Source organism: Pinus tabuliformis, chromosome 2_2 (assembly GCF_031772625.1).
Source record: "Pinus tabuliformis cultivar Carrire ecotype Pingquan chromosome 2_2, CPIR1, whole genome shotgun sequence".
NCBI lineage: Eukaryota > Viridiplantae > Streptophyta > Pinopsida > Pinales > Pinaceae > Pinus > Pinus tabuliformis.
Genome location: NC_142300.1, coordinates 455319642 through 455391730, shown reverse-complemented (window position 1 = coordinate 455391730; position 72089 = coordinate 455319642). Strand labels below are relative to the sequence as shown.

The following is a 72089-nucleotide window of genomic DNA, read 5'->3' as shown; positions in this document are numbered from 1 at the left end:
AGAATCTTAAAACTGAAAACTTGTCTCAGACATTAGCTGACACTCCCTCCAAAAGTATAGCAGTCGAAATCGAGCCTGGCAAAACATTAAATATAAACCCTAACTTAACAGATGCTGAAACACAACAGTTAATGAAGTTACTCCACGAAAATAAACAAGCATTTGCATGGGATTACACAGATATGAAGGGAATTTCTTCTGAATTATGTACTCACCGAATTTATATTAAAGAAGGATCCCGCCCAGTCTGCCAACCCCAACGACGAATGAATCCCAATCTAAGGGAAATTGTGAAAGAGGAACTTCAAAAACTGTTGAATGCAGGATTCATATATCCTATATCTGATAGCGAATGGGTTTCACCATTAGTGATAGTACCTAAGAAAAATGGAAAATGGAGAGTATGTGTGGACTATAGAGCTCTGAATAAGGCTACTCAGAAAGATCATTTTCCCTTACCATTTATTGATCAGGTGCTAGATAATTTGGCAGGTAAGAGATTCTTTTCCTTTTTGGATGGGTTTAGTGGTTATAATCAGATCAAGATTGCACCCCAAGATCAAGACAAGACCACTTTTACTAGCCCATGGGGAACTTTTGCCTATAAAGTTCTTCCATTTGGACTATGTAATGCCCCAACAACATTTCAAAGGGCAGTGATAGGAATTTTTTCTGATATGCTTAATGATTCCTTAGAGATATTTATGGATGACTTTACTCCTTATGGTGTGACTTTTGAATATGCCTTACAAAATCTTGAAAAAGTACTTAAACAGTGTATAGAAGCACATCTTGCCTTAAGTACTGAAAAATGTCATATGATGATGAATCAAGGTATTGTTTTAGGACACTTCATTTCATTCCTAGGAATTCAAGTTGATCCAGCTAAGGTACAAGTAATTCAGACTTTGCCTATCCCAAAAACACAAACTGATGTAAGAAGTTTTTTAGGACATGCTGGATATTATAGAAGATTTATCAAAGATTTTTCTAAAATAGCTTCTCCCTTGTTTGTGTTACTTATGAAAAATGCTGAATTTAAGTGGACTGATGATTGTCAAAGAGCATTCAATGAACTCAAACATCAATTGTCTACAGCTCCCATTTTAAGAGGACCTGATTGGGCACTTCCCTTTCATATATCCTCTGATGCTTCAGACACTGCAATAGGAGTTGTCTTGGGTCAAGAAGAGAACAATCTTCCCTATGCAATCTTAGTAAAAATATGACCCCTGCTGAACTTAATTATACAATCACCGAGAAAGAATTCTTAGCAGTCATTTATGCTATTAACAAGTTTCGACATTACATTATCGGCTATACTACTTTTGTGCACACTGATCACTCGGCCATTAAATATTTAATGAACAAATCAGTTACAAATGCTCGAGTTACCAGATGGTTATTATTATTACAAGAATTTGATATCACAATTGTAGATCGGCCAGGTAAAGAAAATGTAGTTGCTGATTTTCTTTCTCGATTAAAGACTGATGAAAACATTCCAGTAGATGATTCTTTTCTTGATGAATATTTATTTGCAGTATATGCTCACTCACCTTGGTATGCAGACATTGCCAATTATTTAGTTGCAGGAAAACTACCATCACATCTATCGCACAGAGAGAAAAGGAAGATCGTTCAGCAAAGTGCTAGGTACAGCTGGATAATGGGTGTCTCTTTCATACAGGACTTGATCAGGAAATTCGAAGATGCATCAGGGAAGATGAAGTTTATGATATACTGAAGGCTTGCCACGATGGCCCTTGTGGAGGGCATTTTGCAGACAAAAGGACAACACATAAAGTTCTCAGAATGGGTTACTATTGGCCCTCACTTTTTAAGGATACAAGGAAATATGTCAAGGCTTGTGATAGCTGTCAGAGAATGGGCCAGCCTAATCATAGGGATGAAATGCCTCTTAACCCCCAGGTAATACTTGAACCTTTTGAAAGATGGGCGCTAGATTTTATAGGTCCCATCAATCCTCCATCCAATCAAAGAGTTTATATACTGGTTTGCACAGATTATATGACTAAGTGGGTAGAAGCTAAGGCACTTATCAAAGCTAATGAAGAATCTGTGTTAACGTTTTTATTTGAAGAAATCTTTGTTAGGTTTGGTTTGCCTAGAGAGCTAGTCACAGATGGAGGACCTCCTTTTAATTCTCATGGCTTCAAAGATATGCTCCAGAAATATCACATTAAGCATAAGATGACTACACCTTATCACCCCCAAGCAAATGGGCAAGTAGAAAGTACAAACAAAGTCATAGAAGCCATTTTAACAAAGACAGTCAAGGAGAATAGGTGGAATTGGTTTCAAAGGTTGCCGGAGGCATTATGGGCTTACATAACCACTTGGAGAAATACTACTGGTTTTTCACCCTATGAATTGGTCTATTGTAAAAATGTTGTTTTTCCTGTGGAATTTGAGATTAAAACCTTAAGGACTGCTTTAGCTGTTAACCTTGATTTGACAGATGCACAAACAGCCAGGTTGCAGCAGCTTCAGGAATTGGATGAAAAAATATTGGATGTCATCCATCAGATAACCATGATACAACAACAAAGAACTAGGTGGCATGAAAAAATTATTAAGCACAAGCAGTTCCAAAAAGGTAACTGGGCCTTACTGTACGACTCCCGTTTTGAAAACTTTCAAGGGAAATTAAGAACAAGGTGGCTAGGACCTTATGAAGTAGATGCTGTTTTTCCAAATGGAACAGTCAGACTCCTAACGATTGATGATAGCAGAACACCATTATTAGTGAATGGGTATCGACTCCGTTTGTATCAACGACCTATTTCTAAGAAGGATTTCAAAGCCACTTGCATGACAGAGATACACTATACCCTTTTGGGGGAATCTGCTATCCCTCAATGCACTTAATTTCCTGTTTATGTACTTATTTTTAGATTAGATTCTTGTTTGAACTAATAATCCCTGTCAAATGTTGCCATGTTACAATTAATTCTTTTGCAGATTTTAGTTTCGGAGGATGGTTGAAGACAAAAATTCCAAAAGAACCACTTTGCAGCCTGGGAACATCTTTCAGATCATAAATCGTTCTCTCCCATTTTCCCGTTGCTGCAACACCATTTTCCCATTGCTACAACACCATTTTCCCATTGCTGCAACACCACTCCCCGTTGCTGCAACACCATTTTCCCGTTGCTGCAACACCACTTCCTGTTGCTGCAACACCACTTCCCGTTGCAACACCATTTTCCCGTTGCTGCAACACCACTTCCTATTGCTGCAACACCACTTCCCGTTGCAACACCATTTTCCCATTGCTGCAACACCACTTTCCGTTGCAACACCATTCCCCGTTGCTAAAACACTATATTCTAATGCTTAACACCAATCTTTTTCATTCTTTTACCAACCTCCTCATTTGTGTTCCCGAAAAATGAACCATTATTCTAATGGAACATATCATTCATCATGCACCCCGATAATTACATTTCCCCATTACCACTTCCTGCCAATAATAAAGACCACCCATATTTTTATAAGTTTAGACCCTTTTTAATTATTATTGATCCAGCAAAAGACAAGATAAGACTTTATGACGCAAACAACTAAAGGTAAATACAAAGGTACGCATGTTTAAGTGTGGGTATTAAATTATAGTTAATGTGGAGATGTTGATACGACTATCGAAATCATTGTACTACCAATCAGATCATTCGACCGTAGATTTGGGGGGATTACCAAAATATTGTTATGATAACATAACACGTCAACTACCGCCGCCCCTAATTCTCCCGGTAGTATCTAACTCACCTCGACTGTACTGTACTGTGTCATAACCTCATTTGCAACAGTTTACTCTATCTCGATCTCGACTACTCGGCTCTGTACTGTGTTTTGTGTCTGAACTAGCAAAGATGGGAGGAAATCTAATTACGTATGAACCTGGTTCAACAGCATTGCTGGAACTCTACCCGGAAGCCTATCAGATTTTTCTTCAAGCAGGATGGGTAGAATATTTCAGAAGACTGTCGGATTTTAACTCACAGCAAGTTCTAGAGTTCGCATGCAACTTAAGAGAAGGATTTTCCATCGTCCAGGGAGTGCAAATTCCGGTGACAGAAGAAGCTATAGCCCAAGTCTCCGGGTTACCAACCAATGGTACGCACTGGTTTAGTAGAAAACATCTTATTCTGAATGTGCAACAAGACTTTCTCCTACCGGGCGAACATGTTGAAGCCAAAGGCAGAGGGGTCGCACTTCGGTCACTGCCACCACTGTGGCCAAAGGTTGCGGAGTTCATTAAGCAATATTTGACATGCGAAGGTCGTTATCAGGTAATTTACCAACACGACTTCGTTTTGTTAAATCATTTGAGGCATGGTCAGTTAATAAATATGCCTTATTATCTATTGGGTTGTCTAAAAAATATGTCACGTTATACTGTAAATGCAAAGCATCAGCTCCTTTCCCTGAAACATCATCGCTTAGCCCAACTTCTGATAAATAGAGGCTTTGCTCTAAACCACCCACCCCCCCTCGTTAATCCTCCAGAGCAGATACCCCAGGAAATTCCCCAACAACTAGAGCAGATACCCCAGGAAATTCCCCAACAACCAGAGCAAATATCCCAAGAAATTTCCCAGCAGGCGGCTGAAAATCAACAATCAGCAGCAGAAACACCCCTGCAGAGGACCCCATCCCCCAATGAAGCTCAACCATCCACCCCTGTACTCCATATTTCCGCTGATGATTCCGATGATAATAAACCCATCATCTTTCGCAAAAGGAAAAAGCAGCAGGAAATTGTAACCCCACCAAAAAGAAGAAGAACCAGGGCTTCACTTAAAGAAGCTGCTATTGCCGATAGTTCTCCCATTTTAAAAGAAAGCAGTGGCAAGAGAAAAATCACTGATTTTCCTGTCTCCTTACCAAGACGACGAACAGGATCGTCTGTAGCAACTGAAACCATTACCCCTAGTTCCCCACCCATCATCCTAAAATCCCGCATCCTAACAAGCCCTGAGCATTCATATCCCTCACCCTCTGCAACTGAAATGCAGAGCATTGACAGTTTTGTGACATTATTTTCTTCAAAAGAGGCAGTTGTTACACAAGAACCAGCGGCCGAAAAATCCAAAATAGACACCCAAGATGATATTGGGCAAGTGGTTGTTACACAAGAACCAGCCACCGACCCAACAAGTGATACACAAGAACCACCTGTTGGGGAACAAGATGATATTGGGCAAGTGGTTGTTACACAAGAACCAGCCACTGACCCAACAGGTGATACACAAGAACCACCTGTTGGGGAACAGGAAGATAATGACCTGCATGTGGCTGATACACAAGAACCAGCCACTGACCCAACAGGTGATACACAAGAACCACCTGTTGGGGATGCCAATGACCAAATTGATGATGAACAACAACCCCTGCCTCCACTTGAATCTACAGATACACAAGCCCCGGCCACTTTAGCCTCCCTGCAGGAAGAAATTGAGTTTTTAAAGTCTCAAATTAAGGATTATCAACAGGAGATAATAATGGTTAAGGAATCTTATCAAAATGAATTCAATCTTCACACCTTAGCACGGGTAGCCTCTGCAGCCGAAAAGAGCCAATACAATGAATATATGTGCAGTGAGTGTGGTGAGCTTTACACTCAGGCGGGATACAAGATAGTCGAAGTACCGATGACTAGAACCAGCTCACAAACTCCCCCTATTGTAGTCAAAACAGAAAAACCTGCTGTTACATAAGAACCAGCAGGCCCTCTAAGAATGGCAAAAGAAGAAACAGAACAACCTGCTGCTACACAAGAACTAGCAGGCCCCTCAAGAACTGTAGAGGAGGATATAAAACCACCCCGGCCTACCCGAACCATTACAGAACAGAAATCCTTTACTGATGCCTTTACACAGACTGAATCTCCCTGTGTCAGCAATGCTCATACTGAGACCTTTAGTTTTCAAGAACTAAAGGATACATGGAGAACAGAATATGAGCTTTCACAAGGGAAAGCATTCCAACAGCAAAAGTCAATATGGTTCAGCTATGCATACAAAAATTGGGATGCACTTGAACAGTTCCGAGCTCAACGCAAAGATAACAGGAAATTAAAAGAAAGGTTGTCCAATATCTTTGACTTGGTCCAAAGGGTACTGGCTACAAGAAAACCCTCTTTTAACTATGCAGCATTTTTAAGAGAACGCTTAGCGTTCTTACAAATAAAGGCAATCAAAGATGGAAGACCTTATCAAGTTGCTAGACCTGATCAATTTATTGAAACATTCACAGAAGCACCAAATAATGATCAAAACTTGCTCTGTGAACTCTATCTTCACAATGAGGCTATGCCTGAAGATAGAGTGATGAATATACTCCCCATCGCTGGTGATATCCAAATAAGGGCTTTCATCTCTTTCCTTGCCAACCAACTCACCTGGAAAAATGCTTTTATGTCAGCAACACATAATGAGCAGAATTGCCTCCTCTAGATTCGAAGTGAACCACGGAATGCAACCCTCTTTATTGCACAACATCAACAGAATCTGACTAAACCAGGCATGCTTGATCATATGAGGCAACTACAAACAGTATTCTTACAGGACTGCCAGCATTATGTGAAAACAAAGGGAGCTCTGGCCATTAAAGCAAACAATTTATTTTGGGAGCATTGTCCGAAAGAGAGACAGGAATATCATCCTTACAATCCCCTCAATCTTCCAATAGCAATGTCACGAATACCCCATTATGTCAGATGTATGGAACAATGTGCTGAAAAATGGATTGGGTATTGTTTTCATTTTCTGCTCTTGTGGATACTTGGTCAGCAATATAAGGCTCATTATAAACTGACCAAAAAGGAGGAGGTGGCAGTATGGCAGCAAATACAGAATGGTTGTGGGTTCAGAAATAAGATGGACAACACCTTCTTTAGCTACTGTATCGGCAACTTACACTCTTCATCCCAGTATTCCGACTCCGATTCAGAATAAACGTTGCATGAGGACATGCAACCATTTCAGCTAGGGGGGATGTTAGGACTCCATATTGTCTACTTTTGACCTTGTATTTTGTCATTATATTACCCTCTTTAGCCCATAAGTTGAAAGCCTTGATAACATTTTGACCTGATTATTCCAAAGGCATGAAGTAACTCTCCTCATTACTATAAGTTTAATTATTCAACACATATTCATGTTATATTTATAATTAATCCTTGGAAGTTGACTAAGTTGTTTAAAGCCTGCAGAATTATAATTCACAGTTGCTGGAACACCAGAAACAGCAACTGTGCAGTTGCTGCCATACCAGAAACAGCAGCTGACTAAAGCGGGTAAATCCTCATTTTTGCAAATGGCCGAGACATCTGGAACAACAATTGCCCAGCAGGAGCAATAACTGTTTGAAGCGGCCAGAACAATACGTTGCAGATGCTGATATAGCATGATCAGCCACTGTCAAAAATTGACAAAACACAGTCGCAGATATTGGAACGACCAAGGATTGTACGGGATCTCAAAGGGACGGTCGAAATCTACCATCTTTGCAACAGCAAAAGGATCTGATTAACAAAGATGATAAAATTACATACTGTTGTAACAGCATGCTGTAACAGGAACCGATTTCCTATTTTTGTACAAAAGGGTCAACTAAACGGGTGATGACAATCTATTGTAATAGATGTCTCCTCTATAAAGAGGAGACATCTACATTAGGGACAGGGGGGTAACAGGGGTATTGTATTACAGAGCAAGTCTAAATCTTTACTGTAACTTGACATTCTGGCAGATGAATAAAGCATTGTTCTGAGCATTTTCACTTAGTATCTGTGTTCTGGGGAATCTTGTGAGAGGGACAGGGCCCACCTTCTTCACAAGATTCATCCATTTCTTTTCTGTTGAGTGTGTGTGTGACTTATGTGTGGCATCGCTTCTGATATTTTCCTTTGCTGATACTTTGTTTTCTTAATCAATTGGCGCTGTAAAAGAGTGTGTCACCGGTGATTAGGAATTGCAGTGTGTATTGGCAAATTGACCACAGGGGCAGGTGCTAAACATCTTTACCCTGAGGATAGGGTCCCGATCCTCTGTTACAAGACAACCATCATTTCTTTCAGCAGATTTGTTACCTTTAGCTTATTGTCTTCATTTCATTTATGCAATAGATTATAATTGTTGTAACACAGAGTAAGGGTTTGATAAAAAGTAGATTTATTTATACTACAACTTTTAATACTTTTAGAATTAAGTGCATACAGTACAAGGTCACCTTTGAAACAAAAGGACTTTCCCGGGTTGACAATCTAATGTGGTACTCGACTATTTAAATAAATAAACAATTTGAGCAGCCAACATGTTTTACTCAATATTTCCCCCTACCTCTACCTTGATTGTCAATATATTAGAATAATATGTTTTACCCACTTTTTACTCTCATCGTCATCCTCACCCTCAATATATATTTCCTCTCACTCTTTATAGTGAAAGTGTGAGAATATAACTTAATGTGCTCATTAAATTGTTCCATAGTGAAAATGACAATATGTGTAATTATGTCTAAGAAAAACTCAACCAGAAATATCACTCATGACTAGTTGGTCCTAATGGGAAATGGTTTGGACATTTATTTTATACACAAGGGCATTGCATACATTCCATAAAAAAAATGTAAGCAAATTTTTTCCAATATAAACAGTGATGTATCTTTTAAAATTTTCCAATATAAACAAGTGATGTATCTTATATTGGAAACATTTGTTTCTTTTTCCTTTTAGAGCCTCCATAGAGTAAAATATGAGTAAAATATATGTTGATTATAATAATATATTTTACCTAATATTTTTAGGTATTTCCACCTTCACCCTCATCCTCACTCTCTCTCACTCTCCCCCATGAGTTATCAGGCATGACTTTTTTTTAGTGAAATGGGAAATGATTTAAACATTTATTTTATACATAAAAGAATTGGTTACATTTCATAAAAAGAAAAGTAAGCTGCTTTCTCTTCCCATATAAAGAAGTGATGTATCTTTATCAAAAATACCTTTGAGATTGGTCACTTTCCTTTTTTTTAGAATGGTGCAACATTCTTTTATTTTCAGAGATATTAAAATATTTTTTCTTCATAGATTTAATATTACTTTCATAAATTAATAGACTTTATATTACTTATGAAAACTGGATTACATAGATAACACCAAATGCACAAAAGGAGCACTGAGATTCAATCCTCAACCTTTGCAACCTAATGATCCATTAAGCACATTTAGACAAAATACTAGTACATCAAGGCCTTACAAGGCTTGGAATCCTCTCCATATGAGTTATACACCAAAGCCAAAGCACAAGACCACATAGGAGCATCCAACCAAAATCCCATACCAATTAACTGTTGTTGGCTTAGAGGGTCCTGACCTAGGTTCGGAGTTAGTTGTGCCAACCAACAAAACCCTACACTGCTGGCCCTTTTGGAAACAACCCATGTAGCGCAAGTTGCAGTCTCACTCGAAGCAGTATTGGGTGATGCAAGAATCAAGTTTCTACATCCAGAGACTAGTGTGATGTATTCTAGCACCTTAGATATGCCTCTGTGCATATCAATAGACTCTTAGGGATTGCTATTGTAACTAGGTTAAAGCTGCTTCCAGAGCTTCGCGAAGGTCCACGATGAGTCCCGCAGACCTTAAACAGTTGATTCACCTATTTTTGTGCATCAACAAGAAACCTTATAATGAAGTTCACGTAGATCTACTTGATTCATCAGAAAACATAATAAAGATAGCTTCTAACTTCACGGAAGTGGATAACCATTCAATTAAAACATTATTAAGATAGATTCAGTGAATTTGCGTAGCATTCATTCAATATTTCAGAAAACATATCATTAATCAAAAACATATAACATAAACAGATTCAATGGAAATACTTAGTAATTCTTCAAAAAGTTGTCTTTATTGATCTTCAATTCACCGATTACAGACTCTTCTTACCCTGCGCACACAACTGTAGGGGTCTGCGCACAAAGCTGTAGGGGTCTGCGCACTCAGCTGCGGACTCTACCTAGGCCTCCTATGCACTCAACTTCAAGAGCCTTCCTTTCTCTACCTAAGCCCAAGACAACAAAACTTTTCGATGTACTCAGTTCTCTATCAAAAGCTACTTCTAAGACTCACTATGACTCAACTATTTATAGCTTTTCTAATACAATACCATGGCCTCTGGCTCATGGGTGAGTCTTCAAAACCAACCAAAACAAGGGGCTAAGACCCCTTTGACTCCTATCTATCTGCGCACTCCGCATCTACATTTTGCGAAGACTTTACATCTTTTACAAAATTCCTTACAAAAATGACTAAGTTAATTCAATTCTACCCCTAGGGACCCCATCCCAACAGACCCCCAATACAAATATCGTGAGTCGTCCTGAGTCACTCGATTGGTTGTTCCACTTTCTGGTGGAGATCGTTGAATGCCTTGGTCAATGTCTGAAGTACTCTATGTTGCTACTTGTTGTACCTCCTGGACCAGTTTCTCTGTGGTTGGCCCCTCTATGGCAAGTTGCGTAGTCCTCTGGGTCTGCTACATGGCCTTCAACTTCTCATGAATGTTCTGTGAAAGTTGGTTGGATTCCTCTGTCTAAGGCTGAAGCTAGTCTCTTAGTAAGGATTAATTTTTATGCAACCCCTGGATGTGTATCAACTTTTCCTTTCCTTCTTGCAAGTGCTCAAAGTGTTGGATGGGCACCAACATCTGTGTCATCATATTGATCTCATCATATTTTTGTTGCGCTTCCTTGATCTCTGTGTTCAATTGTTGCAACGTAGGATCCTCCTGCAGTGTATCCCATAGGCCCATTTCCTAAGTGAAGAGCTGGTCACAACCCTAAATTGCGACATCTAGTTGACCCATGGACTCTTTTATAGTTGCACCTCTTTATTCCCGAACTTGTGGTGGTGTGGTTGGCTGCAACTTCAACTACATCTCATCTATTTGCATCTGAAAATCGAAAGTCACCTTATCGACATTCACATTTGAAGCACGTACTGCAGCAGTCAATTTCCTCACTTTCGCTGAGGCCTCTGCATCCTCTGGTATATTCGGATTAGGCACAGACTTGTAGGCTTGCTCTATTGTTGTTACCAGGTTCTGGCATTGTGTCTGTAATTCCTCCTTTTCCTTCAATGCCTGCGTTTTTTCTGCAAAAGGTTGATCGTTGTTGACTTTAAACTCACTGACAGTAGTGAGTGCGCACTGCTCTCTGATTTTCAACTCGTTGAATAATCCCTGATGCAGCGCATGAAGGGTCTGGAGTGGTAGCACGACAATGTTCAGTCCCATATCCTTCATTGTGTTGATCACAATGCGATCTTCATCCGATTCAACGCAAACTGTCCCCTCTGGCAGAGCAATGACTCTGAGATCCATAGTCCGTTCAAGCTTTGTTAATGTGCCACTTCCATATGTTAGGCTCGCTTACTTGCTGCTTGCATGCCCGACACCCACCTGAATCCTATTCATTTGGATCTACATCTCGCACAAATCCTTTTGGATGCTCCATAACGCCTTCATGTATTGTTGCTCAAATTGTTGCAAAACCTCTGTCATTGTGTCCCGTATCTTGTCATCGATCTCATCAAGGTCGCCTTCTTTCAGTGCCATGGGATCAATATGTGTCTTCTTATCAGACTTATGCTTCTTTCATTGTCCACCTGTCTGTTCTTGGCCATGCCTCTTCAGGATGAAAGGAGTGCTCTTCTCCTCACCGTTGCTTCCTCCCTACTCTGACAACTCTTTCTCGTCAATATGATGTGAAGAAAGCTTCTCACTCTCCTCGGCATCCTTCCATTCTCTCTCTGCCTGCTCTTTAGCAGCACGTTCTTCCTTGAGACGAGCCTTCTCTACAACTACCTTAGCAGCCTTATTTTTCTTCTGTTTGGCTAAGTTGCGCGTAGCTTTCTGAGCGGAGTCCTTCTGCTTCTGAGCAACAGAGCTTTATGCGCCTTTGTTGGTTCCCACCTCCAGTGTTGTAGGTTCACGCCACTCTGACGGCCAATACCCCACAACTTCCTATACATCCATCTTAGACAATAAATAAGGCAAAAAATGCCAAGTTCCTTTTGGGTCCTTCCATGCACGGATTGAGACGTTGTGAAAGTTAGCCTTGAACTCTGCGTATGTTGTTAATTTCCCAAACGAGGTTGGGGACAACCTTGGCCGCTGATTTATCACCATCCGAAGGTCCATCTCCATTAAGACCCAGTAAAATCTTCATTTCCCTAATGCGTGTCGCATCCTTCGTAGACCAGAGCGAGGCAAACCGGGCTACCATAGGAAAATCGTTCTTGTACGTAGGAAATTGGTTGTCCTCTGACAACCTCCGTGCAACTAATACAATAGACAATAAAAGCCAAGCATAATGAAATGACTTGCTTTCTTCTTGGGCTTCTCAACAGTTTGCGAGGAACTCTTGGCATAGATACTTGGACCAATTATACTGCACGACCTTTGCGTATTGAGCAACAAGTGACACTACCGGTGCTAGAACTTCGTCCGCGCGACACTTATAATCTTTCCTGCGAGGATCTAAGCAACGAACTGGACTGCCTGGTCTTGAATTGATATGATAGAGTATCCTCGCGACTTTTTCACAAGATCATACTCCTTCATTTTATCAGCTAGCTCCTTTTCCCCAGTTTTCCCTGCAAACTCCTTGGCAGGGTACGCTCCTTTGTATGAAAGTTTATTATCTTGTGGATCAACATTTCGGTTATTAGAATAGGTTGCCCTAGCCACAAGATCCCATCGTGCACCAGCATGAGAAGCTGGTGCACACAAATCGTATTGATAGGTGAGCAATGATAATGTAGTACTAAAAGCATATTCAGTAGCCCCAATTGTTCAACGTCGCAGACCCACTTGATGGGTTCTAACTGTGTAACTCCTGTTTCGTCATAGTATATCTTCGTGATATACTTGGGTCACCAGATGCAGAAATTTTGCATGATCTACGAGGTTTCAGTCCTCCATTTTCCACAGCGCGATGTGCGAGAGGTCAGGTCCTTCAAATGTGACCTGCTCTGGCAGTAGGGGAGTGGATAACTCAAATTTTCCCAAATCAAGATCCTTGATCACTTTAGCTTTTCCCTTCTGCGGAGGGATGTACTCAGGCAGCATAAAGATAAGCTTGACTCCCTCAACATCAACCTCTTCGACACCTTGGTACTCCTCTTCTTCTAAATCCACCACTTTTTCTGGTTGCTTTTCCTTTTTCTGCTTTAGATGTGCCTCTGTATGCTTCCTTGGTGACATTCGTACTGGCACCAGCTTCTTATATTTTTCTTTCACGACTGATTTCTTGTCTTTCATAGCAGTCTTCTTTTCTTTTGTCACAATTTGTTTTGGCCTAGGCGACCTTAGCACCATGGGCACAACAAGCGTAGCTTCCATACTAGACACTTCGGGCCTTGTGCTTCAGAAACAACTGCTTCGGAACTAATGGTTTCAATGGGGTTGGAAGAAATCATCTTCTCAATGAATAACTCTCGGGTTCTTGCAGAATAGTTCGCAAATGAGGGGTGTGACACAGATTCTTCCCAAAACGCTCGGTTCATATGCGTCACACAACAAAATGATCCAACAATTCTTAGAATGCAAAGTGTTCTCTGTTGGACTAGCACGTGTAATTTATAGGGGAGTTTGAATCCAAATCCGACCGTTCCCCCCAAATTATGATAATAAATGCTACTTCAGTGGCAGATCTTCAAATATTTTCATCTTAAGTGCTGCTTCCCCTCTCCTCTTAACCACTTTTTAGCCATCAAATCATGAATAGTAACTCCAACAGTCCTTTTCCTGCTGGGGCTACACGGCACCTTCCTCCGTGGCACAACATCCTGAGTGCAACTTCGATTGGTGCACCCTCATCAATTTTCGCATAGCCTACTCGCTACCTTGTCCTCCACATCAGGTAGTGTAGTTTATAGTCCCGCACTCCCTTGTAACTACCTAGAGCACTAAGACTGTCCTGCTGCCATATAGTCATTGCGCAAGATCCCCCGTATTCAGCTTCAGCCTACTCCCATTCACTCTTCCTAGGAATGGATCTCCATTCAGCTTCGTGAGCTAAACTATGCCACCATTTGTAATTTCCTTAACAATATATGGTGCTAACCAATGCATTTGTAATTTAACCAGAAATTTAGTGAACTTACTATCATATAAAAACACAAGATCATTTACATTGAATGTGTGAAGCTTGATATGGCAATCATGCCATGTTTTTTCATGTTCTTTCTATACTTGTTGGTGGAATCTTGCCAAAAACCAGTCTTCCTCTAACTCCATTAGCTGTGCGATTCGTTCCTCCAAAGCCTTGCGATCTTCCATATCTGTCAAAGCCGCTATGTGCATATTAGGCACAATGTACTCCATGGGCATCACCACATCGACCCGTAGTGCAATCTAAATGGCGTTTGTCCTGTTAGATTCTTACGAGTTGTCCTATAGGCCCATAGCACTACAGGTACGTGCACATCCTAGTCATTCCACTATGTGTTACATACCTTTGTCAATGCATTCTCCAAGATTTTGTTAAAAGCTTCGACAGTCCCATTTTCCTATGGGTGATATGGTGTACTCTTCTGATGGTAGACCTAGAATTCATCTGTCGACGCACTAATTGTTTCATTTAGAAAGTGCATTCCCCTATTAGTCATCGAAACGTTTTAGCATCCAAACCTTGTTTTGATGTGTTCAAACAAGAATTTTGTTGTCATTTCCACTGTACAATCCTTAACCAGTTGTGCTTTCGCCCGTTGGGTCAAATACTCCATCGCAGTGATATTGTGGCGCACATCCGTTTTCTTTCCAGGTGGTTGAATTGGCCCAATAAATTCGATTGTCAATTTCTCAAATTCTTGTAAAGAAAGCTGAGGATGTAGCGGTAGTTCATCCCTTCACAATGGTCTACTAGTCCTTTGACATGCATCACACACCTTATAGTATGCTTTGGAGTCCTTATGCAATGTTGGCCACCATAATCTTGCGCGCAAAATCTTCTGCACGGTTGCTTTCCCTGCATAATGGCCTCCCACTGCTCCCCCATGAGCTTTAGCAAGAATACTTTCACGCTCAAAATTCGGCACATATCTTCACAATATTTCATCTGCCCCCATTTTGTACAAATGTCCTGCAATGATCGAAAAATCAGTTGCACAAACTACTAATTCTTTCTTCTGTTGATTTGTATATCCTTCAGGCGCCATCCATGTAGTTAAGAAGTGAATAATGTCAGCAAAATGGTCATCAGCTACACATACCACAAAGAGTTGCGCGTCGGGCAATCCTTCCTCCAAATTATTGGGTTCTTCGCTTGTTTTGATTCTCGACAAGTGGTTAGGTCCAACATTCAACTTCCCGGCTTCACAATCACTTCAAAATCATACTCCTAAAATAATAACAACCACCTATGAATGTCCCCCCCAACACAGGCTTGTTGACCATGTATTTTAAGGCAGAATGATTTGTATACATCTTGAAATGTCCTCCTAATAGATAATTCCTGAATTTTTACAGTGTGTAGACCATGGCCAACCCTTCGCGCTCTGTTGTTGAGTAATTTTTCTCAACCTTGGATAACTTCCTACTTGCGAATGCTATGGGATTGTCCAGTTCTCCTTTGCTGACCTGTGTTAGTACTGCACCCAGCGCAATGCAAGAAGCATCTACATGTACATGAAACTCCTTTTTCCAATCGGGAAATACCAGGATTGGCGCAGTCACCATATTTTCCTTTAACACATCCAAGCTGCGCTGACATTCTTCATCCCAACAGAATGTCGCATCCTTCTTTAGCAATTTTTCCATGGGTGCAATAATTTGAGCATAAGCTTTAATGAATTTTCTATAGTATCCCATGTGTCCGAGCATCGCGCGTAGCTGCTTGACGTTCCTAGGGGCCTCCAAGTTCACAATCACTGCAATCTTTGAAGGTCCACCATTAATCCTTACACACAACATGACCCAGAAAGGTCACAAAAGGAACAGAAAATATACATTTTTTCAAATTCAGTACTATCTGGTATCTTCGACATGTATCCAACATAAGGCGCAAACTTGCTACATGGCGCTTCACCAAGCCAAACCCAGTCTAGTCATCAAAGTATACTTCCAAAAACTTATGAATGAATTCTTTGAACACTGCTATGACAAAGCGGGAAAATATTGTAGGTGTGTTCTTCAATCCAAATGTCATAACAGTGTACTAAAATCACCCCCACTCTATCACGAAGGTGGTTTTTCTTCTATCCTCTAAGGAAATCTTAATTTGATGATAACCCGAAAACCCGTCAGTAAGGGAATAGGCTTGACGCCCTCCGACATTGTCTAACACTTCATCTGTAAATGATGTCGGAAATGGATCATGAACACATGCATCATTAAGCTTGCGTAGATCTACACAGATCTGTATTTTTCCCTTTTGTTTCTTCTTTTGGACTACCATTGAGCTCACCCAATCAGACTCTTCAATAGGTTCTATAATGTTGGCCTCCAACATTTTATCTAGCTCTTGGTGAACCTTTTCATTATACTTAGAATTAAGGAGATAAGGCCTTTGTTTGACAGGCTTCACGTTCAGATTCAATGTGATCCTCATAACGCCCAAATCACCAAGTACACCCTTTAACTATGGAAACTTAGTGGGGAAGAGATCCTAGTATTCACGAAGTAATTCAATAACTTTGTCTACTGTAGCATCGTCCCAATAGTCTCTGATCTTCATGAACTTTGGTTCTTCTTCATTGCTAATGTTTACTTGCCTTGTTTTCAAAGGAACTGAGATGTTTGGGTTCTCGACTTGCGGTCCTTCTACTTCGTGATGCCCTTCTGCCTTCGGAATATTGATATTCCTCGGGTCTTCTTCCTCCTCTTCAGTTGTCATGTTATAGCATTCCAATGCATGGCCCAACTGGGTGCTCCAATCTGATTGGGTCCATTCCATCGATTCCTTTGGTGTCCTGAAGATAACTGCTTTAATTTCCTGAAGCACTTCATCGATGCTTGAAAACCCATCCTCGAAGCCGAAAGTCAATAAGAATCCTTCCATCAATACATCCCATTCCGCACAAGATACTAGTTCATGGGGATTGTATCCAAGATATGACAAAATATATGTACCCATTCTGGTTGCGGTTCCATCCCCCACGCCTTAGTCCACTTTTCCAGGTGATCGCACGGATCATCCTTCCCATTATACTTCTCAGTCATTCTTGTATTAGCATGCCCAAATCGTAACTTCATCATTTGCCTATAATCTCGCCATCCAACAAAACTATCCTTATGCATACCCCATCATCGTGCGGGTGTAGCGCGCAAAGAAAAATCCAATGCTTGAAAATGGTGGTCTTCAGGGACTTTGTGCTCAAATTCATCTAGAAACATATCTACATCAGTCAAACCATCATAATAAGGTAACTTTCTTACCTCTGACGAAACGCAATGTAGTGACTTCGTCATCATATTGCATCGCAATGTAGATACTTCATGTAAGTGATTTTTCCAATGCTCTAATTCTTCATCTAAGTCATAAGTGCAGGAACTCTTCCAGTCCCATGTGGTCCATCCATCCGCTGTTGGATTGATTTAATCCTGATCTCATGCTATTATCTTGTAGATTTGATCCAACTCATCATCACTTATACATAACCGCAGACTGGTTTAGTATAGCGTGCCCCTTCCGCATGATCCAGTGGCACTATAACCCTTAACGACTTCCTTTCAAACCACATTGTCTTCTTCTTCAAATTAATGACGTCATTCATATCAAAAGCCCAGTCGATTCCCAGGAGTGCGGGGCAGGGATTACTGTCATCGAAAATTTCTATAACTTCAAAGTCTGCTAATGCACTTGCACCTTCAATATCAATTGTTACTCCATATAATCATCCCATGGGGATGATTTTCTGTTGATTCGCCATCCTGAGCTGAATTGGAGACCACTGTAGCGCAGGTCTCCCTATCCTTTCCCATGTCTTTTTCGATAGAACATTCACATCGGACCCCAGATCTAAAATGACCTGGTCCATTTCATAATCACCTATCTATGTTGTTAGCCACATCTCATGTCTTGTTTGTGCCTTATGCTTACCAATCTTTCTAACTGTGCGTTGCTTTGTAGAAGTCTTTTCCTTATTTGTGCACTTGTCTATTAAGTCCTGCAATTGTTCCACAACTTTTCTGTCACGTATTAACTTCATACAGATCTCCAAAAATGTAGTAAGTATGAAAGGATCAACCTCTTGTGTCATATTGGTTTCTGGTGTCTTGTCCTGGCTTCCTGAGGTGGAGGCCTCAACGAAGCTCTTCTTGGCTTCCATAAATGTTTCCTTGGTACGATTAAGGTCAAAGGTGGCTTGTTTCTTAGGAGCTTTGCGGACCCATCCATGTTATTCAGGTTGCTTACCTGTATCTGCACTAATCGACATTCCACTCAGTACAATATTAAAGCTTTGATCCTCCCTGTGAGGCTCAACCCTCATCATTTGAAAATTCTGCATAGGCTGCTGAGGTTGTGTTTTCTTCTCCTGCATTTTAGCTATTAGCATCGGCCATTCTTCTATGGCATGGTCAAATTGTCTACAGTATTGACACGAAGAGTGTGTTGGATTCATGCAGTCTTGCGCGAAGTTCCTTTACTGTCCATAGTTGTAGCAGATAATCTGACCATGACCTCTACCAGGTCCTCCTCCTCAGCCTTGAGAACCACTGCTTTCTCCTCCCGTGCCTTGATTGGAGGCCAAGTTTCTAACTGCATACGGTAAGTAGGGGGTATTTCCATTATCATCTCATGACTTCGACAGTGGCGCTCATCATGGCCCACAGATTTATAGAAATTACAGAACAACTGTTGGGGTGTCTAAACGAACTTCTGAAGTAAGTGGCAGTTATCTGTCGCATGCTGCCCAATGACTTGACAGATGGTGGACCATAGCACAGCTCCTGTGCTTGGCCCGTCTAGAGATTCTGGCTTCAGGGGGACTGGCTTCCTCCCTGTAATATAATTCGCGTAGACTAGATAATGATCTTTATCGTGCTTGTGACCTTTGCACTTCAAGCACCAAATATCTGCGCGCACTTTTGGATTAGTCTCCCTTTCTTTCTTAAAACTATGTAATTCTAGGTGTAGTCTCGCTAACTCTGAGTGGACCTGTTGTACCCCTAGGTTCATATCCTGAATAGGTGATGCATGTAGCCTCATCGCGATCTCCAAGAATTCTGCCTGCGTTGCTATCTTCTGTTGTGATAGAGAAATTCTTAAATGTGGCAAAAATGATGCGATAAACTAGTCACGATGTTGGCTATCTGATATTTTCATGTTAGCTTTTCTGATATGACCTTCAACCTCTGATGAAAGTCCCGAGGTGTCTCCTTGACTCTCATTAGGATCTCCTTAAATTCAATTACTGGATATGCCTTCGATTTAGGCTTACTAAATTCTTTGTTCAAAGCCATCTGAGTCTCTGATAATGATGCATGAGGATTATCATTGAAATACTTAATATACCAGGTTAGTGCGTGGTCCTGCAAGGAAGTAGCCAACTGCTCCTTCTTTATATTATCATCGGTGATTTGTTGCGCTGTCCATACAACATTTGCAACAAACCAGAATTTCTCCAGATCTTCACTTCCTATCCCCTTGAAGATCGACATCTTCATTGCACTTGCCATGCTAAATGGTGGAGGTGGAGGTGGAGGTGTGGGTGAAGGTGTATGCAGTGGAGTGGATGGATGATGTGTTCTAGGAATACCTTGGGTTATTAGCTAAACAATGCTTCATGGCGTAGTCTGCACTGCCCCTTCGTTGTCAATTGAAGGAGGTCCAATCAATGGGCTATATTCTAGACCTAATTCTTCACGATTTCTAAAGAATATACCACTTCGCATAGCTCCAAACATCAAGGTACTGACATTATCCAATTTTCACACAACAACATTTTAATCCAATTATTCAATGACTTGACGTACTTACCTTGTGGTCCTTTGAAAAAATTTCACTCCGCTTCACTATAACTAATTGATGTGTCTGCTGCAAATTCAATAACAAATCCTCCCAGAATTTTATCAAGCCAATGATCGATAGCCTGTGCGATCTTGTTATTGAATGTCTCTAGTCTTCGCACCAATTCTGGCATCCACACTATAGGACTATCGAGCTTCCACCTTCCTTGACTGTCTGCTAATTTAGCTAACCACTTATATAATTCAGTTGGAAAAGTGCTAAAGAAAATTTTGTGTACCTCTTTATACATATACCTATTCAACTAATCCTCCTTCAACAAGCATGGATTCCTGTTTTCTTGAGTTGCAAACTTGTGAATCTTCCGATCCAACCACTCTTCAATTTCTTTCTTAGTTGGATTCCAATGATGTGACATCACACATCTCTTTAAACAGATCCCGGTCCTGACAACATAACCATTTTTTGGCTTAGGATTCCTAACCTAGGTTCAGAGTTAGTTGCGCCAACAAAAAAAACCTACACTGCTGGCCCTTCCAGCAACAACCCGCATAGCGCAAGATGTAGTCTCACCCAAAGCTGCATGTTCCTCTTGTTGCGTCGTCGCCTCTTCGTCTCTATCTCCAAAGATGCTTTCTTCATAAGTAGGTTTGATTTAAAATTGTAGCTTTTTTCTGCCTTTGCACTATCGAAAAACTTCCTCTTGCCTTTGTCACGCATAGATTTGTTGCCCTTTGCTACTGCTGATGATGGTGCTCTCTGAGATACTGCTTCGCGCTGCTTTTCTAACCATTCCACAACTATGCCAACTGGTTCATTGAGCCTAGAGAAGCTGTGACAATATCTCCATGGGTCTTCCTCAGGCCAATGACATGCCTTGTGGATCCACGGAAATTTCACTCTCGCACATTGGTCCTTTACAAAACAATGCAAGTCGTACAGATTGAAAATTCTGGTGCTGAAAGTAAATATTTTGAACTCGTCTGTCTCGGCATCATCATGCTTGAGGTTCTGTGTCTCGTGCAACCCGATCTGCAAAGGAAGAGTGGGCCAAGGTGCCTTCTTCTTCCGATGCAATTTAGCTAATAGTCCTGTCAATATTTGGTACAACACTTCTTGCATGATGAGCTCTTCCATGGCAAACTTCGTAAAACATGCAAAGGATTCTCAACACTATAGATCCATATGAAGGTACTAAGAGGTGAGGCATATCAATCCATTATGTCGATCAATTCATCCATTGTTGCTTGCGACATGCAAGGTGGATCCTGCTCAAATATCATCTTGTACACCGTGGTGAAAAAATGGCCTGACAACTGTGTAACGACTGCATGGAAGCTACATTTGGAAAACAATCTGCATTAAGTGTGTACAGAGGTTTTTGTTGATTTCCATGCTCAATTCAAGCTTGGGAATTGCTGACGGGCATAGATTGCATCCAAAATGTACATAGACATGTATATCTCAACTTTCTCACCTTTGGGCAGCTATCGGTATTTTGTTACATGTTCCTTCAGCCTGTGAGCCAACATGTAAGACCATTTGCATGGTCAGCCTTCACTGGCCAGTTGGTCCAATGCGATTACCCAACTCCGCGGGAAGGTCTCTCTACTATCTTGGTCGTAAAAGAGGCATGCAAAGATGACCAAGTATTTCTATGTCTTCCACAGTGTCTTTGTCTTGTAAACCTGGTTGGGTGTCATGCTGAACTTGGCTGGATATTTCACCCGGATCTTCGAGATATCTCTGGATTTGCAGTGTTGTTGGGTCTGCTAAAGGGTGTCTCCAATGTGATCACTAGCTATGGCAAGTGCTACATATGATGAAAGTCCTTCACCTTGAAGGTAGCAATCTCCATCCCACTAACACTGCTCAACAGCATTGTCTCAGGATCAGTGTGCGAGACGATTCAATGGATCATGTCCACGCATGGAAACGCGGGATACCTGCATGCAATCGAGTATAGGCTAGACTTGTGAATATTCACATAGACCTTGCAGTCTTCTAGATCCTTCCCAAATGTGCCTAAGAATGTATCATTGATGTCTTTCAATTTCAACTTGATGTCTTTGTCTATGAGAAACTTGGTGTCTCAGTAAATTGGAAAACTCATAGACACTTTCTCAACAACATATTCAGTTGTGCGGTTGACGATGTCCTTTGACCCTACTCTCTTAGAGGCCATTGGACCTGAACTACTAAGAGATGGACGAACATCTGCTATACCTAGAGACATGGTGGCATTCATGGCAAGCAATCTGTAAGTTAAAAACCAAAGAAAACTTAAGGACTGAGATGAAACATACCAGGGAAACTGATGGCAAGGATTGGGCAATTTTCACCTGGAGGCCAGGATACTGACTATCGGACTTGCACAAAGCACAATTCGTACTGTTGGGAGGCTGACTAGCTGCTAGAATTGCACAATGCACAATCTAGGCTGACCTGATGGGGCTGAGATTGTGAAATGCATAATTTCACTCAGCAAGGCATGCAGGCTCAAGGATAGCATTGCATAATTTTCTGGGCCAGTAGAGCACTCCTCTCATATTTGTTCGGAGTAGGATTGCAGGACAGTGCTTGGCCAGATTTGTGCATTTTCTAGGAGGAAGGCAGATCCTTCCCTCTCAGAAATGTGTAATGTTGTCCAGGTAATGCAAGGCCTGGGCCAAGGTTGCCCAGACCCACCGATGGGCGACTGAAAACATAAGAAGCTTCGAATGCATGGCGAAACTTAATGTAAGCAAGAGTGAATGATCATGCATGCAAACATCGAATGGAAGATTTAGAAAATGGGAAGACATGCATGTGTGTGAAGCAGGTCGCCGCAACAACCACTGTTGGTACAAAAATAGTGTCATGCATGCGACAACAGTGAGATGCAAACAAAAACTGAAATGATGATTTCATAGGCTAACATGCATGTGAACGACAACAAGCATTCATTGAAATCAAGAAGAAAACACTCACACAAGCCAAAACACAGAAAGCGACAGAAATGCTGCACAATATATGTAAAGCATACTTACCCGGGAAAAGTTGAGTTGAACATGCCGACGACTCCTAGATGTGATGTGGATGTCAAAGCTCCAATATCAATGTGAAGAATTAGCTCTACAACGTCGAATATATAATGTTGAGGCTCATATGCCACAAATCTAGGAAAAAGCGACACTTAGAGGGAAGTTTATAAAATGATCTTTGCATGTAACCTCTAGCTGCTAAAAATAGATCCCTAAAATCTAGGGATGTTTTTTGCATGTTTCTTTTTGCTATTTCAAGAAAATTAGCCCATGCATGAAAATTAGGTTTGTTGGGTCCTAGAGGGAATCGGTTAGCCTGAAGGCACATGCAACAACCTACAAGCATGGGAGAGGGATTTGTGCAGTTTCTGGGTTGAGCTGGGCTGGCTGTCCCTGAGGGATTGAGTAATTTTTGGGGTTAGCAGGTGATTGTCTCCCAGAATTGCACAATTTCTGGGTTGAGGCACAGTGCCAGGCGAGATTGCTCAGTTTTTTGTTGGATGCTTGTCTGACTGTTCTTTGAAATTCTAGAGCCTAGCAGGTTGCCTAACAGATTTGTGTAATTTCTCGAGGAAGGTTGGTTCCCATCTAGATTTGCACAATTTTCTGGGGGAGCTGCTCAGTTAGCGGGTAGCCTGTGTCTAGGATGGTAGCTTGTGAATGGAGTGAAGAAAAATGACATGTATAGGTTGGCGAGCCACTAAAGTTGGTTGAAGTCTATGTTCTTGACAGTGAAAGACATGCTGCTAAGGATGGTTGGTAGGGAGGCTCCAAAACGAAGCTAACAAAAAATTTTGGAGGGTGGTTGTAGCTGCTACGACACCTTCCTGTAGCTTTTCCTGTGTTTCTTGTGTTTCCTGTAGCATAGTTCGTACTGTCGAGAGGCTGACTAGTTGCTGGAATTGCACAATGCACAATCTAAGCTGACCTGATGGGGCTGAGATTGCGTAATCCATAATTTCACTCATCAAGGCATGCAGGCCCAAGGATAACTTGCACAATTTTCTGGGCCAGCAGAGCACACCTCTCATATTTGCACAGGGTAGGACTGCAGGATAGTGCCTGGCCAGATTTGTGCATTTTCTAGGAGGAAGGCATATCCTTCCTTCTCAGAAATGTGCAATGTTGTCCGAGTAAGGCAAGGCCCGGGCCAAGGTTGCTCAGACCCACCAATGGGCGACTGAAAAACATATGAAGCTTCGAATGCATGCCGAAACTTAATGTAAGCAAGAGTGAATGATCATGCATGCAAACACGAATGGAAGATTTAGAAAATGGGAAGACATGCATGTGTGTGACGCATGTCGCCGCAAAGACAACTGTTGGTGCAAAATTAGTGTCATGCATGCGATAGCAGTGAGATGCAAACAAAAACTGAAATGATGCTTGCATAGGATAACATGCATGCAAATGACAACAAGCATTCATTAAAATCAAGAAGAAAACACTCACACAAGCCAAAACATAGAAAGCGACAGAAATGCTGCAAAATACATGTAAATCGTACTTACCTGGAAAAAGTTGAGTTGAACATGCCGACGACTCCTAGATGTGATGTGGGATGTCAAAGCTCCAAGATCAATGTGAATAATTAGCTCTACAATGTCAGATAAATAATTTTGAGGCTCATATGCCACAAATCTAGGAAAAAGTGACACTTAGAGGGCAGTTTATAAAATGATCTTTGCATGTAACCTCCAACTGCTAAAAATAGATCTCTAAAATCTAGGGATGCTTTTTGCATGTTTATTTTTTCTATTTCAGGAAAATCAAACCATGCATGAAAATCAGGTTTGTTGGGTCCCAGAGGGAATCGGTCAACTTGAAGGCATATGCAACAGCGTACAAGCATGGGAGAGGGATCTGTGCAGTTTCTGGCTGAGATAGGCTGGTTGTCCCTGAGGGATTGAGTAATTTCTGAGGTTTGCAGGTGACTGTCTCCCAGAATTGCTTAATTTTTGGGTTGAGGCACAGTGCCAGGCGAGATTGCGCAATTTTCTATTGGAGGTCTGTCTGATTGTTCTGTGGAATTCTGGAGCCCAGCAGGCTGCCTAACAGATTTGTGTAATTTCTCGAGGAAGGTTGGTTCCCATCCATATTTGCACAATTTTCTGGGGGAGTTGCTCAGCCAGTGAGTAACCTATGTCCAGGATGGTAGTTTGTGAATGGAGTGAAGAAAAATGACATGTATAGGTTGGTGAGCCACTAAAAATTGGTTGAAGCCTATGTTCTTGACAAGTGAAAGACATGTTGCTAAGGATGGTTGGTAGGGAGGCTCCAAAAAAAAGCTAACAAAAAATTTTGGAGGGTGGTTGTAGCCGCTACAACACCTTCCTGTATCTTTTCCTGTGTTTCCTGTAGCACTGACAATGTTTCTTGTAGCACTATTTGAGGATCTTGTAGCAAGATTTTACCTTTTTGTAAGAGGGTCACAAGTGCCTTGGTTTGCTTTGCTGATTCTCACCTGGTGACAAGCCTCCCAACATAGGTGATGAGGAGCCTTTGGGGTTTCTTGTTGTGATGTTCCTTCCTTAGTCTTCATTCCCAAGGAATCTAGCTCTTCCTGCTTTCTTGGTGACTCTTCAATTAGGATGGGAGTTCTTATAAGTGTTTTTGGATTTCTCTACTTGATCCTCGTGCTTGTTTTTGTTTTAAAATAGAGGGGAATTTGCCTTTGTCTTTTTCCGTTGGACTTGATGGGTGTGCTTAAGACAACCAAGGTAGCAGTTACCTCCTTTTAAGCGCGCTCATGAGACAATCTTTGAGATTTCTCCCCTTCTCTGGTATCTTCCTCAGGGCTGGTCTCTGCCTTCTGCTCCTCCTCTTCTTCTTTTTCTTCTTCCTCTCCTTCTTCTTCTTCTTCTTCTTCTTCTTTGTCTATTCCTACGCCCTCTTCTTCTTTTGTTTCTTCTTTTTCCTCTTCTCTTGCTTCGTCTTCATCACTAGAGATTGGGGCCCCACCATATTCAAGGGCTTGGATTTCAAGGACAACCTCTCTATCCATGTCTCTAAATGTGGACCAAAGAATAGGATTTCTCAATTGGCTCAACGAATCCTCCAGTATCAGTTTATGAGTCCATGATGCTCCAATTTGTGGTGCTTTTCTTCTTGTACCTTCTGGCTCATGTCTATCATTGAATGCAATAGGAAATAAGGCACATTGAGCCTTTGGTTTATGGGTAAATCCTCTCCAAATATCAACTCATGGAGGAGTTTGAATTGGTAGCCATAGACTACACTGAGCCTCCCTTCACAAGAAATGTATTTGAGGATGTGGTAGCTCACCTCATCCCAAGGATAGGGAAGGCTCTCCCTCTTGACCCCATTTTTGTCCTCAATTGGCTCTTCATCATCTAGGAAGAAGTTTTTCTTAGCAAAGGTGTTGCTAGCCTTGTCCTCCCTTCTCCATTGCACCCCTTGAGGAAGTGTGGTTACTCTGTTGATCACCTCAAGGTTGATTGTAATTGACAGCCCTCTCACCACAGTAGTAGCACTTGTTCTTGCCTGAGGGTTGAGTGCCATGGAAAACTCATGGGCTATATCATCATCGTACCCCCTGAGCAACTCAAAGAAGCCCAACCAGTGATGCCTCCTAAAGATATCTACCATAGGGGGATGTAGGTGAATCATGGATGTATCTATGGGTTCTCTTCTATTGAATCCCCCTCCCATTTCTATTCTATGGTTAGATAAATGTAGAAAGTATTGTAAGCTAGCTTCACTATGAGTTTAGTGTGGCTTAGAGTTTAAAGTTTTTTTGAGAGATGACTACAATTTATACCCTATTCTATATCACACAATTCTCTTAGATTCTCACAAATTCTGTCTAAATCTCAAGCCCACTGTAATTTCTAGGAGAAAATAGAGTGTTTTATTCTTTCCTTTTTTTAGTTATCAAATCATGAACACAAGAGAGATGGGACATTTACTTTTCACTATGATGCTTGGGATGATGAGAATTGTTGAACAATTTGACCTTAGGCACCCCCTTGCTAACTCCTTTTGGAATTCCAGTGCTTCCTATAGCTCTATTTCCTGTAGGGTGGCCAAAACAGGGTTTGCTTCTCTAATGGCTTTCCAAGGTGGTCCCGGTCTCTCTAATCTCGAAATGAATAATTGGTGCACGAAAGTTTGGATTTTATGCTATTAATGGTTGATTTATGGAGTGTTGTGTTGGTTGGCAATGGTACTAATTTCCTCATTGGGACTGTTGGCCCACCATTGGTGATCATGCACTCTCCCTTGCAATCATCACCCACTCTCACATAACTGAATCAACCACATTTTTTTACTAATGCTCATCGATTTGAAAGTCCAATGTGGCGTGATGACTGGGAGTTCACTTTTTGATCTCAAGCTAAGGGTGGCCAAGTTAACCGGCCACCTCTACCTTATAAAAAAGATATTTTTCAACATTCATACTTTTTTATCATACCATTACTCGGGGAAGAGTTGGATGATGTGCCATATACTTGTGCCTACCTTTGCTAATCGATGCATGCTGAAGGATGGATTTTTGTGCCGCTTGCTTAGGTAAGTGTTCCTCTTTGGTCATTTTTTTGTTGATTTCCTTGTGCTTATGTAACTGTCTTCTTGTTGTTTCATGTGTGTAGGTGCTTGGTGTATCCCTGTTGCTACTACTACTATGGAGCTCTAGTGAGGAGAAATAATGTCTTCAGAGATGTTGGAGCTCTTTCTTGCTTTGGTTATGAAGGAGGATGAAGGATTAGGCTAGCTGCAGTGATGACACAGGATGCTATAGGAGATCCTATAGTTACTACAAGAAACCCTGTAGCTGCTTTTGCTTCATTTTTTTTATTGATTTTTTCCTAGAGGGAGGATGGGTAGTGGTGTAGGGGTTGATGATGGTGATGAAGGCTTAGATGGAATGGTGGATGTCTGAGGCCAGTGAGGACATGTCCTTTGGCCCTCCTTTTTTTTTCACATTTTCATGTGTTTTTTTAATGGACGCAGAGGTAGGTATGGATATGACTTGATGGTGGGTGAGAGATGGTGAGGTGTAGGGCCCCAAAATTAACATAGAATAGGCCGGCATAATTGTTTTCCTATCAAGATCCCTTTCCTATAGCATTTCAGGACATCCTATAGTGCCTGCATAATTGTTTTCTTTGGATCTGATTGAAAACCACTTCACCATCCAACCTTGAGATCTGAAGTAACTCTGATATCTTGCCTTGTAGACACTGTTTTTAGAACTTGATCCAGTCGTGTTTGTCTGACATTTGACCCCATAGCCCAATGGTAAAAGACACCTCTCTTTTCATCTAAGTAAGTAATCCTGCCACCAAATCTAAATCAAAACCCAAGCACAATCATAACTAGCTTAAAATCAAATAACTAAACGAAGTTAAATAAAAAAGAGAGAGCCCTCTTTGAGAATTAGGAAGGCTAGATCCTAATCTCCAAAGTTGGTTTGTGGTTACCTCTAATCATTTCTTTCTCCAACACTCTAGAGAAATATTGGAGTGATAATACAGTAGAGTAGATTCAAGTCAATTTTTTTAGCATATTACAATTCGCAGTTTGAATCTACAAGGAATTTCTACAAAAACCACAATTGTTTTTTGATTATGATGTAAATAAAAAAACCAACTATAGTCTACATCAAATTATGTAGGCACTAAACTCCAACCCGCTTTTCTTTGTAAAAACCCACTTGATGGAAGCACCAGCTCCCTGACTTACAAGTACCAACTTAAAAGAGACTCTAATCTGAGGCTCTTTAATTGAAACATCACTGAAACAATTGTTAAATGTCAGTTCTAAATATCTTCTTTGATCTTTGTTCTACATCACCCTCCTTTTTGATCCTCTGATTCAATTAAGGTTCCTCACCCAAGAACAACTTATCCCTCTCTAATTTGCTCACAATTAAATTTGTTTTTTTGCAAATTAATTTTCAACACTTTAGGTTTGCAATTCTCAAACTCATAGTAGCTCCAAATCTTAACTGATTTGCACACTTAACCTTTGCACAACACTCGTCTTCAGTTCCATCTCAGATAAGTTTCACTTCTATCTATTATTTAGTTGGCCTTTTTCTCATTGTTCAATTCGATCTCACCCTTTTCTCCTTGTTCAATTCGAGATACCTGTTCTTTTTCCCATCAAAAATAGCTACAGATCTTTGATTTGCATGAAAAATATCCAATCTCACATTGTTTTGTTTCTATTAATAGATTTTTCCAATCAAAAATAGCTACAGATCTTTGATTTGCATGAAAAATATCCAATCTCACATCGTTTTGTTTCTATTTATAGATTCCACGGTCTTCTCCAAATTATAATTTAACTTGAGATTCAAGCCTTTTAACTAAATATGGCATCCAAAACACCAAATTTCCAATCTTGGCATCCAAAACACCAAATTTCGAATCTTGGCATCAAAAACACCAAATTTGTTAAATATCCACCAATTTCTAAAGCACGCCCAATGATCCAATCAAAACAGATAGTGGAGAAGTCACATTGGCTCCCCTATATGACTATCTAAACTTTAACAAAGAGGGGTGGGAGTGGAAGAGTTTGATTTTTGTCCCATGTGAAATTAAATATCCATAATTTTTTGAGAAGCATGCCTCATGATCATGTGATTTGATCAAAACCAATGATGGAGAAGTCTCATTGGCCCTCCGACCTATTTGAACTTTAACATGGGGGTCTAATTCTTGACCTGGGCGATTTATTGTCATGCAACATGGCACCAAATGAGGTTAATCAAGCCCACTACATGCCATTCCCACTATGCACCAATGGCTTATGGGTGATGGCCCATGTCATGTCCGCGTCAACACCATGTCACTATTTTCTACTTGTCATGCCACATTATTGCCGCATGTCACTTGGAAAAGGGCCACTTGCCCAGCTAAGAAGGCCAAATCCACTTGCCACATGTTATAACCACAAGGTGCCACATCAACATCTCGACACATGTCCTCACATTAGAGCACCATGTCATAGCAGGGTCCACCTTTTGCTTGGCTCTAAAAAATGTGGAGGTCTTGGATGGTCTCGAAGCTTAGATGAATCCAGTCATCTGACCAACTCGATATAGGATGGCTAGATAAAGAAATTTTTTTCCTATGGAACCATGACGAAGTCTTTCTTGAAGGCCATCACCTCAAAGTCAAGTTTTCTCTTCATTCCTGGAGAGTTAGTCTAAGTACCATATACAACTAGAAGGATTTTTGAGAGAGCTATCCAACTGAACACTTTTCATGTGCTTTTGAACAAGTTACCTGTAGAAAAAATGCCTTCAAATATAGGCTACTTGTCAAACAACCAAGTCATCATAAGATTAGCACACTATTCATAAAAACAATCATGACATCAATAACAACATAAACATCATGTTTGAAAACTCAAAAAGCTCCCTGTGAACTTGATATCAATAACAACAATTATCCACATACTCAACAATGTCCACCTTACATGGTAAAATAAAAGTTTATATATTATTATTTAACTACTAAAAAACAAAAAATATGAATAATAATAATAATAAAATCTAACTAATTTTATGTCTAAATGAAATATTAAAAAAAAAAAAAAAACAAATTTTACTCATTCAAATAGATTTGAATCTTATATTTATAATGTAAAATGATGATTCATATGCTGATGATTCATATTTATAAGTCATCATATATCTACCAATATCAGATATAGTTTGGGTTGGTTTTAGTCCTATACTGTTATGTGGGCCGATAAAATGCCGAGGGGGAGTCTTAAACGCTGTCCGATAAGCATATAAAAGCCTGAAAATTTAGTTAACAGCAAAACCCAATCCATTCCTCTGCCCTCCCATTTTTTAGTTTGAAACTTCGAACTACTTTGCGAGTCTCCAGGTGGAGGCAAATTTGATTTTCTAATTTCAGAATTAGAATAAGATATATCAGATTACATTTATTCAGATATTTACCATCATGGCTAAACTAAAATCCTTCTGATATGCCAGATGTATTCGTAAATAAATTATTCATTTCTACTTCTGATCCGCCACGGCAAGCCATTAAATTAGCTGCTAGGACTAGCGGCCGGGTCTTCGAACTATGCATATGCTCTGAACCTGAAAATTGGTACAGTAATTGGAAGTTAGATCAGAACAATATCTTAAAACAAACAACGTTTTAATTTTAGGTTTTTCCAATCACAAACTTCAGAGTTACTAATTCTCCAATTAAAAAAAAATTTCTAGATTCCACAACTTTCTAATTCCATTCCATTTACTTGTTTAGTAAGATTTATATATAATTAATTGAAAATTTTCTTTAAATATAATAATAATCCCGCCGATTCGATCCTGGGTCTCCTCTATGAAGAGCGGCCATTCTACTAATTCTCCCATTTAAAAAATTCCCAAAACATTCCCTCGAAGACATTCACTATAAGTCCGGTTTCCCCAATCACAAGCTTCAGATTTACTAATTCTCCAATTAAAAAAAATAAAAAAACTTTCCGTCTCGACAACTTTCTAATTTCATTTACTTGTTTAGTGACAACTTTCTAATTCCATTTACTTGTTTAGTAAGATTTGTGTGCAATTGATTGAAAATTTGATTAAATATAATAGTAGTCCCACCGACTCGATCCTGGGTCTCGTCCATGAAAAGCGGCAATTCTACTCATTCTCCCCTTAAAAAGGAAATCCCAAAACATTCGCTCGAAGACATTCACCATAAGTCGGGTGGGTAATGATCAAGCCTGCCACAGCTCGGGCCTGCAGTCATTACAGTGTGGGGAGGTCGGACCTTTTCTCCTTCCAGGTTGTTTAGTACGTGTTAAGTAAGTATATTTGTTTCTAGGTCTATTATGTAAAACAATTTGCAGTCATTAGTGATTAGTTGGTATGCATGATCTTCTTTATTCTCAATTGATCTATGAAACAAAAAGTTATATTTATAAAATACTTCAGGTTGGAGGTGTATTGACGCCATGCAAGATTTTCTACATTAAAAAGCAGGTTTAGCATTTGAGGTTCCGCGCATTTTGTGCCGTTGATTGGGCTATTATGGCCATTCTCCACCGTTCATTTTTCTATGTCGCAATTGCCGTTGCACCCTTTTACAATTCCTTTGAAAACTACCTTGATCTGCATAGGTCGGCACTTCCACAATTATTTTCTGTATATCTTCTGGACTTTAGGAAACATTTGCTCTTGCCGTTGCTCCTTTGAAAACAACCAATAATCTGCACAGTCCAGCACTTCCACCATTATTTTCTGTGAATCTGTCGTTGTGTACTATATCTTCTGGAATTTCAAAAACCTTCCAACAAACCGTCGAATAGATCTTTGTATCTAGCTATGTCTGCATTCTTTAGACAGGTTCTACAAAAACAAACTGGTGTTATCTTTGATAGAATGAACCTTGTTAGCCCACTTTGGTAATTGAGATTGGTATTTGACAAATGTTAAAAGCGGCAGGATTTTGACTCTTGGCATTCGAGGCCACTGGGAAATTTAAAGTGATAAACCATGGAAGAGAAACCGTTGTTGAGATTTACTGGTGCGATTGCCATTATCTGTAGCCCGAAGGATTATTCAACTGGGAAAAAATATATTGATTCTGTCTATCATTGTCATTGTGCAACAGAAACAATAATTTTATAGCGAATCCTTCATTATGTCATTTAATCCATAACTATTTTTTAAGTAATATATCCAAAAATAGGTTTGTATTTCTCTCTGTTTACATAAATCCCGCCTTGTAAATCTGGAAGTTGAACCCACCAACAATGTTCAGATTTTTGTCTGTACGTGATTTTGGTTTTGATTAGGTTTCAGGTATTTTTTCCTGCAAGTTGTTTACACTCTTTGTTTGCACGAATCCATGCCTTGTAAATTTGGAAATTGAACCCACCAACAATGTTCAGATTTTTATTTGTAACTGATTTTGGTTTTGACTAGGTTTCTAGGTATTTGTACCAAAATCTCCAAAAGTAGGTTTGTACTTCTCTCTGTTTGCATGAATCCATGCCTTGTAAATTTGGAAGTTGAACACACCAACAATGTTCAAATTTCTATTTTTAAGTGAATTTGGTTTTGACTAGGTTTCTAGGTATTTTGTTCTGGAAGTTAGTTATATTTATATTTAACTAAAATCTCCAAAAGTAGGTTTGTACTTCACTTCCTTTTGTTTGTATGAATCCATACTTTGTAAATTTGGAAGTTGAACCCCACCAATAATGATCAGAATTTTATTGGTCAGTGAATTTGGTTTTCACTAGCTTTCCAGGTATTTTTGTCAGGCAAGTTGGGCACATTGACATCTAACTAAAATCTCCACAAGTAGCTTTGCATTTCTCTATGTTTGCATGAATGCGTGCCTAGTAAATTTGGAAGTTGAACCCACCAATAAAGTTCAGATTTTTGTTTCAAGTGAATTTGGTTTTGACTAGGCTTCTGTTGGAAATTTCTGGTAATTTCAAACACAAATTAACTGAACACAGAGCAATGCTCTGTTTTTCTCCTCAGGATCTTTTGCACAGGGAAGCCCCAAAAAAAATTCTGAGTAAAGCAGAGTTTCTCAGCTAAAATAAACTTATATTAATTTATAAACTCCCTGATACAATTTTCTTCCTCTGCTAGAGGGATTCACCAAGAACTTTCACCAAAACAAAATACTGTCTCTCTTTTACAAATGATTTTTACACTGCTGTGTAAAATCTTCATTCACATTTACTGTTGTAAAAGGAGCTTTTACATTTACTGCTGTAGAATAAATTTACATGGATTTACTGTTGTAAAAGAAATTCTTCACATTCACACGTGTGTGAAATTTTCATTACATTTAAGAGGATGATCATTCACATTACATATTCAATTAAAAAAAATACATTTGCTCTAGCACCATACATTTCATTTCAATGCATTTTAATGCATATGCTTTACAATTTTTTGTTCGCACTGCTGTGCTCTCCTGGTTTGTTATTTGCTGCAGCTAAAGCAGTGCTCTCCTGGTTTGTTATTTGCTGCAGCTGAAAAACTCTCCTTCATTCCCGTGTGCCATTACATTAAAAAGTCAACACATCAAAACAAAACATATCACATACATTACCTTACCCATACTTCCGTAAATTTAAAAAACAATAAAATTAAAAGTTTCTACCTAAAACTACGACTAAGCATTAAATGCATTAATTAAAAGCCAGCGGTAAAAGTAAAATTAGCGTTCTGGCAGGTTGGATCGAATCCATATGCGTTGACCTGATCGGACGCAATTCGCACACCAACCTCACACAAGCCAAACGACTTTTAACGTCCGGGAGAGTTGGTGGTTTCGGAGTTGTACACTGGACGCGTGGCAACAACGGATTGTGTCGGAGGCCCTCTGACGAAAACAACCTTTTGCGAATGGTGGTGCGGGGAAGTCTGGATGGTTTTGCCAAACCACGCTGCAGTAAATGCGGTTGAAATTAGTATTTCAACACTCCCCTTTAATTTCAACTACTGGGTTATCAGTCATACCCAAACATTTCCTCAAAAATTCAAAGCTTTTCTGATCCAATGGCTTTGTCAAAATGTCTGCTACCTGTTCTTGAGTCCTGCAATGTTCTAAGATAATTTCTCCATTGTTCACCAATTCTCTGATGTAGTGAAACCTTGTATCAATGTGTTTCGTTCTCTTATGAAACACTGAATTCTTTGACAATGCAATAGCTGAGCTATTGTCACAAAAAATCACTGTTGCTTTTGCCTGCTCTTGGCCTAAACTCCTCAACATTCTTCTCATCCAAACTGCTTGACATGCTGTTGCTGTAGCTGCCACATATTCAGCCTCTGCTATAGACAATGCTACAATGGACTGCTTCTTAGAAGCCCATGAAATGGCTCCTGAACCCATATGAAAAACATAATCGGAAGTGCTTTTCCGATCATCTACACTTCCAGCCCAATCACTATCAGTGTATCCAATTAAATCTGAACTTTCTGAGACACTATATAATATGCCAAACATTTTGGTACCTTTGACATACCTTAAAATTCTCTTTGTTGCCTGCCAATGTGCCTCCTTTGGCCTCTCCATGAATCTGGAAATTAAACTAACAACAAACATAATGTCAGGCCTAGTTGCTATTAAATACATAAGGCTACCAACAATACTCTTGTACAAACTAGGATCAAAATCCTTGCTGCTGTCCTCTCTGCTGAGTTTTAATCCCATTAATGTGGGAGTGATCGCTACTTTGCATTCTTGCATGTTAAATCTGCCCAACACTTGATTTACATATCTAGCTTGTAAGATAAAAATTCCTTTTTCATTTTGATCTACTTCTATGCCTAAGAAGTATCTCAAGAAACCCATGTCAGTCATTTCAAATTCTTCTTTCATGACTGATTTAAAATTCTCAATGAGCTGATCATCATTACCTGTGAAAATAACATCATCAACATATAAGACAACAATTAAAATTTTACCATCTTTTTCTTTGATGTAGACGGTGGGTTCTCCTTCACACTTGTCAAATTCATTATCCAATAGATAGGAATCTATCCTGCTGTACCATGCTCTTGGCGTTTGCTTCAGCCCATAAAGAGCCTTCTTCAATTTGCACACTTTGTGTTCTTCACCTTTCTTCTCATAGCCTAGAGGTTGCTCAATGTAAAACTCTTCCATCAACACTCCATTTAGGAATGCTGACTTCACGTCCATTTGGTAAACTTTCCACTTGTTTTGAGCTGCTATAGACAGCACTGCTCTCACAGTTTCCATTCTTGCAACCGGTGCGAAAGTCTCCTCATAATCTCTTCCATACTGCTGCTTGTATCCCTTGACAACCAACCTTGCCTTGTGTCTTTCAATTTTCCCTTCAGCATTGCTCTTGGTCTTGTAGACCCATTTGACTCCTATAACCTCTTTACCTTTTGGTAGCTCTACCAAATCCCATGTTTTGTTTCTCTCTATGGCATTTATCTCGTCATCCATAGCTTCTATCCATTTCTTATCCTTAATTGCATTTTCGAAATGAATAGGGTCATCAACATGACAATACAAGGCAAACAATGAATTCATTCCTTCATCATAAATGTCACTTAAATTTCTAAATTTCTTACCTCTTTCATTTGGTGTGCAGGTGTTTGAAGATGCACTTGAATTTCCTCCTTGTGGTGTGCTTGGAGAAGCACTTTCATTTATCCTCAAGGGTGTTCCTTGCTGTCCTTGTGTTGGCGCTGTTGTTTGGGGATGTATTTCAGCCACCTCCTCATCATCTTCATCATGAGACAAACAGTTTTTAACATTCACTGTTTTCTCTATGCTTCCATCCCAAGCTTCCTCCTCAATGAACTGAACGTCTCTGCTGACAAAAAACTTCTTGGTAGATGGGATATACAACCTGTAAGCTTTGGATTCCTCACTGTATCCAATGAAAATACATTTCTCCCCTTTGTTGTCCAACTTCCTCCTTAGCTGATCCGGAATGTGTGCATAGGCCACACATCCAAAAATTTTCATGTGGGTGACTCCTTGCCTTCTCCCACTCCATGCTTCTTCTGGCACTTTGTTCATCATTGCTTTTGTAGGACACCTGTTCAAAATGTAAACTGCACAATTTATAGCTTCAGCCCAATAATCATTTGGCAAATGCTTTTCCTTCAGCATGCTCCTCGCCATATCCATGATGGTCCTGTTCTTCCTTTCAGCAACTCCATTTTGTTGTGGGGTGTACCTAGCTATAAACTGTTTGTGTATTCCATTTTCTCTACAAAACCTTAGGAATTCTTTGGAGATGTACTCACCTCCTCTGTCAGTTCTCAAAACTTTTATATGCAGCCCGCTTTGGTTCTCCACAAGTGGTTTGAAATTTCAGAATTTTTCAAACACTTCACTTTTGTTCTTAAGGAAATAAACCCATGTCTTTCTGGTAAAATCATCAATGAATGTTAGAAAATATAGGCTGCCTGCAAGTGATGGAGTTTGCATCCGTCCACATAAATCTGAGTGGATAATCTCTAAGGGTGCTTTTGCCCTTATGCTTTTACCTGATGGAAAACTTTCTCTATGTTGTTTCCCCAAAATGCAACCTTCACAAAGGCTGTCCGGTTTCTCTATCAATGGTAATCCTCTTACCATTCCTTTCCTGCTCAACAAATTTAGACCTCCAAAGTTGAGATGTCCAAATCTCAAGTGCCACAACCAATTTTCATCCTTTGGCACGCTTTGGAAAGCCTCTTGGGTGACTGCTGCAATTTCTCCTTTGTTTTTCAAATCTGCTCTTATTCTAAGAGGGAACATCCTGTTCCTTGTCATCTTCACTTCAGCAATGCATCGTTTGCTGGGTGCTATATCCATGATGGTGCATACATCATTCACAAAGAAAACATTGTACCCCTTTTGAACAAGTTGTCCAATACTCAAGAGGTTACATCTCATTCCGGGGACATAGTAGACATCTGCTATGGTTTTCCTTTCTCCTTGCTTTGTAAATATTTTTACCTCTCCTTTTCCCATAACAGAAATTTTGCTATCAGTTCCTAGTGTGACTTCTGATTTCACATTTTTATCTAGGGCAGAAAAGAGGGCTATGTTTCCTGTCATATGGTTGCTGCAACCTGAGTCTAAAAACCATATGTCCTCACTGTTTGTTTCAGCCATGTTACAAGCTAACAACACATTATCTTGGCTGATGTTTTCTCTAGTGACATTTGCATTTTGTCTATTACTCATATCATGTTGCTTCTTCCTACATTCACTGGCATAATGCCCATATTTTTTACAATAATAGCATTGGACATTGGATTTTTCATACCTTTGTCCTTAAGCATGATGTTGTCCTCTTTGTTGGCTGCTGCCTTGGCCTTGGTTCTGATTTGGATTGCTGCCTCTTCCTTGAGAATTTGCTGGACCGTTCCTTCCACCTCTGTTCTGGCTTCTGCCTCTTCCTCTCTTGTTTCCTTTGCCTTGACCTTTTCCTCTTCCAAAGGACATCTGGGTCTTGAAGGCTTGCTCTAGAGATGAGTTTTCATTTCTACTCAACCTCTGCTCATGTGTTATCAGTGATGCATGAAGCTCATCAACTGAAAAGTTTGAGAGATCCTTTGTCTCTTCTATGGTGGTGACAATCACATCAAACTTTGAGGGTAAGACCCTCAATAATTTCTCCACAATCCTCCTTTCTTCAAGGGTTTCTCCATGAGTCCTTATCTGTGTGACCAGACCAATTACATGTGTGAAAAATGAGTCAATGGTGTCTGACTCCTTCATGCTCTGATTTTCAAAATCTTTCCTCAGCAGTTGTAGTTTTGTTGTCTTCACTTTCTCCATGTCTTGATACGCTGTCTTGAGGGTTTGCCATGCTTCATTGGATGTCTTAGCTGCTGCTATCCTTGGAAACACACTCTGGTCCACTGCTTGATACAACAATACAATGGCTTTTGCATCCTTCTTCCTATTGCTCTTCAGCAGATCTCTCTCTGCCTGAAAGTTGTTAAATTGATTTTCATCTGTTGATTCTTCAAACCCACATTCAACAAGTTCCCATAGATCTTGTGAGACAAACAGGGCTCTCATGGTTATGGCCCAGTAATCATAGTTTTTCCCATTAAACAGTGGGAGCTGGGTATTAAACATGCCCATGCTAATGCTTGTGCTAGCCATTCCTTGCATTCTCAGATGTGCTTCTAAATCCTTGACTGTATATTTTAAAAAAAACTGACTGTTTCTTCAGCAGTAACACAAAAACTGGTCTGAGAAATACCTGGATCCTTTTGCCTATGACTTCACTTTGCTGGAGAGGATTTACTGCTGCAACAAAAGGAACCTTCCTTCAGCTTCTTTATCACATTCAAAGAGCCTGGATCTGCTCTGATACCACTGTTGGAAATTTCTGGTAATTTCAAACACAAATTAACTGAACACAGAGCAATGCTCTGTTTTTCTCCTTAGGATCTTTTGCACAAGGAAGCCCCAAAAAAAATTCTGAGTAAACGAGAGTTTCTCAGCTAAAATAAACTTATATTAATTTATAAACTCCCTGATACAATTTTCTTCCTTTAAGGGATTCACCAAGAACTTTCACCAAAACAAAATACTGTCTCTCTTTTACAAATGATTTTTACACTGCTGTGTAAAATCTTCATTTACATTTACTGCTATAAAAGGAGCTTTTACATTTACTGCTGTAGAATAAATTTACATGGATTTACTGCTATAAAAGAAATCCTTCACATTCACACCTGTGTGAAATTTTCATTACATTTAAGAGGCTGATCATTCACATTACATATTCAATTAAAAAAAATACATTTGCGCTAGCACCATACATTTCATTTCAATGCATTTCAATGCATATGCTTTACAATTTTTTGTTCGCACTGATGTGCTCTCCTGGTTTGTTATTTGCTGCAGCTGAAGCAGTGCTCTCCTGGTTTGTTATTTGCTGCAGCTGAAAAACTCTCCTTCATCCCCGTGTGCCATTACATTAAAAAGTCAACACATCAAAACAAAACATATCACATACATTACCTTACCCATACTTCCATAAATTAAAAAAACAATAAAATTAAAAGTTTCTACCTAAAACTACGACTAAGCATTAAATGCATTAATTAAAAGCCAGCGGTAAAAGTAAAATTAACGTTCTGGCAGATTGGATCGAATCCATATGCGTTGACCTGATCGGACGCAATTCGCACACCAACCTCACACAAGCCAAACGACTTTTAACGTCGGGAGAGTTGGTGGTTTCGGAGTTGTACACTGGACGCGTGGCAGCAACGGATTGTGTCAGAGGCCCTTTGACGAAAACAACCTTTTGTGAATGGTGGTGCGGGGAAGTCTGGGTGGTTTTGCCAAACCATGCTGCAGTAAATGCGGTTGAAATTAATATTTCAATAGCTTCTAGGTATTTTATCCTGCAGGTTGGTTACGTTTACATTTGGAAGTAGAGTTTAAAATTATGCCAAAAAGTGAATTTTGCATTAATCCAAATGACAGAGATTAAGAAATCTCACCTGAATGAAATTAGGAATATTCTTTTTAATACATTGTCAATCATATTCATAGGCAATTGGACTTCAAGTATAAATTTGCAATCTATTTTCAAATTGTTAATCATACTCAGAATGAGATTGAGACCCTTCTGGAATTATCTCCGACATCTTTTTATTATCATAATCAATCTTTATTTTTTCAATTGTTATTTTCATCTAGTTTAGAATCGAGAATGCTTCTTTCCAACACCAAAGATCTATGTCTCAAAGCTAAGAAAATAAAAAATGTTGTATTCTGATGTCTGGTTTCAAGCAGCTGTCATATAATGTTACATTGATTTTGTGTAAAATATATTAGTATGTTAATCTTGAATTATACAGCTGTCATACAGTGTTACACTGATTTACAATGTGTAAAATGTATTAGTACGTTAATCCTACATTATATATATTTTTATGATTAAGAGTAAAATGTTTGATCTCCAGCATTTTGAAGATGCTATCATAGTGTTGCAATGATTTATAATCTACATACTGTTTAATTTTGCATTATATTTCTTGCAATCTTGCAATATATTTTTGGGCAAGACTCGTTAAACACAGAGCCATTGCAATCTTGCATTATATTTCTTGCAATCTTGCATTATATTTTAGGGCAAGACTCGTTAAACACAGAGCCATTGCAATAACACTTGCTGTAATAATAAAAGAGCAAAAACATCACTACTTCTACTGTGATACTTGTTATAATAATTAGTACAACATTAGCTTATTCGTGTTGTTAATATGGTTGTTTGAAAAGCTATAGGTTTCCCTTAGCTGACACATCAAAGCATTTTCTTTTTGTTTGGTGGATACCAACATTATGTTGTATATATCTAACAATGAAATGACATGAGAAACATAGAAGAGTAATCTAACGTGGATCTGTGTTAGTTTACTGTTTGCTTAAATATTATTACTTTCACAATTCATTTTATTAAAACATTAGAGATAAATTCAGTGCATTAACTTAGTAAGCTAAAGTTTGTTTGTTCTTTGCAGCAAGTCCTCTGAGTTCACAGGCTGTATAATTTGGTGGTTTGAGAGCTTGTTATACAAGTGGGCCTATCAGTTTGTTCAATGGTGAAAGCTAAAATGGCTCCGATGTTGGAGTTTAAGAGGAGAGACGATGCATGGTTCTATGTATCCCTTCACCTTCGAGGTTCGCACCTTAAGGTGCATTACGATCGGTTTCAGGAAGATAACTATGTAATGTTGTCACCCGAAGATTTTAGGACAGTGGAAGACCTAAGGTGCAAATTTCGAGTGGCTTCCAAACAATTTCAAGATCATCATTGCGGCCAGTTGAAAGAGACAATGGGCATATGTGCTTCTTGTTCAAGTGACGGGAAAGATGAGAGATTTTTCGATGCCATTGTGGAACAGGTTTATCGGGCCCAGCATCATTTGGTGGATGGTAAGGATAGGTGCACATGTATATTAAAGGTTTTATGGTTAGCTGGTCCAAATGCAAATAAGAGGACCACCATTTCTTGCTACAACATCCGCTTGTTGACCCCAGGATGCATTGAAACTCACCCAGTTATTAATGATTTTGTTAAGTTGGTGGAGGAGAAAATGAACAGGAATCCGAGAAAGAGAAAGATAGCAAGAAATATAGGTGTGAATTCCATTGGTAAGAAGGTGAACCCTGCAACGATTCAGGGACGCAAGGAGTTGGAAAATGTTGTAGGAAGTACTAGTGTATCTGAGTTGCCCAATGAACTTGGAACTAGGTGTTCTGAAGCAGGACTTTCTCACTCATGGACACGGTTCAAAAATCCTGGGCTCCACCCTTTGTCAACTACTTCAGTCAATAAGGGTATTGATTCCATTGGTAACAAGGTGAACCACCTAGATTCAATTGGTAAGAAGGTGAACCCTGCAACGACTCAAGCATACAAGGAGTTGGAAAATGTTGTAGGAAGCAGTAGCGTATCTGAGTTGCCCAATGAACTTGGAATTAGGTGCGCTGAACCAGGATTTTCACACTCATGGCCAAGGTTCAAATCTCATGGGATCCACTCTTTTCCAGCTACTTCTGTCAATACAGGTATTGATTCCATTGGCAACAAGGTGAACCTTGCTACAAGCCAGGCATGCAAGGAGTTGGATAATATTGATTCCATTAGTAATAGGGTGAACCTGGTTACAAGTCAAACATGCAAGGAGTTGGATAATACAAGGCCTGGTGGTAATTTTTCTCCAGCACCACTTCAGGCATGCAAAGAGCCGAATATCATTGCGGGATTCATTGAATATGTAAGGCCTAGTGCTGATGGCTACCATGAATCGCAGGAGCGTTGTGATAACATTATTAAAGAAAGTAGTGTTGAGGAAGGAGCAGACTTCTATGCTTCACAGATTTTGGTTTTGGATAATCTAGAAAAGGATATAACTTCCTCTGGTGTGGTCAGGATTATATCTGGTATGACTTCTCTTGTTGTTCAAGTTTTGATTTTGCCATGTCCAAGATCTCAGGGATTTAGAAGAGGATTTGTTTGGTTCAAAGATCAAGCTAGTTTGCTGAGGGTTTATACCCTTTTGCAAGATGACAACTTTTTTATTGTGTCTTCAGAAGGAAGGCCTTGGGTTGCCTCTATTATAGAGAATGGGGATCATGGAAGATATGAAGGCATACTTGGAGCTATGACTGTGAAGTCGCAATCACAGGAGCCAAAGGCATCTTCAGGGACATTAGGTGCAAAGAAGATCTGGTGTGTGCGTAAAGGCACGGCAGAATATGTGAAAGCAAAGCAAAAGAAAGAGAGATTTCTGGAATACAGGGAACAAGTTCGGCTTCTCCATGGAGGAGCCGATTATGAATAAAGAACTCTACAGCAGAACTGTCAGAATATCAGCTTAATATGCTCATTATCCTTTCAATTTTCCAAAATTTTTGTTGTGCGGGGAACAAGTTGGGTTATTGTGAACAAAAAACTCTACAGCGGAAAAGTGAGAATATGGTTTAATGTACACATTATATTTCTTTATATTGTTCTGAGTGTCTTAAAAATTGTTTCTGGCTGGAAATGAAAATATTTCTGGGTGTCATGTAATATTTTGAAGAAGAACAAGAACTCTACCGGAAGTGTGAGAATATAGCTTCTTGTACACGTTATATCTTCTTTTTGGTTCTGGGTGTTTTAAAAATTGTTCCTTGCAGGAAATGAAAATATGTTTAAATATGGCCAAACAGAAATAGAAAGTAGATGTCATGGTTCATTGGTCCATTTGGACATTTATTTTAAAAAATAAGCACAGTTTTTTCTGAACGAATGTATTATCTTATCTCTTAGAGATTGGTTTTTTTTAAATCTGGAATAGAGTTATATTGGTATTTTTTTTTTTTACTTTTAGGGTGTGAATGGAAAAATTTTGAGCAAAACATTTTCTAATAAAATGTTTCACAGAGTAAAACACATATTAAATAAAGATATTATTTATCTTTTAGGAAATATAAACACAGTTTTATTTTTTAGGAATGGAAATAAATTGGTTATTTTGGAATGGGAGAATGTTAAGTAAAACATGTTTTAATAATATGTTTTGCTGAATCAAATATATTATAATAGTATTGTTTATATTTTATGAAAAGATAAACATATGGTTTTCTTTTCCAATATTAAAAAGTAATGTATTTTTTATTAGAAATATATATTTTTTTGTTTGTGTAAATTTAAGAGTTTTGTATTAACTTAAAAATTCAGTTATGTACCCAAACTGATGAGGTTTCAGAGGAGGACTCTCTTGAATCCTAAAGATACTTGGTATTCATATTTTCTTGGTAGACCCAACTTACATGATACAAACTTGTTCCCCTACTGGGCATTCAAAACTACATGTCAAACTTGCTAGTGAATTGTTACAAAATATAACATAAAACTAGATAAACAAATTTTCCTCTAGAAACTTGCAATACTACAAGCCACACTTGTTCATTTATTATTACAAAACATAACTTAAAACTAGTCGCAACGATAAAAAATAAACACCATTAGGAATAAGAGGAAGAGATGGGAGCAAGATCCCTAGCACTCGATCCAAGAGGAGCAAGAGTGTTTGACTCACAAAGGAGGTGTTCTTCAAGATGAGCCGGGCTTGAATCAAGTTTGTCCATAGTGAATTCCTGGTTCTAAAACATCCTCTTTATGTCTTCCAATGAGGCAAACAAATTTTATCCATAGTGAATCCCTGGTTTTGCAACTTCCTCTTTATGTCTTCCAATGAGTAAAACACATTGTATCATTCTATGTGCTTGTCTTTCAAAACCAGGCCTAGCAAATTCTTCATCTTCCAGGGAAGGGAAACATAGTTGAGATATTATTTTTTTTGTCCCCTTGGTATGCCTAGGGTACAAAACCTAGCAAGAAACATCCTCCATGATCTCAAAATCAAGAAATATTGTCTCTCCACTTCTTGAGTTTCCAACTTCCTAATTTCCCTCCTTGTCTTTGGAGGGTTTGTATTGAAGCATGTAGCTAAGTCTTGAGCAAAGAACTGAGCCCTCCGTTGACCCGATGGACTACTGCCATCTCTACCCCTTCTGCACTGCACATGTTCTTTGAGCGATATGGGGGACATGAAGGGGTAACCCTTATAACAAGAACTAAAGAGACCACGACCAAGGAAATGACAAGAGATGAACACAGCCCGACCCCAAATTGAAGGTGGAACCAACAAAATACCCATGTCGTCACAAGACATATAAAAAACCAAACCATATTTAGAATCCCTTTGTGTATACCCTCGGGAATGCTTCTACACTTTGATTAACCCGCAACTATCAAGACAAACAACAAAAACCTAACCCCACAAAATGTCAACCCTTTTGTAATTGCACAAACTTACATAAATTCCAGAGTGCACCTGAAGGTCACCCCCCTGCGAAAGACTCAACGTCAAATTAGCCTTACCCACAATAAAACTAGAGTAGGCCCATGACCTAGCAAAAACATATACACCATGAGAGAGAAAGGATTGACATAGACTAGAGTACACAACAAATAAATTACTTAGAATTGCAAAGCAAAAATAATAGGATGATATCAGCATGGCAGAGAGCACAATTCTAGACTGACCCAACCTTTATTGGAAATATCTTTTGGATTTGTTATGTTTTTCTTTTTATAGTGGGCATGGAGTTAAATTGGATATTTTTTTTCCTTTTATGGTGGGAATAGAGACATGTTAGTAAAACATGTTTTAATAATATGTTTTGCCCAATATTTCCCCTTATAAATTTGGGTAAAACATATTACATTAGGAATGTTAAGGATATGTTGGGGAGAAATTTTGAGTAGAACATATTAAATTAATGCTCGTCAAGACATGACTCTAGCAATTTTCTTGTTGACCACTATTACTTTAGCATTGATCAATTCTAGTCTCCGACTCTAGCAATTTTCCTATTGACCACTATTACTTTAGTATTGATCAATTCTAGTTCCCGACTCCAACATATTTTCCCATTGACCAAGCTATTACTTTAACATTGACCAATTCAAGTTATAATCATTAACTTCAAAAAAAATTATTTATTTTTTAATATTATTGAAACAAATATTTTCCAAACATTTGATTGGAACATAATGTGAAGGTCTTATTGCAACCTTTGCACAATACAATTCCTTGACCTTCCAGTTAGAATGTTTAACTTAAAAAATATATATATTTGCCTCACATTTTCTGCCATAATTTTTGGATGCAATTGCAATATTTATGCCATGTTTTTTTGGATATTTTTGCAATAATTTTTCATTGTTAAGCTTCATGGGAAAACCACCTAAAATTAAAATCCTTGTAAATAGCTCATACTCTCTCCAAAACAAAGCATTGTCTAGTATACAAAATTTCAAGGATTTCATCTTTAAAAACCTGCTTTTAGTCCTAGATAATTTAGGAGGAGCTTGTAAGTTCTATAAAACATAAATGATATCAGCTTACCAAGGTGATTCAATAAAGTCCTGCCTGATTAGTGGAGTTGCCATCTCCTCTCCATCATCTATTGCTGCAATAAAGTTTATATCCAAGGGCTGACAGTTCAATTTAGCCATCAGCTTGGCTAAACCTTGGCCCTTGATTAACTTGGTAGGTTTGATTTCTATATCATACTCTAAAATAGTAGCAGTCCACTTTCCCCTCTTTCCACTAGGACCATCCTGAGTTGGGATATCTTTGACTACTGAATTTGGAACGTAGGCTACTATATGAGAATGTAAGATGTATACATTGAAGTCCTTAATGGCTTTGACTAAACCCAATGCTTGTTTTTCCATTATATTGTATTTCAAGGGGGCATATCTCAAGGCTTTACTAAACAAAGCAATCGGTTGCTCATAGCCCTGGTCATTTTTCTGCAATAGAACTGCAGCTATTATGTGCTCAGAAGCAAAGGAAAACAAGATGAAATCTCTGTCCAATTTGGGACTAATTAACACAGGTGTTTTAGTTAAGGCTAGTTTAATGTCTTCAAAGGATTTTTTAGCCTCAATAGTCCAATTTATGGTCGAATATTTTTTCAGCATATTGTTAAGTGATCTAATTAATTCTGCTAGATTAGATATAAATCTTCTAAGAAAGTTAATTTTTCCTAAAAAAGCTTGTAACTGTGTAATGTTCGTCGGGTGTTGTATCTGCAAGATGGCTTCTATTCTCGTAGGGTCTATTCTTATACTATCTTTTGAAATTATGTGACCTAACGACTTTCCTTCCTCTAACCCAAACAAAGACTTCTTGGGGTTTAAGGAGATTCCAAATTTCTTGCATTTAATAAAAACTTGTCTTAGCTGATCCAAATGTTGATTGTCAGATTTTGAAAAAGCAATAATGTCATTTAGATATATCATAAGGAAATCATGAATTTCTTTTGCAAAGGCTATATCCAAGCCCTCTGGAAAGTGGCTCCTGCATTCATTAGCCCAAAAGGCATTTTCAAATACATAAATGTGCCCCAAGGAGTAGTAAATGCAGTTTTGGGTTGGTCATCTGGATGAACCAAGATTTGATAGTAACTAGAAAACCCATCCAACAATGAGATTCTGGTTGATCCAACTACCATTTGTAAAATGTGATCCATTTTGGGGAGAGGGTAATTGTCTTTTAGTGAAACTTTGTTGAGGTTTCTGAGATCCACACAGAGTCTTATATCACCAATTTTCTTCCTAGTTGGCACCAATTTTGAGACCCAATCAGAAAACCTGATTGGTGCAATTATTTTGGCATCATACATCCTCTGAATTTCTTTTTCAATTGAAAGTGATAAGACATGATTGATGCTCCTAAGCTTTTGTTTGAAAGTCTTTTGATTTTATTTAATAGGGATTGTGTGCTGGATGATGTTGGTGTCATAGGATTTGAAATCCTCATAACTCCAAACAAAAACATCCTGAAATTATTTCAACAACTCAATGTATTTTACTTTTTCAGTGGGAGATAATGATTTTGAAAGTTTGATCAGTTTAGGATTTTCACTGGTGCCTATATTACATTCCTCTATATCAGACCTTACTGGTTCCATTTTAGGTTTCCTAGGAACATCATTTGAATCAAATAAATCTTCTAGAGGGGTTAATCCCTTTGGTAATAAGTTATCCTTGAGATTAATTACTTCAGTTTCTTCACTTATTATTTCATCAATCTCAATTTTATCTAAGTTATCTATATCTGATTTAGTAAACTTGGTTGGGTTAAATATACCTAGTTCATCACCTTCTATCTCATTTATTGTTAACTCATCCTTAGAGTCAGGATCTATGGATGTACTAGTATCTATATTGTTATTTACAAACTCTTATTCTGAAATTAAAAAGTTATTTATCTGTTTATCATTAGAAAATACTTGCTAATTCTTCAAATTATTTGGAATTGTAGGTCTATGCCTAACTTCAGCAGTGTATTGATGGTTAGGTTAGAAGGGTAATTTGCAAGTGTTGGCAAACATTGCTAAACTATGGGCTTGCATATTGTGTTTTCTAGGGATTACTGCAAGCTTTGTTTCTAAGAAAGTGTTAAGTATTTCTACAATAGTTCCTCTATAACAACTTAATCTAGGTTCCTTTGTCATATATACAACATCTATTTGTTTTATAATTAGTTTAGATTTTCCCATGACAGAAACTGTTTTAGCTCCTAGATTCCTAACTAACTTAAGACCTAAAATTAATGCTTCATACTTGACCATATTATTGGTACATTTAAAATTAAATCTATATGCATGGCCTTCTGAGTGATTATTTTCCAAATTGTATATCCACACTCCTGCTCCTGCTCCAAACTTATTGACTGACCCATCAAATTCAAGATGCCATAATATCTCATGCTCATAATTTTCACTATCTGGTGCAACAAACTTTTCATCACTTACAACAGTTTTCCCATCTTGTTCATTGAAAAATTCTGAAGTTTGGTTAGTTTTATTTTGTGTAGAAACTGCAATTTCTTTTGGTTCTGTATTAATACTGTCTGAAATTTCTTCTGGTGTTTGATCAACATTATACAGGATAAAAGAATCAATTTCTAAGTGTATGGAGTAGATGGGAAAGTTTTGAGGCCAATCTTGGCTACTTATCATGTATTTCATTAAGGTTTATCAGTATAGTTTCTTAGGTTGTCTAAAAACAAAGATTGTTGCATATGACATATCTAGTTGTAAGGATCTTTGAAGTTTGGCTCCCCATGATCTGGATAAAAGCATTCCATACTTTGGTTGGATGTCAGCAACTACAATATCCATAAGGATGCTTTTGGCAGGATATTGGACTAAAGTAACACACAGGTCTTTAATCAATCCTAGACACTTTACTTAACTGGAGTCAAATGAGAATAAGTCTTTATAAGGCCTTGTAATGTCTAGGTTTAATTTCTCCATCAATGATTTAGGCATTAAGTTGTGAGAGGACCCAGAATCAAACATTTCATTGTGTAGAATTTTATCATGGATACTAAGGCTGATGTAAAAAGGTGGAACTCCTCATTCTACTGGTTTTCCATTCACATCTGGGCCAAATATGAGTTTTGGTTGGTCACCAAACAAGTTGACAGAATCCTCATTTTCATCAATGTTTAAGGTCTGGTTTATCTATGATTTGTAAGTTTCATTCTTGATTAGTTATGTTAAAGGCACTGAAATCTTAAGCTTTGCTATCTTTACTCCCAGATCAAATGGTGAAGAAACTTTTTTTGTTTGAAGGTTTTGGATTTTTGAAGTAGGAATCTGAGTAGACTTGTCTTCCTTTCCTTTATTGGGGATCTCCTTATGTGGATTCTCAGATCTGGTGTTTTGAGTTTTGTCCACTGGTTCCTTAGGTGGAATTGAGGTGGATAGTTGATCAACAGAAGGTTGATCAGAGGTTATATCTACAATGGTGGGGCCATAAGGATTTGGGTTTTCCCTAGGGAGAATTTGGAGGATCTTTGAAACAGGGGCTTCTTTTATTTTCTTAGGCTAACTCTACATTGTTTTCTTGGTTTGGTCAGGGACATCTGTGTTCTTTTTTCTTCTTAGGTTATAATGTTTGTGCACTTCAAATATGGCAAAATGATATCCTTGTTTATAATAAAATGACTCTCCAGTCTGGATTTGCAATCGCTGCAGCATATGCAGTTCCCGCTCATCTTGGGTTAGAAAAACAATATCCTCATCATTTATTCCCATTAATTTTATTTGTGTCTTGTTCTAGGTCTTCAGGATGGGATGTTTCTGTATAATTTTCCTGAAAAGGAGGCCTAATGTTATGATCTGGTCCATTTTTCCCAATGTTTTGATTTTATTTTTTTCTAAAATTTGGGTTTCTAACTGAAGGTGCTTGTAGGTTATCCCATTAGGGTTTCCTTTCTATGTTATCTATTCTATCCATTAGTCTTTCAATACTTTTGGCTAAACTATCTATTTTCATGTCAGAGGGTGAAGCTTCATCCTTAGCAGTTCCTCTCTTTTCATTTCTAACTCTAGCCCTTTTAGCTAACAAATTAGCTTCAACACTAACAACTACACTTTGCATTTCTTCTAATGTGGGGGGGTTTCTTTCCGTAAGTTGGTATGCCATAGCTGTGTCAAAACCATCAGGGAACTTTACTAATGCTAATTCAAGTGGGGGTCTAAGATAACTGGGATGGCGTTATATATACTATTGAATCTAGTGCAGTAATCTTGAACAGTCTCATTAGGTCCCCTTCTAATGTTTTCATATTCTGAAAGGATTTACAGGGAATTCTTTTTCTTTTACCGTCTGTTCAAAAATTACTGATGAAATGCTTCTCAGCTATCAATACTATTAACAGTAAATGCTCTAAACCATTTCCTAACATCACCATCTAGAGTCTGGGCAAAGAGTCTCATTTGAACATTATCTGTGTCAATTTCGTGCAACTCAAAGTAATATGTTATCTTGTTGACATGTTTCTATGCAGTGTAATGTCCCGTGCCATAAAATTGAACAATTTTACTTTGGTAGTCTGTTGGCATAGCACCAAGTTGGGCAGGTAAAACAAGAGGAGCATATCTATTTTCCATGGTTGTAGGTTGAGAGGGGTTAAGATGTGGATGAAGAGTGGATGAAGAACTAGGACTAGTAGGTGATGAATGGGAGATGATAGGTTGGCTAGGAAGAGTAGGTACAAATGGTGGTGAAGAATGGACTTCAGAAGGTATTATTGATGAAGTTAAAGGGAACAATGGTGAACGAAAAGTAATGGAAGATTGTTCAAAAAGCTCAGGGGATGTGGAAGTATTAATGGATGATTGGGGAGATTTAAAAATGTGCTCATTAATGGATTTCTTGGCATGTTGAACTCCAAGGTCTGCAATGAATTCAAGATCTAGAACAGTTTCACTGAGTGCACTTTCAGATTTTGTTCTAAATAATGAAAGATCAAATGAATCATCAAAGGGAAGTTCTTCTAGAAATAACCACTCATTAGGACATGAATTAGCTTTAACTAAAGGTGTCTGGCTAACCGAACTTTCTTCTTTTTTGGATTTTCTTGAAATTAGGTTGGGATTATTAACTACTGGGGCAGGATTTGGGTCTAGATTAGCCCTAGTAAAATGAATCTTCATGGAAACCAGAATTTCAAACTTTTTAATTGTTTTTGGTGAGATTTTTCAAGAGAACTTCTAACAAATGACGTTAAGAGGCTCAAAATGAATATTTAGGATTTTCTTAAAGCTTTATTAAGGTTGACGATTCGAGATCCCCAGTATGGTCGCAACTATGTTATCACTTAGAACTTTTCCTTAGAAGTTTTCAGAAGAAGGAAAGGACCGAGGTAACCACAAACCAACTTTTAAGCATAGGCTTTAGCCAACCTGTGGCTCAGAGAGGGCTCTCTCTATATGGTTTAGCTTTGTTTGCTGGGATTTTAGGCTAGTTCTGAACGTTTAGGGGGTTTTGATTTGTATTGAAGGTTGGATGGTGGAATCCTTAAAACAGATGGATATAATGATGTCTTTGGACCATTGGTATATGGAGTCAAAGAGGGGCAGTAGAACTGGAATTAACTCACTAAAGGGAGTGTTCAAAGGAAAAGCTAGTAGAGTAGAGTGCAGGTCTTTGGGCCAGATGGGTGAAATGATCTTAACCAGGGTGAGAGAGCACTTAAGAATTCTCATACCAGGATTAAAATGAGGAACAGAGGATAATCATGACCAAAGTGCAATTAAGAATCCTTTGCTATAGATTACAGGGAGACTACCTAAACTAAGGAGCAATCAAGAATTCCTTAACTTAGATAATTAGCAGAAAACATTAAAATGCATAATAGTTAAAATAGGGTGCAATGAATAAAATTCTGAGATATCATTCCATATTACAGCATTCATATTTCAGATACATTACAAATTGTGGAATTTTTTTTAAAGAAAGATAACAACACAAAAATACTTGTCTGCAGTTCGCTCTACACATGAATCCTGTGAAATGTCTTGTATTTATTCATTAATCTAGCTTATTGGTCCAAATAGTGATACAATCGCTTAAAGTCCTTTGATCAAAAAGGTCTATAGAAATGTCTAAGAATCCAAACTACATACTTCGAATGGTGAAGTATTTATACAAAAATTATTACAAAATATCTCAAAACAAACTTAAGATTTAATCTAGGAAATACAAATTATCTTCTTCAAGGAAGATAAAGACAACTATTGAACTATTTCATGTTGTCCCTTTTATTGTGGTACTATTGGCTTTTATGGTTGGATTTGTAGCCCTTTATGCTGGCTTGTTGTTGTGGTCTTTTACGCTGGAATCTTCTTTGACTTTTACTTCCTCCTGATACTCTGACTCTGATACTCTTTAACCATGCTGACCTGTTTTCATCTGTTTACCTTGCTATTCTACTTTCATTTTGCAATAACTTTTTTACTGTAAATTTCTCATAGTAAATCAGTCATATTTTCCCATCATTCTACATCAAGTAATTTGACATTCATCATCTGCCTATATATCTCATCAGCTTCGGTATACTTGGAAAAAGTGGGCCTAGTGATGAACAAGTGTTTTATCTCATGTTGGAGAAAGAACAAGTTCTCAAATGTATTATACAAAACTTTTCCTGTTGGCAGTGCTTTTATAGATGAAGTGATAGCTTGTTCTTTAGCCAACTGTTTGAGTCGATTATCATAGTCTGGCTGTGTCATAAGTTTGTCATTAATAACCAATGGACTGGCAATCCTTTCTCCCTCAAAATTTAGAATTTGGCCATGAATCTATCAATGGCTACCTGCATGTTGTGGCACTTTCCTTCTAAGTTCAACATTAGGTTTCTTTTGGAAAGGACCTTCGTTATTTCCAAAATGGTTTCAGTCCTATCTTCTATATTTAGCTCCTGAAACTCATCTGTTTTTTCTGTTAAGGAAGTGGATGACTCTATTGGCATCCTAAAGTATGTCACCCAATTCCTCCTTGACTTTCTGAATAGCTATTGTAGCTCTCTTTATCAATTTTGTCTGCTCAAAAATAACTTGAATAGATGGCCAAATATCCTTGACAGAGTCAATGATATTGGCCCATAACAGTTCCTTGGCTTGCCCAAGGGGTTTCTCTAACGTCAAGTCTTTCTCCATAGCTTTGACTCTTTCACTCATTTTGTTGTCCTTTTGTGCCTCTTCCTTTTGCATAATTTGGGCAAGTTTGTAGTCAGTTTCTAAACTTGCCACATTTTCCTTAAGTCTATTCATTTCTATAGCTTGAATTGACATCTCTTCCATGGCCCTAACCAACTCTGCTGCCTTTTCTCTTGATGTACCTACTGCTGATGTAGACTCTATTGTGACTGGCAATGTTGTGGCAGGTGGAGCTGTAGGTGCTAGTGAAGCTGCCAGTGTGGAAGGGACTATTGTAGATACTGTAGGGATGACATTTGTAGAAGTCATGGCAATGCCAATTTGTTTTAATTGGATCAAGCTATCTAATTCTTTCTCTGTCTCCCTTAGCTGATCATTGAGTTTTAGGACCAATTCCATCAACTCCTTGTGTCTGGTTTGGCTCTCTATGACTTCAAGTGTTTGAGGATGTTGCAGCTGGGGTATTTTTAATTGCTTCTTAAGTGCAACAATATCATCGTTCTTCTTCTTTATCAGCTACTCAGTAGCCTTTATATCTTTGGGATCATGTCCCAACTCAATAAACAAGTCTTCCAATGACTTAATCCTCATATCCTTGGCCTGTGAGGAGGCTTTCTCCAACTAAAACTGTGTCGAGATGTTGCTCAATGAGTTTTGTAGCTAATGGGAAGCTATGGCTTTACCTGTAAGGGTGGAGTATATCATCTCTCCAGCCTGTTTATATAGTTCTATCTGGTCTATAGATGAATATCCCTTTCCAATACTTCAAAGTCAACCCTCTTGAAATCTAAAGATGTCTTGGGCTGCTGTGTTGTAGGTTTGATGAAGGACATTTGAACTTTTCCTTCCTTGATGTCAAAAGTTGACATCAGTCTTGTTTGATTTGTGGGAGTGAGTTTTAGATATTGTGCATAAGTCTGAGCTTTGATTTTCTCATTCCTCATTTTTAGTTCTTTATACCTGTCCTTTATGTCTTGGTCTTTGTCAGCAGACCTACTGAAGGAAGACGCTTCCACATTAAGCTGCCTTCCCAACATATGAGTCTGTGATGTGGAAGGATCTTGTATTCATTCAAATGGAGTTGTGGGTCTGCTTCTGTCTACCTCCATGTTTGTTACCTGTGCTGATCCTTCTATATATTCCTATTCAAAGGTCGGATTGAGCCTTTGCCTCTTGCTATGACTTGTTTCCTACTGCATATTAGAGGTGTCCATACTTGAAGTGGAAGTTCAATCTTTATTTCTTTTTGTATTTTTCTCCTCATTCTGAGGAGTCTGCATGACTGGAGGGGTGTTCATGGCTCTTTCTTGCTCTCCTAGTACATGCAGAAAAGAGCTCTCATCAAGTTGCTTTTCCAAATCAATCAGAGCATTTTCTACATCTACCCTTGTGTTGTCTCTGTCTACTAAGGTATTTTCCACCCAGTCTGTCTGATTGGCATATGCCTCTATTTATGGTATGGGATGGTGGATAAAAGGTCCTAGCTTGACCTTTTTCCTTTTCTTGGTAATGAATTCTAAAGGGTCATATCTCCATACAAAAATCCTTTGGAATTTCATGCCTTGCAGGATTAGGTCTGCCTCTTTCCCTGCCTCTCTGGAATTGCATATGAAGGGACCTAACTGGTCTTTGATTTTGAAATAGGCCTTCTTCTTGGTAGTGACAAAGTTGACTTCATCTGTATTGATGGTCTGTGTATAATATTCTAAGAAAAACAACCTCAAGGGAGGTATCTTGGAAACTTATATGGTGCAAACAGGCAACTATATATTCTAATTTCTGTGTGGTTTTGGTAAAGGTACCAATCTCCCACTTTGGTTTGCTTGGGAAATTGGAGGACTCTTTTTATCTCTAGACTTATCCTAGGTGGAGGATTTCCAGTGAGCATAGTCATGATTGGATACACAAAAGAATATATGAAGTCTAAGTATGTATATGGTGATCTAAACTCATGGAAAAGTAGGGTCCAAAAAATGACAGATCTGGGCTGGCCCCTGGTGTCAAGCTTCTAGAGCATAAAAGGAAACTTATCCGACTGATAATACAAAAATAGATGGTACAATACGAAGGAGTATTTGAATACTCTCTCATTGCCCATTCTTGTGAACTGCTCATGCATTCTATCAGCTATGAATTTTGCAAAGTCATATGTGGTTGTAGGAGGCTTCCCTGGGGTATAAATGGATATGAAGGAAAGAATAAGTTCATCAATGTATTCACTTGTAGTGTATCCCAAAACACATGATATCATGGTCACAATGTACTGGCCCCATTTAGAGAAAATCGCTGATACATTTGGAGGGGGGGTCCTTAGGGATGTGTTTTTCCTCTACAATGAAGGTTTGGAACAACTGGGTGAATCTTGATGGGTTTAGCTTGGGATACTGGTCCAACAGGTCTCCAATTGAGAATGGGGTTAGGTTTGGCCCTGGTTGGAACTGCAACATTTCATTAATGGACTTAGTTGTGATAGTGAATAGAACCTTCTGGTCACGAGACATTATGGCACTATGGCTGGGGACGTATCATGCATAACACATATGAACAACTTCTGGAAAGATACGAACTTGGGGGAACTGGTATCTAGGTAAATTGGACTCCCAGAGGCCAATATCATCTGTATGGTTTAGGTGTCTGTCTTTTCTTAAGCAATGAATTTTGAGCAGGAGCTCTGTTGAAGTTGTATATTTGATTTGGAAATCCTTGTCAACTAGGGGAAGGTGGTCCAGGTCCAAGTGTGGAGTGATAACGGGTCTAACGTCAATGGAGATAGGAGCAGCCATAATTCAGTTCTTGTGGATTTGTATTAGGCTCTGGGGGTTTTATCAAAGGTCTTAGGATTTTCAGAGGGTTTAGGCAAGCAATTCTTAAATTGATAGTATTCTTAATCAATTTTTAAATTAAAATACTACACAAGCTAAAGGTTTTGAAATTTGAAGGGGTAAGAGGTAATTCATGGTGAAATACCTAGAATTGGGTGAATTGGCTATAAAAATGATGGTTCACAGCAGCTGCAGTGGTGGCACAGTCTTGGTATGGATTGAGAGGTCAGCTGGGTTGTCTGTAGCGTCTCCTAGAACAGACTTGGAAGTTTGTTTGGTAATTTTGGCATTTGCAAGGATTGCAAAGGTTCACATATTTTACAAAGAGAATGCGTGAAAAAAGGGTGAAAGAGGGCTTCACAACCTTTTATGGAGAAAATGATTAGTTTTGGTGGGTTCACTTTTGAATGAATAGTTGACAGTTTTTTGGTTAAGTGGGGAAGTGGTTTTGGAGGGCCGTCACACCGCTTTTGTGGCGCAGGCGATTTTCGAGAGGCATCACCCGATGTACCTTAGAGCGTGACACGTAGCATTCGGGGGGTTGGGGACAACCACTTTATCAGGTGGTTATCGTTCAGCCATCCGGTGCGGGTGATATGGCTGTGCGTCATTGGATGAAGGGGGGTGATGATCAAACGGTAGTCAGGCAGAAGAGATGCGTGGGGGGAAATGAACGGGAGTTGATGGGGGGGGAGAGGGTTTAATCACAACACTTTGAGATTATTTTAGTGATAAATCACAAGTTTAAAATGATCGAGTCAGGCTTAATGAGGGATTAGGGAGTTAGGTGAGGTTAATAACAGGATTAACTTAAGTTTACAGGGATTAGGTAAACTAGGTAAGGTTATACCGGGGTATGGGTAATTTCTATCAGTTTTCATTAAAACCAAAGGTTGGGGTATTTTATATAGGGATTTAATAATTATACGGGAAAAGGGTTTATAACAAGATTTCTATAATAACGTTAGTGATTAATATGAATATGTGATGGCGGAGTGGGTTTTTTATTAGTACAAGGGTACAGTAAAACATCTGTGCTCTTAGCTTTATACAAATTAATTTTCAACACTTTAGGTTTGCAATTCTCAAACTCATAGTAGCTCCAAATCTTAACCGATTTGCACACTTAGCCTTTGCACAACACTTGTCTTCAATTCCATCTCAGATAAGCTTCACTTCTATCTATTGTTTAGTTGACCTTTTTCTCCCTGTTCAATTCGATCTCACCCTTTTCTCCTTGTTCAATTCGAGATACCTGTTCTTTTTCCTTTCAAGAATAGCTACATATCTTTGATTTGCATGAAAAATACCGAATCTCACATCGTCTTGTTTCTATTTATAGATTCTAGGAACCTCAATTTTGTCCAAATCATAATTTAACTTGAGATTCATGCATTTTAACTAAATATGGCATCCAAAACACCAAATTTCCAAGCTTGGCATCCAAAACACCAAATTTGTTAAATATCCACCAATTTCTAAAGCACGCCCAAGGATCCGATCAAAACAGATAGTGGAGAAGTCAAATTGGCTCCCCTATATGACTATCTAAACTTTAACAAAGAGGGGTGGCAGGGGAGGAGTTTGATTTTTGTCCCATGTGAAATTAAATATCCACCAATTTTTTAAAAGCATGCCTCATGATCGTGTGATTTGATCGAAACCAATGGCGGAGAAGTCTCATCGGCCCTCCGACCTATCTGAACTTTAACAGGGGGGTCTGATTCTTGACTTGGGTGATTTATTGTTGTGCAACATGGCACCAAATGAGGTTAATCAAGCCCAGTACATGCCATTGCCACTGTGCACCAATGGCTTATGGGTGATGACCCATGTCATGTCCACATCACCGCCATGTCACTATTTTCCACTTGTCATGCCACATTATTGCCACATGTCACTTGGAAAAGGGCCACTTGGCTAGCTAAGAAGGCCAAATCCACTTGCCACATGTTATGACCACAAGGTGCCACATCATCATCCCGCCACATGTCCTCACATTATAGCACCATGTCATAGTAAGGTCCACCTTTTGTTTGGCTCTAAAAAATGTGGAGGTCCTAGATGGTCTCAAAGCTTAGATGAATCCAGTCATCTGACCAACTCGATATAGGATGGCTAGATAAAGCAATTTTTTTTCTTATGGAACCTTGACCAAGTCTTTCTTAAAGGCCATCAGCTCAAAGTCAAGTTTTCTCTTCATTCGTGGAGAGTTAGTCTAAGTACCATATACAACTAGAAGGATTTTTGAAAGAGCTATCCAACTGAACACTTTTCATGTGCTTTTGAACAAGTTCCCTAAAGGAAAAATTCCTTCAAATATAGACTACTTGTAAAACAACCAAGTCATCATAAGATTAGCACACTATTCATAGAAACAATCATGACATCAATAACAACATAAACATCATGTTTGAAAACTCAATAGGCTCAACCCAGATTTACAAACTCAACCCAGCCTTACATAGTCATCCTTTATCCAACATAGCGTATTTACCATCACACACAAATACCTCCCTTTTCCAGGGGACCATCACATAGATGGCCTCATATCTACCAGTCCATCTGTGTCTACAAACCATACAAATAATAATTTTTGGTCTAGCAGGTCGAGCAGATGGCAGAAAAAGAAAACGTATGAAAAACTTAAATGGACCAATTTATATAACTAATGCATTTGCTTACTGATAAAAGGCCGAGGGGGAGTCTTAAACGCTGTCCGATAAGCATATAAAAGCCTGAAAATTTAGTTAACAGAAAAACCCAATCCATTCCTCTGCCCTCCCATTTTTTAGTTTGAAACTTCGAACTACTTTGCGAGTCTCCAGGTGGAGGAAAATTTGATTTTCTAATTTCAGAATTAGAATGAGATATATCAGATTACATTTATTCAGATATTTACCATCATGGCTAAACTAAAATCCTTTTGATAGGCCAGATGTATTCGTAAACAAATTATTCACAGCGAGCCATTAAATTAGCTGCTAGGACTAGCGGCGGGGTCTTCGAACTATGCATATGCTCTGAACCTGAAAATTGGTACAGTAATTGGAAGTTAGATCAGAACAATATCTTGTTATTTGTTTTAAGACAATTAGCAAATTCATTACTGGAATTTTTTCTGAACTCTTTTTTCTTTTAATATTACTATTTTCCTTTTTCAGTTCATTATCTTCATTTTGGAACAGACTTTCAAGATAAATCAAACGGCAAAACTCCTACTAACTCTTGGTTATTTATTCTAACCATTAAGGATGGAATCCAAATACATTTAAATAAAAACAAATAAGATCTTCCTCTCTCTGTTATGCAAGAAGAATTCTTGTGTGAAGGGTATCTCTCTGTCACAATAATAATAAAATTCATGCACTAAGCTAAATGTTATTGCCATAGAGTCAGTGTTCCCAAGATCTTGACAGATGTAGTGCAAAATTTCCTAAAACATTCGAAGCCCATAGGGTTAGGTGTAACGATGGAAGTACTTGGATTTGTCAACCATCAACATAGGGGTTGCCCAAGTTCTAAACTTCCTTTACTTCTTTTTACTTGTCTAACTTCTTTTTATCTTCTTTTACCAATCTAATAAGGTAATAAGGTTCGTGTCTGATTGCTTTAATTACTTGTCTAACTTTTATTTATCTTTTAATTATTTGTGTAACTTTTATTTATTTTTTTATCAATCTAATAAGGTTTGTGTAATTGCTTTAAGCTCAGGAGTATAATGGCAGTCTCACAGATTCAATTTTAAATTTCCCTAATCACATTTAATTTTAGGTTTTCCCATCACAAACTTCAGAGTTATTAATTCTCCAATTAAAAAAAAACTTCTCGATTCCACAACTTTCTAATTCCATTTACTTGTTTAATAGAATTTATGTATCATTGGTTGAATTTTTTTTTTTTTAATATAATAATAGTCCCACCGACTCGATCCTGGGTCTCCTCTATGAAAAGCGGCCATTTTACTAATTCTCCCATTTAAAAAATTCCCAAAACATTTCCTCGAAGACATTCACCATAAGTCCGGTTTCCCCAATCACAAGCTTCAGATTTACTGATTCTCCAATTAAAAAAAAAATTAAAAAACTTTCAGTCTCGACAACTTTCTAATTTCATTATCTAGGCAGAAGAGGTCAGGCGGTTGGGGTCTCCTACATTTGCGGTCTTTTGGCAGGGCTTTCCTCTGCAATTCTCTTCAAAGAAGGTATTTTTGGTAATGGCAAATGAAGCGCTATTATCAATCAAAAATATTTGAAAGGTAGGTCAATGGTTTATTGGTACAGGAAGAAGACTCTCGGTTCAAAGAGAGGATCCGCTATTTGGCTCGGTTTCAGAAAGATACAGGACTTTTTCTTCGATTTTCTTAGGTGGCGCGTTTCTTCCGGCTCCAGCATCCTTATTGGTGTAGATTCAACGGTATATGGCTTGGAAACAAAGCTCACACCTGACCTGATTTCATTTTTACACACTCGGGGTCTGTTCACATGGGACAAATTGATTTTGTCGTGGTCATTTTCCTCGCCAATCTGGAAGGATGCAGAGGATCTTGGTCTGCCTCCTTCTCTGCGACAAATTTGGGAGTTGGCGATAAAGTTTTTTGCTGACAAAGGAATCAAACAGATAGGTAACAAAGATGAATTGATTTGGTCAATGCCGAACTCAACAAAGCCAGTACATGTAAAGGACTTATATGAAGCTGCCTCGTCAAATCTTCAGCGGTGGCCCGCTCCAATCTTTCCTTTAAAATTCTGGAAAGCATCTTGCCCTCTCAAGGCAATTTTATTATCTTGGCTGCTTTTTTCCAATCGGAACCTCACTTGGGAGGTCCTTCAACAAAAGGGATGGTAGGGTCCAAGCAGATGTGTCATGTGTCGTCAAGTGCCTGAAACAAATGTCCACATGTTTTTTCAGTGTCCAGCAACAGCCCAAATCTGGTATGAACTTTCCTTTTCTCATGGTTTTTTTCAACAGGTTTTCTCTTCCGTCCAGGAGGGATTTAAGTGGTGGAGTGCTCAACGTTCAGAATGGAGATCCTTATTCATCATCACGTGTTGGTGTCTCTGGAAATGGAGGAATACCTGCATTTTCCAGGACTCCAAGGAACCCATTCTCTCTTCGCTGGCTTACATATCTGCTATGCTCGATCCAGCATGTCAATGATGGTTCTTCTTCTCATGGTTTCTTTTCACGGGGCCTTCTTTTCTTCTCTCCTCACTCAGCTTTCATTTTGTGTTCCATGCAGATCTTACTCCACAGTAATTTCCTCTCATTTTTGAAAGATATCCAGGACATGTTTTGATATTGGGTCTTCACATATGGTTTTGTTTCAGCTCTTTCTTGTTATAGACCCAGATTTCTAGCTTTTGTATGGCCACAGCTAATATCTTCTGAATTTTCAAGATCAGCGGGCCGACATGATATAGCTTTTATGTATCTGCTCATTATATTTTCTTAATATAATATATGATGATTTTACTTCTGGAAAAAAAACTTTCTAATTTCATTTACTTGTTTAGTAAGATTTGTGTGCAATTGATTGAAAATTTGCTTAAATATAATAGTAGTCCCACCGACTCGATCCTGTGTCTCGTCGAAAAGCGGCAATTCTACTAATTCTCCCATTAAAAAAGAAATCCCAAAACATTCGCTCGAAGACATTCACCATAAGTCGGGTGGGTAATGATCAAGCCTGCCACAGCTCGGGCCTGCAGTCATTACAGCGTGGGGAGGTCGGACCTTTTCTTCTTCCAGGTTAGTTAGTACGTGTTAAGTAAGTATATTTGTTTCTAGGTCTATTATGTAAAACAATTTGCCGTCATTAGTGATTAGTTGGTATGAAACAAAAAGTTATATTTATAAAGTACTTTAGGTTGGAGGTGTATTGACGCCATGCAAAATTTTCTACATTAAAAAGCAGGTATAGCATTTGAGGTTCCGCGCATTTTGTGCCGTTGATTGGGCTATTATGGCCATTCTCCACCGTTCATTTTTCTGTGTCGCAATTGCCGTTGCACCCTTTTACAATTCCTTTGAAAACTACCTTGATCTGCATAGGTCGGCACTTCCACAATTATTTTCTGTATATCTTCTGGACTTTAGGAAACATTTGCTCTTGCCGTTGCTCCTTTGAAAACAACCAATAATCTGCACAGTCCAGCACTTCCACCATTATTTTCGGTGAATCTGTCGTTGTGTACTATATCTTCTGGAATTTCAAAAACCTTCCAACAAACCGTCGAATAGATCTTTGTATCTAGCTCTGTCTGCATTCTTTAGACAGGTTCTACAAAACAAACTGGTGTTATCTTTGATAGAATGAACCTTGTTAGCCCACTTTGGTAATTGAGATTGGTATTTGACAAATGCTAAAAGCGGCAGGATTTTGACTCTTGGCATTCGAGGCCACTGGGAAATTTAAAGTGATAAACCATGGAAGAGAGACCGTTGTTGAGATTTACTGTTGCGATTGCCATTATCTGTAGCCCGAAGGATTATTTAACTGGGAAAAAATATATTGATTCTGTCTATCATTGTCATTGTGCAACAGAAACAATAATTTTACAGCGAATCCTTCATTATGTCATTTAATCCATAACTATTTCTTAACTAATATATCCAAAAATAGGTTTGTATTTCTCTCTGTTTACATAAATCCCGCCTTGTAAATTTGGAAGTTGAACCCACCAACAATGTTCAGATTTTTGTCTGTACGTGATTTTGGTTTTGATTAGCTTTCCGGTATTTTTTTCCTGCAAGTTGTTTACACTCTTTGTTTGCACGAATCCATGCCTTGTTAATTTGGAAATTGAACCCACCAACAATGTTCAGATTTTTATTTGTAACTGATTTTGGTTTTGACTAGGTTTCTAGGTATTTGTCTTGCACGTTAGTTATGTTTAGATTTAACCAAAATCTCCAAAAGTAGGGTTGTACTTCTCTCTGTTGGCATGAATCCATGCCTTGTAAATTTGGAAGTTGAACCCACCAACAATGTTCAGATTTCTATTTTTAAGTGAAGTTGGTTTTGACTAGGTTTCCAAAAGTAGGTTTGTACCTCACTTCCCTCTGTTTGTATGAGTCCATACTTTGTAAATTTGGAAGTTGAACCCCACCAACAATGTTTGGAAGTTAGTTATATTTATATTTAACTAAAATCTCCAAAAGTAGGTTTGTACCTCACTTCCCTCTGTTTGTATGAGTCCATACTTTGTAAATTTGGAAGTTGAACCCCACCAACAATGTTCAGAATTTTATTGGTCAGTGAATTTGGTTTTGACTAGCTTTCCAGGTATTTTTGTCCGGCAAGTTTGGCACATTGACATCTAACTAAAATCTCCACAAGTAGGTTTGCATTTCTCTATGTTTGCATGAATCCATGTCTAGTAAATTTGGAAGTTGAACCCACCAATAAAGTTCAGATTTTTGTTTCAAGTGAATTTGGTTTTGACTAGGCTTCTAGGTATTTTATCCTGCAAGTTGGTTATGTTTACATTTGGAAGTAGAGTTTAAAATTATGCCAAAAAGTGAATTTTGCATTAATCCAAATGACAGAGATTAAGAAATCTTGCCTAAATCAAATTAGGAATATTCTTTTTAATACATTGTCAATCATATTCATAGGCAATTGGACTTCAAGTATAAATTTGCAATCTATTTTCAAATTGTCAATCATACTCATAATGAGATTGAGACCCTTCTGGAATTATCTCTGACATCTTTTTATTATCATAGTCAATCTTTATTTTTTCAGTTGTTATTTTCATCTAGTTTAGAATCAAGAATGCTTCTTTCCAACACCAAAGATCTATGTCTCAAAGCTAAGAAAATAAAAAATGTTGTTCTGGTTTGAAGCAGATGTCATATAGTGTTACATTGATTTTGTGTAAAATATATTAGTAGGTTAATCCTGAATTATACAGCTGTCATACAGTGTTAATCCTACATTATATATATATTTTATGATTAATAGTAAAATGTTTGATCTCCAGCATTTTGAAGATGCTGTCATAGTGTTGCAATGATTTATAATCTACATAATGTTTAATCTTGCAATCTTGCATTATATTTTTGGCAAGACTCGTTAAACACAGAGCCATTGCAATAATACTTGTTGTATTATTGCTGTAATAATAGAAGAGCAAAAACACCACTACTACTGTGATACTTGTTATAATAATTAGTACAACATTAGCTTATTCGTGTTGTTAATATGGTTGTTTGAAAAGCTATAGGTTTTCCCTTAGCTGACACATCAAAGCATTTTCTTTTTGTTTGGTGGATAATGACATTATGTTGTATATATCTAACAATGAAATGATATGAGAAACATAGAAGAGTAATCTAACGTGGATCTGTGTTAGTTTACTGTTTGTTTAAATATTATTACTTTCACAATTCATTTTATTAAAACATTAGAGATAAATTCAGTGCATTAACTTAGTAAGCTAAAGTTTGTTTGTTCTTTGCAGCAAGTCCTCTGAGTTCACAGGCTGTATAATTTGGTGGTTTGAGAGCTTGTTATACAAGTGGGCCTATCAGTTTGTTCAATGGTGAAAGCTAAAATGGCTCCGATGTTGGAGTTTAAGAGGAGAGACGATGCATGGTTCTATGTATCCCTTCACCTTCGAGGTTCGCACCTTAAGGTGCATTACGAACGGTTTCAGGAAGATAACTATGTAATGTTGTCACCCGAAGATTTTAGGACAGTGGAAGACCTAAGGTGCAAATTTCGAGTGGCTTCCAAACAATTTCAAGATCATCATTGCGGCCAGTTGAAAGAGACAATGGGCATATGTGCTTCTTGTTCAAGTGACGGGAAAGATGAGAGATTTTTCGATGCCATTGTGGAACAGGTTTATCGGGCCCAGCATCATTTGGTGGATGGTAAGGATAGGTGCACATGTATATTAAAAGTTTTATGGTTAGCTGGTCCAAATGCAAATAAGAGGACCACCATTTCTTGCTACAACATCCGCTTGTTGACCCCAGGATGCATTGAAACTCACCCAGTTATTAATGATTTTGTTAAGTTGGTGGAGGAGAAAATGAACAGGAATCCGAGAAAGTGAAAGATAGCAAGAAATACAGGTGTGAATTCCATTGGTAAGAAGGTGAACCCTGCAACGATTCAGGGACGCAAGGAGTTGGAAAATGTTGTAGGAAGTACTAGTGTATCTGAGTTGCCCAATGAACTTGGAACTAGGTGTTCTGAAGCAGGACTTTCACACTCATGGACACGGTTCAAAAATCCTGGGCTCCACCCTTTGTCAACTACTTCAGTCAATAAGGGTATTGATTCCATTGGTGAGAAGGTGAACCACCTAGATTCCATTGGTGAGAAGGTGAACCACCTAGATTCCATTGGTAAGAAGGTGAACCCTGCAACGACTCAAGCATACAAGGAGTTGGAAAAAGTTGTAGGAAGCAGTAGTGTATCTGAGTTGCCCAATGAACTTGAAATTAGGTGCCCTGAACCAGGATTTTCACACTCATGGCCAAGGTTCAAATCTCATGGGATCCACCCTTTCCCAGCTACTTCTGTCAATACAGGTATTGATTCCATTGGCAACAAGGTGAACCTTGCTACAAGCCAGGCATGCAAGGAGTTGGATAATATTGATTCCATTAGTAATAGGGTGAACCTGGTTACAAGTCAAACATGCAAGGAGTTGGATAATACAAGGCCTGGTGGTAATTTTTCTCCAGCACCACTTCAGGCATGCAAAGAGCCGAATATCATTGCAGGATTCATTGAATATGTAAGGCCTAGTGCTGATGGCTACCATGAATCGCAGGAGCGTTGTGATAACATTATTAAAGAAAGTAGTGTTGAGGAAGGAGCAGACTTCTCTGCTTCACAGATTTTGGTTTTGGATAATCTAGAAAAGGATATAACTCCCTCTGGTGTGGTCAGGATTATATCTGGTATGACTTCTCTTGTTGTTCAAGTTTTGATTTTTCCATGTCCAAGATCTCAGGGATTTAGAAGAGGATTTGTTTGGTTCAAAGATCAAGCTAGTTTGCTGAGGGTTTATACCCTTTTGCAAGATGACAACTTTTTTATTGTGTCTTCAGAAGGAAGGCCTTGGGTTGCCTCTATTATAGAGAATGGGGATCATGGAAGATATGAAGGCATACTTGGAGCTATGACTGTGAAGTCGCAATCACAGGAGCCAAAGGCATCTTCAGGGACATTAGGTGCAAAGAAGATCTGGTGTGTGCGTAAAGGCACGGCAGAATATGTGAAAGCAAAGCAAAAGAAAGAGAGATTTCTGGAATACAGGGAACAAGTTCGGCTTCTCCATAGAGGAGCCGATTATGAATAAAGAACTCTACAGCAGAACTGTCAGAATATCAGCTTAATATGCTCATTATCGTTTCAATTTTCCAAATTTTTTGTTGTGCGGAGAACAAGTTGGGTTATTGTGAAGAAAAAACTCTACAGCGGAAAAGTGAGAATATAGTTTAATGTACACATTATATTTCTTTGTATTGTTCTGGGTGTCTTAAAAATTGTTTCTGGCTCGAAATGAAAATATCTCTGGGTGTCATGTAATATTTTGAAGAAGAACAAGAACTCTACCGGAAGTGTGAGAATATAGCTTCTTGTACACGTTATATCTTCTTTTTGGTTCTGGGTGTTTTAAAAATTGTTCCTTGCAGGAAATGAAAATATGTTTAAATATGGCCAAACAGAAATAGAAAGTAGATGTCATTGGTCCATTTGGACATTTATTTTATAAGAGTATTGTTTATATTCTGTGAAAAAATAAGCACAGTTTTTTCTGAACGAATGTATTATCTATTTTTTAGAGATTGGTTTTTTTTTAATCGGGAATAGAGTTATACTGGTATTTATTTTTTTCCTGTTAGGGTGTGAAAGCAAAACATTTTCTAATAAAATGTTTTACAGAGTAAAACATATATTAAATAAAGATATTGTTTATCTCCTATGAAAAATAAACACAGTTTTATTTTCTAGAAATGGAGATAAATTAGTTATTTTCTACTGAGAATGGAAAAATGTTAAGTAAAACATGTTTTAATAATATGTTTTGCTGAATCAAATATATTATAATAGTATTGTTTATATTTTATGAAAAAATAAGCATATAGTTTTCTTTTCCAATATTAATAAGTAATGTATTTTTTATTAGAAATATATTTTTTTTGTTTGTGTAAATTTAAGAGTTTTGTATTAACTTAAAAACTCAGTTATGTACCTAAACTGATGAGGTTTCAGAGGAGGACTCTCTTGAATCCTAAAGACACTGGGTATTCATATTTTCTTGGTACACCCAACTTACATGATACAAACTTTGTTCCCCTACTAGGCATTCAAAATTACATGTCAAACTTGCTAGTGAAATGTTACAAAATATAACATAAAACTAGATAAACAATTTTCCTCTAGAATTTTGCAATACTACAAGCCACACTTGTTCATTTATTATTACATAACATACCATAAAACTAGTCACAACGATAAAAAATAAACACTATTAGGAATAAGAGGAAGAGATGGGAGCAAGATCCCTAGCACTCGATCCAAGAGGAGAAATAGTGTATGACTCACAAAGGAGGTGTTCTTGAAGAAGAGCCGGGCTTGAATCAAGTTTGTCCATAGTGAATTCCTGGTTCTACAACGTCCTCTTTATGTCTTCCAATGAGGCAAACAAATTTTATCCATAGTGAATCCCTGGTTTTGCAACTTCCTCTTTATGTCTTCCAATGAGTCAAACACATTGTATCATTCTATGTGCTTGTTTTTCAAAACCAAGCCTAGCAAATTCTTCATCTTCCAGGGAAGGGAAACATAGTTGAGATATTATTTTTTTTGTCCCCCTGGTATGCCTAGGGTACAAAACCTAGCAAGAAACATCCTCCATGATCTCAAAATCAAGAAATATTGTCTCTCCACTTCTTCTTGAGTTTCCAACTTCCTAATTTCCCTCCTTGTCTTCGGAGGGTTTGTATTGAAGCATGTAGCTAAGTCTTGAGCGAAGCACTGAGCCCTCCGTTGACCCGATGGACTACTGCCATCTCCACCCCTTCTGCACTGCACATGTTCTTTGAGCGATATGGAGGACATGAAGGGGTAACTATTATAAAAAGAACTAAAGTGACCACGACCAAGGAAATGACAAGAGATGAACACAACCCGACCCCAAATTCAAGGTGGAACCAACAAAATACCCATGTCGTCACAGGACATAAAAAACCAAACCAGATTTAGAATCCCTTTGTGTATACCCTCGGGAATGCTTCTACACTTTGATTAACCCGCAACTATCAAGGTTAAAATACAGACAACAAAAACCTAACCCCACAAAATGTCAACCCTTTTGTAATTGCACAAACTTACATAAATTCCAGAGTGCACCTGAAGGTCACCCCCCTGCGAAAGACTCAACATCAAATTAGCCTTACCCACAGTAAAACTAGAGTAGGCCCATGACCTAGCAAAAACATATACACCACGAGAGAGAAAGGATTGACATAGACTAGAGTAACACAACCAAATAAATTACTTAGAATTGCAAAGAAAAAATAATAGGATGATATCAGCATGGCGGAGATCACAATTCTAGACCGACCCCAACCTTTATTGGAAATATCTTTTGGATTTGTTATGTTTTTCTTTTTATAGTGGGCATGGAGTTAAATTGGATATTTTTTTCTTTTTATGGTGGGAATAGAGACATGTTAGTAAAACATGTTTTAATAATATGTTTTGCCCAATATTTCCCCTTATAAATTTGGGTAAAACATATTACATTAGGAATGTTAAGGATATGCTGGGGAGAAATTTTTAGTAGAACATATTAAATTAGTGCTCGTCAAGACATGACTCTAGCAATTTTCTTGTTGACCACTATTACTTTAGCATTGATCAATTTTAGTCCCCGACTCTAGCAATTTTCCTATTAACCACTATTACTTTAGCATTGATCAATTCTAGTCCCCGACTTTAATAGATTTTCCCATTGACCAAGCTAGCGGTCTGCGCACTCAGCTGCGGACTCTACCCAGGCCTCCTGTGCACTCAACTGCAGGAGCCTTTCTTTCTCTACCTAAGCCCAAGACAACAAAACTCATCGATGTACTCAGTTCTCTATCAAAAACTACTTCTAAGACTCGCTATGACTCAACTATTTATAGCTTTTCTAATACAATACCATGGCCCTCAGCTCATGGGTGAGTCTTCAAAACCAACCAAAACAAGGGGCTAAGACCCCTTTGACTCCTATCTATCTGTGCACTTCGCATCCACATTTCGTGAAGACTTTACATCTTTTACAAAATTCCTTACAAAAATGATTAAGTTAATTCAGTTCTACCCCTAGGGACCCCATCCCAATAGACCCCCAATACAAATATCGTGACTCATCCTGAGTCACTCGATTGTTTGTTCCACTTTCTGGTGGAGATCGCTAAATGCCTTGGTCAATGTTTGAAGCTCCACAATACTCTGTGTTGCTACTTGTTGTACCTCCTGGACCAGTTTCTCTGTGGTTGGCCCTTCTACGGCAAGTTGCGTAGTCCTCTGGGTCTGCTACATGGCCTTCAACTTCTCATGAATGTTCTGCAAAATTTGGCCTGCTTCCTATGTCTAAGGTTGAAGCCGGTCTCTTAGCAAGGACGGATTTTTATGCAACCCCTGGATGTGTATCAACTTTTCCTTCCCTTCTTGTAAGTGCTCGAAGCGCTAGACAGGAACCAACGTCTGCGTCGTCGTATTGATCTCATCATATTTTTGTTGCGCTTCCCTGATCTCTGTGTTCAATTGTTGCAATGTAGGATCCTCCTGCAGTGTATCCCATAGGCCCATTTCCGAAGTGAATAGTTGGTCACAACCCTGAACTGTGACATCTATTTGACTGATGGACTCTTTTATAGTTGCACCTCTTTGTTCCTGAACTTGTGGTGGTGTGGTCGGCTGCAACTTCAACTGCATCTCATCTATTTGCATCTGAAAATCGAAAGTCACCTTATCGACTTTCCCATTTGAAGCACGTACTGCAGCAGCCAATTTCCTCACTTTCGCTGAGGCCTCTACATCCTCTGGTATATTCAGTTTAGGCACAAACTTGTAGGCCTGCTCAATTCTTTTTACCAGGTTCTGGCATTGTGTCTGTAATTCCTCGTTTTCCTTTAATGCCTGCATTTTTCTGCAAAAAGTTGATCGTTGTTGACTTTAAACTCACTGACAATAGTGAGTGAGCATTTCTTTTGATTTTCAACTCGTCGAATAATCCTTGATGCAGTGCATGAAGGGTCTAGAGTGGTAGCATGGTAATGTTCAGTCCCATATCCTTCATTGTGCTGATTACAATGTGATCTTCATTTGATTCAACGCAGACTGTCCCCTCTGGCAGAGCAATGACTCTGAGATCCAGAGTCCGTTCAAGCTTTGTTACTGCGCCACTTCCCTACGTTAGGCTCACTTGTGTGTTGCTTGCATGCTCGAAATCCACCTGAATCCTATTTTTCTGGATCTACATCTCGTGCAAATCCTTATGGATGCTCCATAACATCTTCATGTATTGTTGCTCAAATTGTTGCAACACCTCTGTCATTGTGTCCTGTATCTTATCGTCGATCTCATCAATATTGCCTTCTTTGAGTACCATGGGATCAATATGTGCCTTCTTATCAGACTTATGCTTCTTTCGTTGTCCACCCGTCTGTTCCTCGCCATGCCTCTTTAGGATGAAATGAGTGCTCTTCTCCTCACCGCCGCTTCCTCCCTGCTCTGACAACTCTTTCTTGTCAATATGATGTGAAGAAAACTTCTCACTCTCCTTGGTATCCTTTCTCCGTCTACTCTTTAGCAGCACGTTATTCCTCGAGATGATCCTTCTCTACATCTACCTTAGCAACCTTCTTTTTCTTCTGTTTGGCCAAGTTGCGCACAACTTTCTGAGCGGTGTCCTTCCGCTTCTGAGCAACAGAGCTTTATGCGCCTTTGTTGGTTCCCACCTCCAATGTTGTAGGTTCATGCCACTCCGATGGCCAATACCCCACAACTTCCTGGACATCCGTCTCGGACAATAAATAAGGCAACAAATGCCAAGTTCCTTCTGGGTCCTTCCATGCACGGATTGAGACATTGGGAAAGTTAGCCTTGAAATCCGTGTATGCTGTTAATTGCATGAACGAGGTTGGGGACAACCTTGGCTGCTGATTTATCACCATCCGAAGGTCCATCTCCATTAAGACCCATAAAATCTTTGTTTCCCTGATGCGTGTGACATCCTTTGTAGACCAGAGCGAGGCAAACCGGGATACCTCGGGAAAATCGTTCTTGTGCGTAGGAAATTGGTTGTCCTCTGACAACCTCCGTGCAACTAATACAATAGACAATAGAAGCCAAGCATAATGAAATGACTTGCTTTCTTCTTGGGCTTCTCAACAATTTGCGAGGAACTCTTGGCATAGATACTTGGACCTATTATACTGCACGACCTTTGCGCACTGAGCAACAAGTGACACTACTGGCGCCAATACTTAATCCGCGCGACACTTCCTCATAATCTTTCCTATGAGGATCTAGGCAGCGAACTAGACTACCTGGTCTTGAATTAACATGATAGAGTATCCTCACGATTTTTTCACGAGATCATACTCCATTTTATCAGCTAGCTCCTTTTCCCCAGTTTTCCCTGCAAACTCCTTGGCAGGGTACGCTCCTTTGTACGACAACTTTATTATCTTGTGGATCAACATGCAGGTTATTGGAATAGGTTTCCCTAGCCACAGGATCCCATCGTGCACCAGCATGAGAAGTTGGCGCACACAAATTGTATTGATAGGTGAGCAGTGATAATGTAGTACTAAAAGCATATTCAGTAGCCCCAACTGTTCAATGTCGTAGACCCACTTGATGGGTTCTAACTGTGTAACTCCTGTTTCATCATAGTATATCTTCGTGATATACTTGGGTCGCCATATGCAAAAATTTTGCATGATTCGCGAGGTTCCAATCCTCCATTTTCCACAGCGCGATGGAAGTGAGGTTAGGTCCTTCAAATGTGACCTGCTCTAGCAGCAGGGGAGCTTGTCAATATGATGTGAAGAAAACTTCTCACTCTCCTTGGTATCCTTTCTCTGTCTACTCTTTAGCAGCACGTTATTCCTTGAGATGATCCTTCTCTACATCTACCTTAGCAACCTTCTTTTTC

The 72089-nt window shown here is 38.7% G+C and overlaps 1 protein-coding gene across 1 annotated transcript; it reads left to right on the top strand.

The window, feature by feature from the left end:
* Window positions 1-31729: 31729 nt before the first annotated feature.
* LOC149193217 (uncharacterized) lies at window positions 31730-43187 on the top strand. Its single transcript, XM_089406557.1, has 2 exons — window positions 31730-31832; window positions 41023-43187. The coding sequence occupies exon 2, from the start codon at window positions 41101-41103 to the stop codon at window positions 42847-42849; it is 1749 nt and encodes a 582-aa protein (XP_089262683.1). The 5' UTR covers window positions 31730-31832; window positions 41023-41100; the 3' UTR covers window positions 42850-43187.
* The last annotated feature ends 28902 nt before the right edge of the window (window positions 43188-72089 follow it).

Coding starts and splice junctions, on each gene's coding strand:
- LOC149193217 (XM_089406557.1), top strand. CDS start 41,101: ATGGTGAAAGCTAAAATGGCTCCGATGTTGGAGTTTAAGAGGAGAGAC.